The sequence below is a fragment of the Pongo pygmaeus genome, chromosome 16 (genome assembly GCF_028885625.2).
Source record: "Pongo pygmaeus isolate AG05252 chromosome 16, NHGRI_mPonPyg2-v2.0_pri, whole genome shotgun sequence".
NCBI lineage: Eukaryota > Metazoa > Chordata > Mammalia > Primates > Hominidae > Pongo > Pongo pygmaeus.
The window spans coordinates 98,463,908-98,535,996 of NC_072389.2; the positions used below are offsets into that span (position 1 = coordinate 98,463,908).

Below are 72,089 nucleotides of genomic sequence, written 5' to 3' on the forward strand. Positions count from 1 at the left end.
CCAAGTGATTCTCCTATCTCAGCCTCCCCAGTAGCTGGGATTACAGGTATGCACCACCACGCTTGGCTAATTTTTTATATTTTTAGTAGAGATGGGGTTTCTCCATGTTGGTCAGGCTGGTCTCAAACTCCAAACCTCAGGTGATCTGCCTGCCTCAGCCTCCCAAAGTGCTGGGATTACAGGCATGAGCCACCACGCCTGGCCTCAAGTTATCTTATGCAGGTCAGGTACCTGTTACACACGTCCATGTAAAGAGACCACCAAACAGGCTTTGTGTGAGCAATAAAGCCTTTTAATCATCTGGGTGCAGGCCGACTGAGTCCAAAAAAGGAGTCAGCAAAGGGAGATGGGGTGGGGCAGTTTTACAGGATTCGGGTAGGTAGTGGAAAATTACAGTTAAAGGGGGTTTTTCTCTTGTGGGCAGGGGCAGGGGTCACAGGGTGCTCGGTGGGGAGCTCCTGAGACTCAAGTCCAGAAGGAATGTCACAAGGTCAGTTGTTCAGTTAGGGTGGAGCAGGAACAAATCACAAGGGTGGAATGTCATCAGTTAAGGCAGGAACCGGCTATTTCACTTCTTTTGTGGTTCTTCAGTTGCTTCAGGCCATCTGGATGTATACATGCAGGTCACAGGGGTTATGATGGCTTAGCTTGGGCTTAGAGGCCTGACAGTACCCTTGTTAAAATGAGTTAGAACCTACATAATCCCAGTAGCATTGCCTCTTTAAATGTAGAGCATATCTATGATATTCAAAATAAACACAGACATGGGATTGATCTAAATTTTACTTTACAGGTAAAAGAAAATTACAATTCAGCATGAGAACATTTTTCATAAGTTTTACCTATGGCCCCAATGATAATTAGGCCAACTGTATCCTGAGTGTATATGAATGTGTGAATACATACACATACTAATGTATACAAACCAACTGACACCACACGACTCTCCAGAGATGTTTCTTGAAGCACCAGAGAGTAATTTCTTTATTTTTAGTTTTGAAGAGACAGGGTCTCACTAGGTTGCCCAGCCTGGTCTTGAACTCCTGGCCTCAAGTGATCCTTCTGCCTCAGCCTCCCAAAGCGCTGGGTTTACAGGTGTGAGCCACTACACCTAGCCGCCTTTTGCATTTTTTAAAGCTTGAAGCACATATGTGTATTACTTATTAAAAATTTAACAAATAATTTCAAAAAGAGAAAGAAAGGCCTTTTAGAGGATAGGTCATCTTAGGACTCCCTGGTTCCAAGATATAACTCAATTGTCCTGTAATGAGACAGACACTTCCTGAATCTATTGGGGTTTAAGATTAAAAAAAAAAAAAAAAAAAAAAAAAGACATTCTCTTATTCAGACCCTTTTATATAGTTCTCATTGCCTTTCTTCATTATGCTCCTGAGGCTCATTTGAAGCTAACGCTCAAGCACCAGTGACATCTGGTAACACGGGTAACCCTGGGCAACCAGCTTCTCTCATAGTTGTCATAGCAACAATGATGTTCTGACAGTTGAGTTTTCATCATGAAGTAATTATCAAGCTTGGGGAGGGCTCCTCCACATTTGCAGTTGTTTACATCAATGAGGTTTATGAATGAGCCTCAATTAGATGCAATTTTGATTGAAGTGTTAAGAGAGGCTGTGAATTGAGTCAGATTTACATATCCTTCCACCCAGCCTGGCAAATCTGGTGAATTGTAGGCCTGGTGCAATTCAGAGAGGGGGTGCGACTTGCACTTCAGCCATCAAAAGCCACTGGATGTGCGAGGCTTGGTGGCTCATGCTTGTAATCCCAGCACTTTGGGAGGCTGACGTGATCACCTGAGGTCGGGGGTTTGAGACCAGCCTGGCCAACATGGCGAAACCCTGTCTCTACTAAAAACACAAAAAAAGGCCAGGCACAGTGGCTCACACTTGTAATCCCAGCACTTTGGGAGGTCGAGGTGGGCAGATCACCTAAGCTCAGGAGTTCAAGACCAGCCAGACCAACATGGTGAAAACCTGTCTCTACTAAAAATACAAAAATTAGCAGGCATGGTGGCACATGCCTGTAGTCCTAGCTACTGGGGAGGCTGAGGCAGGAGAATCCCATGAACCCAGGAGGCAGAGGTTGCAGTGAGCTGAGGTCACGCTACTGCACTCCAGCCTGGGCAACAGAGTAAGACTCCATTTCAAAAAAAAAAAAAAAAATTAGCTGGCTGTGGTGGACATGCCTGTAATCCCAGCTACTCGGGAAGTTGAGGAATGAGAATCTCTTGAACCTGGGAGGCGGAGGCTGCAGTGAGCCGAGATTACACCACTTCACTCCAGCCTGGGCAACAGAGCAATACTCTGTCTCAAAAATATATAAATAAAAATGTTTTTTTAAAAAGCCACTGGATGGCTGAAGACCTGGCACGTTCCAACCTGAGATGAACAGTTTCTTATCTATCCTCTGTTCCCCCAGCCAACCACAAGTAGCAGGAACAGACCCAGCAGGTTCTTGATTTCAACCCAGCATATAAAACAAAAGTTCTGATTTGTCAAAACTTTGTAAAACCCATATGTCTATATAATTAGCCCCATTTCACACTGGTGAAACCTCAGGTTTAGACTGCTCAGATTCTCTCCCCTGGACAGCAATGAAGTCAGGATTCACAGCCACATCTCAGCTTCTTCCACTTCTACCACCTGCTCAGAGCCAGGAATAAATATTTCTTTGGGTTGTGTGGAAAGTGACACTGAGCTTTTCTTATGTCCACAAGCCTTTGTTAAAAGAACAAGTGCTTCTGCATCTATCAGCCAAAGTCGGTAGAAGTGGCTTGGTTCTGGCAGCCAAGAATCCAGCTTCTTGGTGACAAGCTCCTGGTGACACATATGAACTCTTAACCTCTGACTTGAGTGAGGAATTGTAACCAAGTGCCCCTCATTTTTCTAAGAGATAGTTTATTTGTTTCTCTCCCTTCTTTTCTCATTGCCCTGGTTCCCCACTTCCCACTTAGCCCTTTAGAAATGCAAACATAGCCCAGGTGCGGTGGCTCACGCCTGTCATACCAGCACTTTGGGAAGCCAAGGCAGGCGGATCACCTGAGGTTGGGAGTTTGAGACCAGCCTGACAAAAATGGTGAAACCCTGTCTCTACTAAAAATACAAAAAATTAGCTGGGCATGGTGGCTCATGCCTGTAATCCCAGCTACTCAGGAGGCTGAGGAAGGAGAATCGCTTGAACTGGGGAGGCGGACATTGCGGTGAGCCGAGATTGCACCACTACACTCTAGCCTAGGCATCAAGTGCTAAACTCCCTCTCAAAAAAAATAAAATAAAATAAAAGTCCGGGTGCGGTGGCTCACGCCTGTAATCCCAGCACTTTGGGAGGTCGAGGCGGGCGGATCACGAGGTCAGGAGATTGAGACCATCCTGGCTAACATGGTGAAGCCCATCTCTACTAAAAATACAAAAAATTAGCCGGGCCTGGTGGCGGGCTCCTGTGGTCCCAGCTACTTGGGAGGCTGAGGCAGGAGAATGGAGTGAACCCAGGAGGCGGAGCTTGCAGTGAGCCGCCGAGATCACGCCACTGCACTCCAGCCTGGGTGACAGAGCGAGACTCCTCCGTCTCAAAAGCAAAAAAAAAGAAAGAAAGAAAGAAAAGAAAAGAAAGTAACAGTAGCTTCAAACAATAGCCAAGGAAGTTAGAGTCACAAGGTGTTTGGTTCCCTACGTAACAACTTAACATATGTCCCTGAGTTTTTCAGAACTCCCACCAAATGGATCCGCTGGCACGTAGACCTCAGGCTAAGGGGGAAACTGAGGACTGCACTTTGACTACCATTCTTTGTCCTGAAGTTCTTCCTGAGAGGCCTGGAGGAAGTCACACCCACAAGGCAGTGCTCACATCTTCTGCTGACCCCAGCTTTTTAAAGAAAGCTTCTCCTTCTCAACCAACTACAAATCAGAAAATCTTTGAATCTACCTAGGACCTCTAAGCACCACCCCCTAACCCTGCTTCAAGATATTCCATCTTCTAAGGCCAAACCAATGTATAATCTCCATGTATTCATTTCCAATTTTGCCTGTAACTTCTCCTTTCCTGAAATGTTCCCCTGCCTTCAAAAACCTTTGCTTACAAGACATCAGGAAGTTTGGATCTTAAGAATGAGCTGTCTGATTCTCCTTGCTTGGTGCCCTGCAATAAATGATTCACGTTCATTTGCTGCAATCCCAATATCAGTGTTTCGCTTTGCTGCATACACACACACACACACACAAACCACAAAGAACGAAAGAAGAAACAGTTTTAAAAAAGGTAAAATTTTTTTTAAAGAGAAAATCTAGCATGTATATATTTTATATATATTTTTGTTTAACTATATATACACACATATATTTGTTATATGTGTGTATTACATATACACATATATACGTTATACGTGTGTATTGTGCATATTTTGGGGGCAAGGGGGTCTCGCTCTGTTGCCCAGGCTGAAGTACAGGGGTGCAATCATGGCTCACTGCAGCCTCAACCTCCCTGGCTCAGTTAATCCTACCACCTCAGCCTCCCAAGTATCTGGGACTACAGGCACACACCACTGCACCCAGCTAATTTTTTGTTGTTGTTGTTTTGGTAGAGACGGGGTCTCACTATGTTTCCCAGATTGGTCTCAACTCCTGGCTCAAGCAGTCCTCCTGCCTCTACCTCCCGAAGGCTGGGATTACAGGGGTAATCCACTACACTCGGCTGCCAATATATATATTTTTTTGAGACAGAGTCTCGCTCTGTCTCCCGGGCTGGAGTGCAGTAGCGCGATCTCGGCTCACTGCAGCCTCTGCCTCCTGGGTTCAAGTGATTCTCCTGCCTCAGCCTCCTGAGTAGCTGGGACTACAGGCTTGCACCGCGACACCCGACTAATTTTTGTATTTTTAGTAGGGATGGGGTTTCACCATGTTGGCCAAGATGGTCTCGATCTCTTGATCTCATGATCCGCCCCCGTCGGCGTCCCAAAGTGCTGGGATTACAGGCGTGAGCCATCGCGCCCGGCCAGCTGCCAATATTTTTTAATTAAAGCTTTATTGGTAGCTTAAAGGTTTGTACACCTAGGCCAATGTACTATCGTTAGATTCAGGATAGACAAGAGTTAGGAAAAGGGGGATTATGAAAGAAGTGGGAAAGGAAACTGCAACTTTATTGCAGGAGAGTTCCCAAGGCAGATCAATTTTAGAAAAGAGTGCATATAAATATAGGAGATTTGGGCCAGGCGCTGTGGCTTATGCCTGTAATCCCAGCACTTTGGGAGGCTGAGGCAGGCAATTCACATAAAGCCAGGAGTTCGAGACCAGCCTGGCCAACACGGCAAAACCCCATCTCCACTAAAAATACAAAAAAATTAGCCGGGTGTGGTGGTGGACACCTGTAATCCCAGCTACTCAGGAGGCTGAGGCAAGAGAATCACTTGAACCTGCGAGGTGGAGGTTGCCGTGAGCCAAGATCACACCACCGCACTACACCTAGGTGACAGAGCAATACTGTCTCAAAAAAAAAAAAAAAAAAAGATTTGGAAATGTATTTCCTTAAAACAAATCCACATACACCTTGCAGAATGTATACACATAAATACTCCAATTTGAAGATGCTGATCTAAAACATTCTAAGGTCTTTCTATCTGAAAGAACTTAGAAATTCATTAATCTTAAATTTTATTTAGTATGTACCTCAGAATAACTAAGGTAACCACCAAAAGAATAGATATTCTTATAGAGACATAGAATAGTTATTTTAGGAAGAAAAAACTAGAAAAAGAGGAAAAACAAAACCATTAATCATCCAAGGGGTAGGTGGTGGTGGAAGAGAAGAGCAAATGGAAAAAGCAGAAGAAATAAAATAGACTATAATGAGGTGGTAGAAAATAAATCCAAATAAATCAATAACTGCAGTAAACTTAAAGGGAAAAACTTTCAAATTAAAAGGCAAAGATTTTTCAGACTAGACTTTTTTTTAAGTTAGATACAGCTGCTATTTTAAAGAGAGGCCACACACAGAGAGAGAGAGAGAGAAATAAAAAGAGAGAAAGAGAGAGAAAAAAAGAAAAGCCGGGCACTGTGACTCATGCCTGTAATCCCAGCATTTTGGGAGGCCAAGGCAGGCAGATCATTTGAGGCCAGGAGTTCGGTATCAGCCTGGCCAACGTGGTGAAACCCCATCCCTACTAAAAATACAAAAATTAGCTGGGCGTGGTGGCACGTGCCTGTGATCCCAGCTACTTGGTAGGCTAAGGCAGGAAAATCACTTGAACCCAAGAGGCGGAGATTGCAGAGAGCTGAGATTGCACCACAGCACTCCAGCCTGGGTGACAGAGTGAGACACCATCTCAAAAAAAAAAACAAAAAAAAAGAAAGGATGGGAGGGGAGGGAAAGAAGACACAGACACACAGAAAAGTCAAGGGTGTCAAGATTGAGAATATTATATCAGGCCAATACTAACTAAAAGAAAGTTTATATTGCTACATTATCAAACAAAACAGGCTGTAAGACAAAGAGAATTACTAGCAATGACAAGGAAACAACATAATAAAAGGTTCTACTCATCAGAAAGAAGTGAGTCTAACTTTTAACGTATATAAAGCAAAAATTAACATAGCTGCAAGGAAAACTTGATAAATCAACCATCATAATGGGAGATTCTAACACTCCTCTCCCAGTAATGGATCGATAGATCTGACAAAGAAAGAGTGAGAATATAATAAGAGTCAGGCTGGGCACAGTGAATCACCCCTGTAATCCCAGCACTTTGGGAGGCCAAGGAAGGAGGATCACTTGAGCCCAGGAGTTCAAAACCAGCCTGAGCAACATGACGAAACCCTGTCTTTACAAAAAATAAAAAAAATAGCTAGGTGTGCTGGTGTGCCCCTGCAGTCCCAGCTACTTGGGAGCCTGAGGTGGGAGGATCACCTGAGCCGGGGAGGTCAAGGCTGCAGTGATCCGTAATCCTGCCGCTGCACTCCAGCCTGAATAAAACCCTGCCTCAAAAAAAAAAAGAATATAGTAAGACTCATAAGAATAAAGATAATAAAGATGGTACCATTAGCAAACTTGCCCATTAGACACCTGTGGAACACAATAGCCTACAAGTGGAAAACACACACTGTTTTCAAGAACACAGAGAACCTTTACAAAAAGTAACCCCATGCTAGACCTGTAAGTTCTGCTCAAAGAAAATGTCAAACGATTGACATTATGCAGACTTCATACTCTGACAACAACACAGTTAACAATTACACAAAGATAGCAAGAAAAAAACCCATATGACTGGAAATTTCAAATACATTTCTAGATAACGCATGGATCAAAGAAGAAATCATAATAGAAATTTCAAAATATTTAGAACGGAACCACAACAAAATAACTACATTCGGAGATGACTGGCTTATCACAAAAATATCCCTTAGAGAAAAGTTTGCAGCCTTAAAAAGTTTCCATTAAAAAATTTAAAAGTCGCAAAATGAATGCGTTAAACCCCTAATTTAAGGTGCCTGGAAGGGTCTACTTCTCACCCCTCTTGCCTCCTCACTTCTCCCTGAATCTCCCACCTTATTCATACTCCTTCCTCCTCCGATTTCATGTACTTCCTGAGTTTTTCCCGTCTGCCAGGCACTACCGCCTCCCCCACCATCTTCATCATCAATTCTCTGAAATTGTTCAGATTTCTCTTCTGCATGTGATAGGAACTCCTGGAGTATTCAGTACCCAACATAACCCCCTTTGCATTCATTCATTCAACACTAACAAACACCTGTTGACTATCAGCTCTATACCAAGGTGGGCTGGATGCTAGGAACATGAAGACCAAGAACGAAAGCCCCGTTATTGCCCTAGAGCAGCGTTCTCACAGTGTGGTCCCCAGACCAGCACCATCAGCATCAACTGGGAACTTTTTGAGAAATGAAGTTCTCAGGCTCCACCCCACACCTACTGAATCAGAAGCTCTGGAGTGGAGCCCAGCACTCTGGGCTTTAACAAGTCCCTGGATACTGATGCTCACTAGAGGAGTTTGAGAATCACTGCCCAGAGGAGTTTGCAGTACAACAAATATAAGCAAACAATTATAATGCAGTGGGTAGAAGGAGCCACCAAAATGTCCATCACAAGGAACCATGAAAGCCTTAGAGGGTCACCTGCTCTGACCTACAATGAAAGGCCCCCCTACCCCGACCTAAGCTGGGCTCTGAGAAACAGTTGACCAGGCAATGTGGGACAGGGAAGAACATCCTAGCAGTTGAGGAAAATAAAAGGTAAGGCCAGAAATAAGGAAAATTACAATGTGCTCAGAAAACTTAGTGATTAGGAAGCAGGAGACATTACTATGAAGGTGTGGGCACGTGAAGAAATGAGAACAGAGATGGGACAGGGATCAAATCCTGGAAACCATCATACCCGGTGAGGAGTTTGTGTTGAGGATGTAACTGAGAAGGAGCTGCAGAAATGTTGGCCACTACCAGTGACATCCAGAGTCATCACAGCTCCATTGATGATAGAACAGAATTCCCAAGCAGTGTCTTTTGGGAAACAGGAACATAATGAGTATATTACCTTTTTATTAAGTTGGAATATCTGAAACAGAAAAGTTATTTGTCACAAATGTCCAAAGCACATAGGAGTCACTCACCTGTCTGCCGTGCTGTGGACGTGCCAGCACGAATTTACAGTCAGCTGAGTGACAAGAGAAGGACCATTTTATAATCTCATAGTTTTGAATGGGGTGTGATATGGTTTGGCTCTGTGTCCCCACCAAATCACATGTTGAATTGTAATTCCCAATGTTGGGAGAGGGACCTGGTGGGAGATGATTAGATCATGGGGCGGATTCCCCTTTTGCTGTTCTTGTGATAGTGAGTTTTCATGAGATCTGGTTGGTTGAAAGTGTGTAGCACTTCTCCCTTCAGTCACTCTCCCGCCTACTGCCATGTGAAGACGTGCTTGCTTCCCCTTCATCCTTCCACCATGATTGTAAGTTTCCTAAGGCCTCCCCAGTCACACCTCTTGTACAACCTGTGGAACTGTGAGTCAATTAAACCTCTTTTCTTTTGTTTTTTTTTTGTTGTTGTTGTTGTTTTGAGACGGAGTCTCGCTCTGTCGCCAGGCTAGAGAGCTGTGGCGCAATCTCAGCTCATTGCAACATCCAACTCCCTGGTTTAAGGGATTCTCCTGCCTCAGCCTCCCGAGTACCTGGGATTACAGGCATGTGCCACCACATCCAGCTAATTTTTATATTTTCAGTAGAGATGGGGTTTCACCATGTTGGCCAGGATGGTCTCGATCTCCTGACCTCCTGATCTGCCTGCCTCGACCTCCCAAAGTGCTGGGATTGTGTCTGGAGTTGGTTCCTTCTGGTGGGTTCGTGGTCTCGCTGACTTCAAGAATGGAGCCGCGGACCTCTGCGGTGAGTGTTACAGCTCTTAAAGGCAGCACGGTCCCAAAGAGTAAGCAGCAGCAAGATTTATTGTGAAGAGCGAAAGAACAAAACATCCACAGCTTAGAAGAGGACCCCAGCCAGTTGCCGCTGCTGGTTGGGGTGGCCAGCTTTTATTCCCTTATTTGTCCCTGCCCATGTCCTGCTGGTTGGTCCACTTTACAGAGTGCTGATTGGTCCATTTTACAGAGTGCTGATTGGTCCATTTTACAAACCTCTAGCTAGCCACAGAGTGCCGATTGGTGTGTCTTTACAGAGCACTGATTGGTGCATTTTACAATCCTCTTGTAAGACAGAAAAGTTCTCCAAGTCCAACCCAGAAGTCCAGCTGGCTTCACCTCTCAGGATTGCAGGCATGAGCCACCACACCAGGCCAAACCTCTTTTCTTTATAAATTATCCAGTCTCGGGTAGTTATTTACAGCAATGTGAGAATGAACTAATACAGGGTGAAATCCAGCTCAAAGATGAGCTGATATTCTTACACTGCTCAGACACCAATGAGACTGTGATGAAAATGATAGTGATTAACTCAAATAGATGCTTTAGTAATCAATAAACATCCACTCTGCAGGAAGGCCTATCCATCACCCCCCGAGCTGGAGACTCTGTCCCCTTTGGATCCAGACATAAGCATGTATTAGGACAAAGCTATCAAACTCATCTTCTCTTTTTTTTTGAGACAAAGTCTCGCTCTTGTCCCCAGGCTGGAGTGCAATGGCACAACGTCGGCTCACTGCAACCTCTGCCTCCCAGGCTCAAGCGACTCTCCTTTCTCAGCCTTCCAAGTAGCTGGGACTAGAGGCGCCTTCCACCACGCCCGGCTAATTTTTGTATTTTTAGTAGAGACAGGGTTTCACCGTGTTAACCAGGATGGTCTCGAACTCCTGACCTCGTGATCCACCCACCTCGGCCTCCCAAAGTGCTGGGATTACAGGTGTGAGCCACCGCACCTGGCCTATCAAATTCATCTTAAAGTGCTTTTCCTTGCTGCTATAGACAGTTTAGAAGAAACAGAAACTCAGAAGAGCTTGCACTTGAGCAGCTGCTAAGAGAAACTATATAAAAATGAGATTTTGCCCTTAAATGCATTTGGATGGGGCATTTTCAGGTCAATTTCTGAATACTAAAAAGATCTAATCACTACATTGTGAATAAGATACAGTTATTTAAAAATCCCTGGAGCAGTCAAAGAATCAGAGTGATGGTTAACCTTTCCTGAGAGTCAAGAAAATTAACCAACCAAGTTTAATTTAATTTAGGGTTTTTCTTACTGACTTAATATTTATTTCTAGGCCACAAAGCATCCCTTTCTGTGTAAAATCTGGAAAAAATGAACCACTTCTCCCACCGGACAGGTTATCTGCATTCTTTTCAACATTATTTTAAAATAGGAAATACATAGCGCCTGGCACAAAATGTGAAAGATAGAAAAGAACATACAGAAAATAGCACACCAGACTGGGCACAGTGGCTCATGCTTGTAATCCCAGCACTTTGGGAGGCCAAGACAGGCGGATCACTCGAGGTCAGGAGTTCAAGACCAGCCTGGCCAACATGGCTAAACCCTGTCTCTACTAAAAATACAAAAATTAGTTGGGTGTGGTGGTGTGCATGCCTGTAATCCCAGCTACTCGGGAGGCTGAGGCATGAGAATCACTTGAACCCGGGAGGTGGCGGTTGCAGTGAGCCAAGATCGCACCATTGCACCCCAGCCTGGGCAACAAGAGCAAGACTCCATCTTAAAAAAAAAAAAAAAAAAAAAAAAAAGACGACGAGAGAACTACACCAGCACACACTCAGCCCCTTGCCATGTGATGCCCTGCACCACCCCGGACTCTGCAGAGACTCCCCACCAGCAAGAAGTCTCTCACCAGATATGGCCCCTCAACCTTCGACTTAGCCTCCATAACTGTAAGAAATAAAGTCCTTTTCTTTATCAGTTACCCAGTTTCAGGTATTCTGTTATCAGCAACAGAAAACAGACTGAGACACACCTAGAGTGGTCAAATTCATAGAGACAAAAGGTAGAATGGTGATTGCCAGAAACTGAAAGCAGAGGGGAATTTGGAGTTGTTGTTTAAATGGGTACAGACTTTCTGTTTGAGTGATGAAAAAGTTCTGAAGATGGATGGTGGTGCTGATTGCCACTGAACCGTACACTTAAAAATGGTTAAGATTGGCTGGTAGCCGGGGACGGTGGCTCACGCCTGTAATCCCAACACTTTGGGATGCCGACTCAGGTGGATCACAAGGTCAGGAGATCGAGACCATCCTGGCTAACATGGTGAAACCCCATCTCTACTAAAAATACGAAAAATTAGCCAGGAGTGGTGGCGGGCGCCTGTAGTCCCAGCTACTTGGGAGGCTGAGGCAGGAGAATCACTTGAACCCGGGAGGCAGAGGTTGCAGTGGGCCGAGATCGTACCATTGCACTCCAGCCTGGGCTACACAGCTAGACTCCGTTTCCAAAAAAAAAAAAAAAAAAAAAATTGGCCGAGCATGGTGGCTCACATCTGTAATCCCAGCACTTTGGGAGGCCGAGATGGGCAGATCACCTAAAGTGAGGAGTTCAAGACCAGCCTGGCTAACATGGTGAAATCCCATCTCTTACTAAAAAACAAAATATAAAAATTAGCCAGGTGTGGTGGTGCAGACCTGTAATCCCAGCTACTTGGGAGGCTGAGGCAGGAGAATCACTTGAGCCTCAGAGGCAGAGGCTGCAGTGAGCTGGGACTGTGCCTCTGCACTCCAACTTGGGTAACAGACCGAGACTCCATCTCAAAAAAAAATGGTTAAGATAGCCGGGCGTAGTGGTTCACACCTGTAAGCCTCCCAGCCTTTTGGGGGGTTGAGGCAGGTGGATTACATGAGGTCAGGAGTTCAAGACCAGTCTGGACAACATGGTGAAACCCCATCTCTACTAAAAATACAAAAATTAGCTGGGCGTGGTGGTGCACACCTGTAATCCCAGCTACTCGGGTGGCTGAAGCAGGAGTATCACTTGAACTCAAGAGGCAGAGGCAAGACTCTGAAAAAAAAAAAAAAAAAAAAGGTGCCGGGCGAGGTGGCTCATGCCAGTAATCCCAGCATTTTGAGAGACCAAGGCAGGTGGATCACCTGAGGTCAGGAGTTTCAGACCAGCCTGACCAACATGGAGAAATCCCGTCTCTACTAAAAATACAAAATTAGCCGGGTGTGGTGGCACATGCCTGTAATCCCAGCTACCCAGGAGGCTGAGGCAATAGAATCAATTGCACCAAGGAGGCGCCGGTTGCAGTGAGCCGAGATCATGCCATTGCACTCCTATCTGGGCAACAAGAGCAAAACTCCGTCTCAAAAAAACCAAAAAAAGGTTAAAAAATTGTTAAGATGGCCAATTGTATGTTATATGTATTTTACTACAGTTTTTTAAAAATCAATTTCCTGTATACTTATTTATTCATTCATGCATTTGTTCAATCATTCAATAAAATTATGTGTGCCAGAATCACACAGAGATTTATGTAAAGACTTATCTGTGGACTAAGAAAGACAAAAGGAAATTAAATAGGCAAAGAAATGACATGAGGACATTATAGGCAGTAAGTTCAGGATGTGGAAAACCAAAAAAGCTGAACCAGAGAGAAGACAAAGTGAACAGAGGCCAGATATAAAGACCTCAGGTACCCTACTAAGGAAAAGAGATTTGATTCTCTAAGAGGCAAGAGCAACTAAAGATGTATGTAGCACACAGACCTCCTATCCTGTGTTTTAGGAGGGCTCTGGCTTCCATTTGGAAACTGGATTAGAGGGACCCAGGTACAAGGCCAGACGGAGAGGAGACAGGTGCCACAACACTGACAGGGTGATGACAGTGACAGCCTCCACCACAGGTCGCACACACTGCCCACTTTTTTATCACGCTGGATAAAACATGCAGCAAACTGCCGGGCGCGGTGGCTCATGCCTGTAATCCCAACACCTTGGGAGGCAGAGGCAAGAGGATCTCCTGAGCCCAGGAGTTCAAGACCAGCCTGGACAACATGGGGAGACTCCGTCTCTATTTTTTTTTTTTAACAACAACAAAAAAGACACGAGGCATAGAGACTAAAGCAGAAAAGAAATCCTTCTCTCCTGCTTTCTTTCAACGGGGGAACAAGAAACAAAGAGGCTACATCAATTTTTACCTCTCCAGAAAAAGACAGGAAGCAGGACACAGGCTACTGTAAGTCAGGGCACAATTCATTGCTCTGATGGTTCTCCAAGTGTCATCCCTGAGCCAGCAGCATTCACATCCCCCAGGAGCTTGTTAGAAACTCAAATTCTCGCCAGGCGCGGTGGCTCACACCTGTAATCCCAGCACTTTGGGAGGCCAAGGCAGATGGATTACCTAAGGTCAGGAGTTTGAGACCAGCCTGGCCAATATGGTGAAACCCTGTCTTTACTAAAAATACAAAAATTAGCCAGGTGTGGTGGCACATGCCTGTAATTCCAGTTAATCGGGAGGCTGAGGCAGGAGAATTTATTGAGCCCGGGAGACAAAGGTTGCAGTGAGCTGAGATCGTGCCACGGCACTCCAGCCTGGGCAACAGAGCAAGATTCTGTCTCAAAAAAAAAAAAAAAAAAAAATTATTAGGCCTGCCCCCAGCCCTACTGAATCAGAATCTCTGGGGATGGAGCTTAGGGTTCTGTGCTTTAACAAACACAGATGTAAGTCCAAGTTTAAAACTGCTGGGCCTGGTGGATCACTGCTGTAATCCCATCACTTTGGGAGGCTGAGGCGGGCGGATGACTCGAGGTCAGGAGTTTGAGACCAGCCTGGGCAACATGGTGAAACCCCTTCTCTACAAAATATTAGCCGGGCTTGGTAGCGTGACCTGTAGTGCCAGCTACTCTGGAGGCTGAGGTGGGAGGATTGCTTGAGCCTGGGAGGTGGAGGTTGCAGTAAGCCAAAATCACGCCACTGCACTCCAACCTGGATGACAGAGGGAGCTGTCTCAAACAAGAGGTTTAAAACCACTCCTCTTTATAATAGAGTATAGTGTACCTGCCACTTATGGCATGCTCCCTGATCTTCTACCCGACTTACCTGTTAAAACTAATGCTCAGGCTCCTTTGAATTGACTCTCGGTAAAAAAAAAAATTGCCTGGCTGGGAGCGGTGGGGCATGCCTGTAAACCCAACACTTTGGGAGGCCAAGGCAGGTGGATCACCTGAGGTCAGGAGTTCCAGACCAGCCTGGCCAACATGATGAAACCCTGTCTCTACTAAACATACAAAAAAAAATTAGCTGGGCTTGGTGCCATGCACCTGTAATCCCAGCTACTCAGGAGGCTGAGGCAGGAGAATGGCTTAAACCGGGGAGGCAGAGATTGCAGTGAGCAGAGATCACGCCACTGCACTCTAGCCTGGGTGACAGAGCGAGACTCTGTCTCAAAAAAAAAAATCGCCAAATTTATCTCCTCGCCAAAAATTTAAAAATTTACTTGTGTGAATTTGTCACAAACACATAAAGCAAAGTACACCTGTCTCATGCATTTTATGTATATTCTATCTTATTTCATAAAACCTTTGAGGTGGTTGGTGTACAGGTAATGAATGTTTACCTTAGATTTCAAATGCACTTTATGAAGACTGTTAAAATGTTTAATCTATAGAAGATCCAGAACTTTGTAGGGACTTGGAGACCAAAGCTTTCTAGTCCACAAAGTCAAAAAGCCTAGGAAACATACCCCAAGAGAAACCATCTATAAGAAGCCAGGCAGAGGCCGGGCATGGTGGCTCACACCTGTAATCCCAGCACTTTAGGAGGCAGAGGCGGGCAAACCACTTGAGGTCAGGAGTTCCAGACCAGCCCAGCCAACATTGTGAAACCCCGTCTCTACTAAAAATACAAAAGTTAGCCAGGCGTGGTGGCACGCGCCTGTAGTCCCAGCTATTTGGGAGGCTGGGGCAGGAGAATCGCTTGAACCCGAGAGGCAGAGGTTGCAGTGAGCCGAGATCGCAGCACTGCACTCCAGCCTGGGTGACAGAGCAACTCCGTCCCCCCCAAAAAAAAAAAAGAAAAAAAAGAAGCCATACAGAAATCCTGTGTATCCAGGTGTCCTGGGGTCTTCAAGGTGAGGGCACTCGTCCTCTGTTGTTGTATAAGAAAAAATGTGAACATTTTACTGAAATTTTAAGAGCCACCTATTTTTCTCCCTGTTTACAAAATATGTCAGCTGGGCATGGTGACTCATGCCTGTAATCCCAGCACTCTGGAGCCAGAGACGGGCAGATCACTTGAGGTCAGGAGTTTGAGACCAGCCCAGGCAACATGACAAAACCCCATCTCCACTAAAAATACAAAAATTAGTCATGGCACACACCTGTAATCCCAAATACTGGGGAGGCTGAGGCACGAGAATCACTTGAGCCTGGGAGGCAGAAGTTACAGTGAACCAAGATCCTGCCACTGCACTCCAGCCTGAGGGATAGAGCAAGACTCTGTCTCAAAAAACAAAAACAAAAGAAAATATGTCTGTTGCCATTAAGGAGCGTTTTGTTCTGGCCCTCTCCAACTACTTGAGCCCAGGATTTTGAGACCAGCCTGGACAGTATAGCAAGATCTACAAAAATTAAAAATTAGGCAGGCATGGTGGCGCACACCTGTAGTCCTAGCCACTCGGGAGGCTGAGTGGGGAGAACAGCTAGAGCCTGGGAGTTCGAGGTTACCATGAGCTATGATCAGGCCACTGCACTCAAGCTCTGGGCAACGGTGACAGAGCAAGACTCTTTTTAAAAAAAGAAAAAAACAGGTGGCTGGCTGGGTGCAGTGGCTCACGCCTGTAATCCCAGCATTTTGGGAGGCCGAGGCGGGTAGATCACGAGGTCAGGAGATCGAGAGCATCCTGGCTAACACAGTGAAACCCCGTTGTTACTGAAAATACAAAAAATTAGCCGGGCGTGGTGGCAGGCGCCTGTAGTCCCAGCTACTTGGGAGGCTGAGGCAGGAGAATGGCGTGAACCCGGGAGGCGGAGCTTACAGTGAGCCAAGATCACGCCACTCCAGCCTGAGCAACAGAGCAACACTCCGTCTCAAAAAAAAAACAAAACAGGCGGCCTCTGGCAGGCCTCCAGCCAGTTAGACCATTTGACCAGGACGTGTGCAGCTCAGCCAGCCACAGAACTGGAATTTTTCAGGAGCAGGGGGAGCATGGAGTTTGGACTTTGCTGAGCAACTGAAGTGGAGCGCAGAGCTTACTCGCTTAGGAGAGAGCACCATGGATGGCAAACAAGGGGGCATGGATGGGAGCAAGCCCACGGGGCCAGGAGACTCTCCTGACACCAGGCTTCTTTCAAACCCATTGATGGGTGATTCTGTGTCTGATTGGTCTCTTACGCCTGCAGCTGCAATCCACGGACATCAGCTGTCTCTGAGGAACCTCATCAGCCAGAGGTGGCTTGTGAACATCATCACGGCAGATCGTGTTTCCCCACTCCATGAAGCCTGTCTCAGAGGTCATCCCTCTTGTGTAAAGATTTTATTAAAGCATGGAGCTCAGGTGAATGGTGTGACAACAGATTGGCACACTCCACTATTTAATGTTTGTGTCAGCAGCAGCCGGGATTATGTGAATTTGCTTCTGCAGTGTGGGGCCAGCGTTCAACCTGAGTGTGATCTGGCATCCCCCATCCATGAAGCTGCTGGGAGAGACCACGTGGAGTGTGTCGACTCTTACAGCTCATAGGGGCAACACTGACCATAACATCAGCCACCTGGGCACTTCACTGTATTTGGCTTGTGAAAACCAGCAGTCAGCCTGTGTCAAGAAGCTTCTGGAGTCAGGAGCAGACATGAACCCAGGGAGAGGTCAGGATTCCCCACTTCATGCAGTGGCCAGGACAGCCAGTGAAGAGCTGGATTTTGGAGCAGACACCCAGGCCAAGAATGCTGAAGGCAAATGTCCTGTGGAGCTGGTGCCTCCAGAGAGCCCTTTGATCCAGCTCTTCTTGGAGAGAGAAGGGCCCCCTTCTTTGATGCAGTTATGCCTAGAATTCAGAAGTGCTTTGGAATCCAGCAGCATCATAAGATAACCAAACTCGTCCTCCCAGAGGATCTGAAATGGTTTCTCCTACATCTTCATAGGCATCAATGGAATGGATTCACAAACAACGTGAAAACACTATTGAGTGTTGTAGCCACTAGAATTTTAAAATCAAGTTGGGCTTACAGAGTTTGACTAATTTCTAATTTTTTCGATTAGATTTGTATTTGTTAAACTCTGAAGCCAGAGTTTAAACACACTGCATACGTTTGTATTATTAGTTAGAAGGCATGAAGACTTTTTTCCCTGCTTGGAGACTGTGTAAAATAACAGCTATTGTTTTGCATATCTACTGCATGCCAAGCACTTTCTGCATCATCTAATTCAGCCCTCACAGCAACTGGGTCAATATATCCAATTTCCCAGAGCAAGGATAGAGGAGACAGATTCAAATACAGGTTTTCTGACGTTAACTTGTGTGATGATTTGATCGAAGCAGGATTTTCCAGCATCCCTATCCTTGTTCCATCTCTGCTATACGGGAATGAAAATAAAGAAATATATTTCAAAAAAGAAAAAAAAAAAAAACCAGAGACGGTCTCCTGGAGTTGAATTCAGGTCTCCTCCTTAGATGCTGACCATGGGGAAGCAGCTTACACTCCCTTTGCTGGCGTAACCAGCAGGTACTGCTGTAAACTTCCTGGTACAATACCTGAAACAAGGCAAACACCCAACAGATATCTTGCATATATTGATTCCCTTCTCTGCCAGTACAGTATCATTGAGAATGTATAATAACATCAGTCACCACTAGATGGCAGTAATGGCACTAAGTAATTAATTATTAAGCTGTCCTTTTTAACAAAATGAGGTAGCTAAACAACTACAAAAAAAAAGACTGGTCCTTCTTAGACCTAAGTATTATTTCTGTTACCCAGATTTTACTCATTATTTCATTCAGCAAATATGTATTCAATGCCTACTATGTGTCAGGCACCACAGTAGGCAGTGAGGATACTAGGCTCAGCCAGGGAAGACACAGTACCTGCCCACACAGACCTTAAGGGGTAGGTAGGAAAATGCACAAAGAATCACACCAGTAAGATACCACAGCATAGTAAGTGCTGTGATAGTGCATAAGGGAAGAAGCAGACTGATGGGGGGAAAGGAAGGTGTCCCTGAGAGGCAGATGAGAAAAAGATGAAGGAGCCAAGATCCAAGGAAGATAGACAGGAGGTGAGGGGTGGAAACGGGGTCCCCAGGAAGAACTTGCCAAAGGCTCAGGAGCAGGCTGGGGCCTCTGCTGCTGGGGGGATATGCAGAGGCCAGGGCTTGCATGCCTCAGGAGCCTTATTCAAGTTGGGAAGTTTTGTCTTTTTTTTTTTTTTTTTTTTTTTTTTTTTCTTAAAAAAAAGGCCTGGCACGGTGGCTCACGCCTGTAATCCCAGCACTTTGGAAGGCTGAGTCAGGTGGATCATGAGGTCAGGGATTCAAGACCAGCCTGGCCAAGATGGTGAAACCTTGTCTCTACTAAAAATACAAAAAAATTAGCTGGGCGTGGTGGCAGGCACCTGTAATCCCAGCTACTCCGGAAGCTGAGGCAGAGAATTGCTTGAACCCAGGAGTCGGAGGTTGCAGTGAGCCGAGATTGTGCCACTGCACTCCAGCCTGGGTGACAGAGTGAGACTCCATCTCAAAAAAAAAAAAAAGAGAGAGAGAGGCAGGCCAGGTGCGGTGGCTCACACCTATAATCCCAACACTTTGGGAGGCCGAGGCAGGCAGATCACTGGAGGTCAGGAGCTTGAGACAACATGGTGAAACCCCATCTCTACTAAAAATACAAGCATTAGGTCGAGTGCGGTGGCTCACGCCTGTAATCCCAGCACTTTGGGAGACTGAGGCGGGCGGATCACCTGAGGTCAGGAGTTCGAGACCAGCCCAGCCAACATGGCAAAACCCCGTCTCCACTAAAAATACAAAATTAGCCAGGCTGGTGGAGCGTGCCTGTAATCCCAGCTACTCGGAAGGCTGAGGCAGGAGAATCACTTGAACCCAGGAGGCAGAGGTTGCAATGAGCCGAGATTGTGCCACTGGACTCCAGCCTGGGCAAAAAGACCAAAACTTGGTCTCGAGATAAATAAATAAATTAATTAATTAATAAAAATACAAAAATTAGCTGGGCGTGGTGGTGCATGCCTGTAGTCTAAGCTACTTGGGAGGCTGAGGCACAAGAATCGCTTGAGCCTATGAGGCGGAGGTTGCAGTGAGCCGAGATCGTGCCACTGCACTCCAGCCTGGGAGACAGAGCAAGACCCTGACTCAAAAAAAAAAAAAGAATGTTAAAGAAAAAGTATTATTTATGACATGTGTTAAAAGGTAGTAAGGCAGACTTTATCCAAAAGGAGCCACAGTGATAGGTGCATGGAACACTGCCACAGGGTCTTGCAGTGGGGACGAGAGATTGGACTCAACCCCGACTTCAACAAAGACAAGGGGAGATTTATAACCAAGGAGCATGATCTCAGCTCACCACAACCTCCGCCTGCCAGGTTCAAGCAATTCTCCTGCCTCAGTCTCCCACACATCCAGGTAATTTTGTATTTTTAGTATAGATGAGGTTTCAACATGTTGGTCAGGCTGGTCTCGAACTCCTGACCTCAAGTGATCCACCCACCTCAGTCAGCCTCCCAAAGTGCTGGGATTACAGGCGTAAGAAGCCACGCCTGGCCTCAGATGAGACTCTTGTAATGCTTTTTTTTGTTTTTGTTTTCATTTTTGTTTTTGAGATGGAGTCTTGCTCTGTCGCTGAGGGTGGAGTGCAGTGGCGTGATCTTGGCTCACTGCAACCTCTGCCATCCCAGTTCAAGCGATTCTCCTGCATCAGCCTCCCGAGTAGCTGGGATTATAGGTGTGTCCCACCACGCCCAGCTAATTTTTGTATTTTTAGTAAAGACAGGGTTTCAGCATCTTGGCCAGGCTGGACTTGAACTCCTGACCTCATGATCCACCCGTCCCAGCCTCCCAAAGTGCTGGGATTACAGCTGTAAGCCATTGCACCCAGCCCGAGACTCTTGTAATGTTTTAATAGGCTTCAAATGTTTCTAAATAAGAAATATTGGGGCATATAAAAATAGAAATACCAGGCCAGGGGCCGTGGCTCATGCCTGTAATCCCAGCACTTTGGGGGGCCAAGGCGGGTGGATCATCTGAGGTCGGGAGATCAAGACCAGCCTGACCAACACGGAGAAACCACATCTTTACTAAAAATACAAAATTAGCTGGGCGTGGTGGCAGATGCCTGTAATCCCAGCTACTCAGGAAGCTGAGGCAGCAGAATCACTTGAACCCGGGAGGCAGAGGTTGCAGTGAGCCAAGATCGTGCCATCGCACTCCAGCCTGGGCAACAACAGCAAAACTCCATCTCAAAAAACAAACAAACAAAATAGAAGTATCTAGTAAGGACAGTAGCAGGTGTGAATATAGATTAAGCAAGACTGGTGATTAGTTGAGAATCGTTAAAGTTGAGTGATGGGTACATGCAGGTTCATTACATTATTTTCCACTTCTGTATATTTCAGGGTTTGGGTTTTTTCATCACAAAAAGTTTTGTGTTTGTTTTATGGTTTTGGGTTTTTTTAGATAGCATCTTGCTCTATCACCCAGGCTGGAGTGCAGTGGTGCAACCATGGCTCACTGCAGTCCTGACCTCCTGGACTCAAGTGATCCTCCCTCCTCAGCCTCCCAAGTAGGTGGGGCTATAGGTGTGCACCACCACACCCAGCCAATTTTTTTTTTCATTTTTGCTAGAGAGGGGGTCTTGCTACATTGCCCATGCTAGTCTCAAACCCCTGTGATCAAGTGATCCTCCTGTCTCACCCTCCCAAAGTGCTGAAATTACAGGTGTGAGCCACCACACCCAGCATATCAACAAGTTTTTTTCATTTTTTGGGTTTTGGGGGAAGTTTTTTGTTGTATTTTGTGTTTTTGTTTTTGTTTTTGTTTGTGTTTTGAGACAGGATCTCTGTTGCCCAGGCTTGGGTGCAATGGTGTGATCATGGCTCACTGCAGCCTGGACCTCCCAGGCTCAAGGAATCCAGTTTTTTGTTTGTTTTTTCGTTTTATTTACTTATTTATTTATCTATTTTTGAGACAGAGTCTAGTTCTGTCACCCAGTCTACAGTGCAGTGGCATGATCTTGGCTCACTACAGCCTCTGCCTCCTAGGTTCAAGTGATTCTCCTACCTCAGCCTCCCGAGTAGCCGGGACTATAGGCGCCCACCACCACGCCCAGCTAATTTTTGTATTTTTAGTAGAGACAGGGTTTCATATGTTGGCCAGGATGGTCTCAAACTCCTGACCTCAGGTGATCTGCCTACCTTGGCCTCCCAAAGTGCTGGGATTACAGGCATGAACCACTGCACCCGGCCCCAAACAGTTGTTTTAGTGAAGACGTTGCCTTAGTCTCTTCCCACTTATAATATTTTCATTTGCCCTATTGCCCTCCAAAGTAGAAGATGCACTAAAATCCAGTTCCTCCCTAGGTTTACTGTAATATATAAGCTTCTAAAATTTTTTTCGTCTTATAAAGGTTGAAAATTGCTGATGACTAATTGGAAGCTTTGCACAAATGCTTGGAATTTTTTTTTTTTTTTTTTGAGATGGAGTCTTGCTTTGTCGCCCAGGCTGGAGTGCAGTGGTGCGATCTTGGCTCACTGCAGCCTCTGCCTCTTGGATTCAAGCAATTCTCCTGCCTCAGCCTCCCGAGTAGCTGGGACTACAGGCATGCGCCGCCACACCCAGCTAATTTTTGTATTTTTAGTAGAGACAGGGTTTCACCATGTTGGCCAGGATGGTCTTGATCTCCTGACCTCATGATCCACTCACCTCAGCCTCCCAAAATGCTGGGATTACAGGCGCGAACCACCGCGTCCAGCCAATTCCTTGGATTTAAGAGCCGACAGCTGCGAGAACTTCCCTTCTGGCAGGCAAACCAACTCCACAGCGTGAAAGCCACAGGAACGCTGGGGAGATAAATGCAGGAAGACAGAGGTCCTACTCAATGGCACCATCACCCTGCATTGCTGTGACCAGGCCTCCAAGGTTCCCTGGCTCCTTCTTTCAGGTTGCTGAAGGGGACCCTGGAGCACCTTGGCTGAGAGGAGTCCCTGCCCCAGCTTTGGGGGCACAGGCCCCTACTGTCCTTTTCTGCCTTGTCTCTGGCCCTTCTCCCCTACCTTCCAGCCACACCAAACAACAGGCCACACCCCACTGCACTCAGCTGTCTCCCAGACATGTTTCTGCCCTTTCTCATGCATTAGCTCACTGCCTGGAATGGCCTTCCCAGCATTTCCCCTAGAAATTCCATTTGCTCTTCTGAATGCCTTATAAGGATCTCTTCTCCAGAAAATGTCCTTACTAATCTTATCAGTTGGGGTTACCTGGTCATCTCTCTACTTAGTGATCAGTGTTCAAATCCTGCTTCTCTATATCAGCTCTGTGAGGTTGAATGAGCTGTTCCATCTTTTCCGTCTAGGTTTTCTCATTTCTTTTTTTGTCCTTTTTTTTTTTTTTTTTTCAAGACAGGGTCTGGCTTTGTCACCCAGGCTAGAGTGCAGTTGCGCAATCTCGGCTCACTGCAACCTCCTCCTCCCAGGCTCAAGCAATCCTCCCACCTCAGGCTCCAGAATAGCTGGGACTACAGGCCTGTGCCACCAATCCCAACTAATCTTTTTGTATTTTTAGTAGAGATATGGTTTTGCTATGTTGCCCATGCTGATCTCGAACTCTTGCGCTCAAAGTTATCCACCCACCTTGGCCTCCCAGGGTGCTGGGATTACAGGCATGTGCCACTGTGCCCGGCCGGGGCCATGCTCTTTCTGAAGCCTCCAGAGGAGACCCTCTGTTCCATCCCTTTTTCTTCTGGTGTTGGTGGCAGTCCTTGAAGTTCCTTGCTTCATGGATGATACTTCACTCCAGTCTCTGCAGCAGAAATTCTCTGGTGTGTGTAGACAAGCCTTCCTCTGTCTCCCTCTTAGGAAGATACATGTTTTAACACTTAAGGCCCACCCTGATCATCCAAAATCATCTCCCCATCTCAAGATAATTTTTTTTTTTTTGAGATGGAGTCTCGCTCTGTTTCCCAGGCTGGAGTTCAGTGGTGCAATCTTGGCTCACTGCATCCTCCGCCTCCTGGGCTCAAGTGATTCTCCTGCCTCAGCCTCCTAAGTAGCTGGGACCACAGGCATGTGCCACCATGCCCGGCTAATTTTTGAATTTTTAGTAGAGATGGGGTTTCACCATGTTGGCCAGGCTGGTCTTGAACTCCTGACTTCAAGTGATCCACCTGCCTCGGCCTCCCAAAGTGCTGGGATTACAGGCGTGAGCCATCCTGCCCGGCATCAAGATCCTTAAATTAAGCTGGGCGTAGTGAGCCGAGATCATGTCACTGCACTTCAGCCTGGAGGACAAAGCAAGACTCCATCTCAAAATAAAATAAAATAAAATAAATTTTTTTTGGGGGGGATGGAGTTTCGCTCTTGTTGCCCAGGCTGGAGTGCAATGGCACGATCCCGGCTCACCACAACCTCCACCTCCCAGGATCTAGTGATTCTCCTGCCTCAGCCTTCTGAGTAGCTGGGATCACAGGCATGCACCACCACACCCGGCTAATTTTTTGTATTTTTAGTAGAGACAAGGTTTCTCCATGCTGGTCAGGCTGGTCTTGAACTCCCAGCCTCAGGTGATCCGCCCACCTCGGCCTCTCAAAGTGCTGGGATTACAGGCGTGAGCCACCACACCCTAAAATACAATTGTTTTAAAAGTAAGATCTTTAACTTACACACCTGTACATTTGCAAAGCCCTTGTTGTTGGGTTTTTTTTTTTTTTTCTTTGAGACAGAGTCTCACTGGGATTGCAGGTGTGAGCCACCTTGCCCTGCCTGTGTTTTGGGTTTTGTTGTTTTTGCCAGATAAAGTAACATTCAGTTTCCACATATTGGGATATCATTGGGAGACCATTATTCAGCCCACCACACACATCCCCAAATCTATCAGGTTAAATGGAGGTAGATTTTTAAGCTTTCCAAGTAGCTGGGACTACAGGCATGCACCACTATGTCTGGCTAATTATTTTTATTTTTTATAGAGTTGGGGGTCTCGCTACGTTGCCCAGGCTGGTCTTGGACTTCTAGGCTCAAGCAAACCTCCTGCCTCTGCCTTCCAAAGTGCTGGGATTACCGGTATGAGTCACCACACTGAACAAGGGAGAAGGAATTTTAACAGAGTCCCTATAATAACTCCACAACTCTCTAAAAACCACACTGCTCGCCCCTCCCCACTCCCACAGGTTTTAGAGTTTCTGACTCCTGAAAGAGAATGAGTCACAGACAGTTCCCATCAGAAAAGACTATGGCCCTCCCACCTCCCATTTAGTTCCCGTTTGTTTAGGATTCAAGTGTCTTGGGCGGTTAGATAGCTCTCCAGCCTATCCAGTTTCCCTCTTGCCTCCCCTCTACTACCCCCAGAAATGCTTGTGCAATATTGGACTGACTCACCCAGGAATAACTCATGACTCTCCTTTGTTTACAGTTTAAGAGACTAGGGTGTTGAAATATCTCAGCAAAGGCCACTGAGGGACTCTTCAATCCAGGGACAATGAAACACTGGACAACCTGGGAGGAGTTAGGTACATTCTCTGGCCTTCTCTCAGAGGGGCTTTTGCTGTGTTGTAACGGGCAGTGGTATGTTGATAAATATTTAACAAGGCGTCTCCAAGGGGAAAAGCCTTAATATGTAGTGTTTACCTATTCCTGTGGTGTAAATACCCCTGCTAAGGCCAGTTTCAAGCTACCAACATGACGTCATTGAAACCAAACTTGGAAAGAAAAGTGCATCATCATTCTGAGCAGCTGACTCCAGCACACCACTGTAGCTCCCCTGACCTAAGGGAAAACTATCAGTCTTCACTCCATGAGGATGTACAGGCCCAGGGGCTGGATAATGTAGCTCTTAGAAGATCACGATAGAGTCAGTTTCCTAATTTCAGGGACCAAATATTACTGCTAAGAACAAATGGGAGGCCAGGTGCGGTAGCTCGCACCTGTAATCCAATCACTTTGGGAGGCCGAGGCGGGTAGATCACCTGAGGTCAGAGATGGAGACCAGCCTGATCAACATAGTGAAACCTCGTCTCTACTAAAAATACACAAATTAGCCGGGCATGGTGGCGTGCACCTGTAATCTCAGCTACTCAGGAGGCTGAGGCAGGAGAATCACTTGAACCCAGGAGGCGGAGGTTGCAGTGAGCCAAAATCGCACCACTGCACTCCAGCATGGGCAACAGACCAAGACTCAGTCTCAAAAAAAAAAAAGAACAAATGTGTAAAATAGTCACAGATCTTTACAATCCCGTCCAGCGATGAGATTCTAGGTACAAAACAAACATTAACATCTTTCTCCTCTGGAATCGCTTGAACCAAGGAGGCAAAGGTTGCAGTGAGCCAAGATCGTGCCACTGCACTCCAGCCTGGGAATCACAGTAAGACTCCGCCTCAGGGAAAAAAAAAAAAAATCTTTTTCCTCTGAACTCTCATCAAACTTCTATTTCTACATCTCCTTTGATTTTTTTTATTTATCTAACAATGACTGTGCCAAGCAATGTTCCAAATAAGGTATATACCTTGACACAATTCAACCTCACAACAAGCCCACAGGCAAGTACTTCATGTATTTATTTGTTTACTTATGTATTTATTGACACTGGGTCTCATTCTCTTGCCCAGGCTAGAGTGCAATGGCACCATCTGGGCTCACTGAAGCCTCGACTTCCTGGGCTCAAGTGATCCTCCCACCTCAGCACCCCCAGAGTAGCTGGGATTACAGGCACACGCTACCACACCCCGCTAATTTTTGTAATTTTAGTAGAGACGGCATTTCGCCTCGTTGCCCAGGCTGGTCTCGAACTCCTGGACTCAGGCGATCCACCTGCTTCAGCCTCCCAAAGTGCTGGGATTACAGGCGTGAGCCACTGAGCCCAGCCTGGGGCAAGCACTTTTTAAAAATCTGTTTTACAAAGGAGCAAACTGAAGCGCTGAGAGGTTAAGTTACATGTCCAAAGTCACAAAGCCCTGAATTGCCTTTGCAATGCCCCTTAAAAAATGGCAGAATAAATGACCACTCTCCCAACCCAAGAAGCTCTTCACATATTTCAGATTTAGATTCCCCATAAAAATAAAAGCACTATGTATACATATTTACATATAGTATATTTATGATCTACTTTATATTTTGTGACTGTTGTTAGTAATGAAAAGAAGAACAATTTTATACATCATGGGATATGCAGAGACCACTAGACATGGTCATTGTTCAAAGGTCTAAACAGGAACTACATTTCTAAGAAATTATTTACTTTTTTTTTTTTTTAAGAGATGAGGTCTTGCTATGTCGCCCAGGCTGGTCTCAGAACTCCTGAGCTCAAGTGATCCTCCTGCCTTGGCCTTCCAAAGTGTGGGGATTACAAGCATGAGCCATGGTGCCTGGCCCTAAGAAATAATGTAATATTTCATTATTAATAACAACACCTGAAATTTATAGAGCATTTATTTTCTTTTGAGGCAGACTCACTCTCTGTTGCCCAAGCTGCAGTGCAGTCGCACTATCTCAACTCACTGCAACCTCTGCCTCCTGGGTTTAAGCCATTCTCCTGCCTCAGCCTCCCAAGTAGCTGAGACTACAGACGCGTGCCACCACGCCCAGCTAATTTTTGTAGTTTTAGTAAAGATGGGGTTTCACCATATTGGCCAAGCTGATCTTGAACTACTGACCTCCAGTGATCTACCGGCCTCGGCCTCCCAAACTGCTGGGATTACAGGCGTGACCAACCGCGCCCGGCAGAGCATTTTATGTTTAAAACAGTTTTTCATGTGTAATCAAGAGAGGATATGGAATCTGGAGCCAGTCAGACCTCAATTCAAATTCTGGTTTTAGTTATAATACTGTTCTTAGTGTGTATATGTAGGTAGGTAGCTAGGTAGGTAGGTAGGTAGATAGATAGGTAGACATAATTTGTTTTTTGAGACGTAGTCTCCCTCTGTTGCCCAGGATAGACAGACAGATAGATAGACAGACAGACAAGATTAGATTAGATAGATAGATAGATAAATTTTTTTTTTTTTGAGACGCAGTCTCCCTTTGTTGCCCAGGCTGCAGTGCAGTGGCGCAGTCTCGGCTCACTGCAACCTCTGCCTCCCTTTCAAGTGGTTCTCCTGCCTCAGCCTCCCGAGTAGCTGGGACTACAGGCATGTGCCACCACACCTGGCTAATTTTTTTTTTTTTTTTTGTATTTTTAGTAGAGACGGGGTTTCACCATGTTAGCCAGGCTGGTCTGAAACTCCTGACCTCTGGCAATCCGCCCGCCTCAGCCTTCCAAGGCACTGGGAGCCACGGTGCCCGGCCCTTACAGGCGTGAGCCACCGCACCCGGCCTTTAGTGTATATTTTAAAAATAGAGATAGGGGTCTATGTTGCCCACGCTGGTCTCAAACTCCTGAAATCAAGCGATCCTCCCACCTCGGCCTCTCAAAGTGCTGGAATTACAGGCTTGAGCCACTACGCCTAGCCTCAACATACTTTTCAACTGTTCAATTTTACTTGGAACAAGTAATAGGTTCACATGGTCCAAATTCACAAGTTACTAAATTTTTTTTTTTTTTTTTTTTTTTTTTTTGAGAGGGAGTCTCGTTCTGTTGCCCAGGCTAGAGTGCAGTGACGCCATCTCGGCTGACTGCAACCTCCACCTCCCGGGTTCAAGCCATTCTCCTGCCTCAGCCTCCCAAGCTGCTGCTACTACAGGCGCATGCCACCACGCCCAGCTAATTTTTGTATTTTTACTAGAAATGGGGTTTCACCATGTTGGCCAAGATGGTCTCGATCTTTTTTTCTTTTTTTTTTTTTTTGAGAGGGAGTCTCGCTCTGTTGCCCAGGCTGGAGTACGGTGGCGCCATCTCGGCTGACTGCAACCTCCGCCTTCAGGGTTCAAGCAATCCTCCCGCCTCAACCTCCCGAGTTGCTGGGACTACAGGCACCCGTCACCACACCCGGCTAATTTTTTGCATTTTTAGTAAAGACAGGGTTTCGCCGTGTTAGCCAGGATGGTCTCGATTTCCTGACCTCGTGATCCGCCCGCCTCGGCCTCCCAAAGTGCTGGGATTACAAACGTGAGCCACCGCGCCCAGCCACAAGTTACTAAATCTTACCAAAAAAAAAAATTCCCAACTCAAGTCACCCTAGCAACCTACATCCTCCTCACCCTGGAGATAAAACTATGTTAACACCTGAATATTCTTCCAGAGATATTTTATGCATACACGGTGCAAGCAAATGGCACATACAATCTTATTTTACATAAATATTGGCACTCTAAATTCATGTAAAGTTTGAGCTACAGTTTCCTCTTCTATATGAGTGCTAAGGAGGAGTACATCACAGAATTATGCAAAATGCCATGGAATCAGCACTCAATAAAGGCAAGTCTCCCTTTCCTTACCCTGAAAAGGGCTGTGAGGGAAAGGGGTCTTCAGCGTACCTCGGAATCACCTTGCTGCCTAGTAATCCACAGCTTCTCGGGCCCCACCCACCACCGTCCTCAGAGTTTCCCATTTAGAAGGTCCGAGATAGACTCCTAACAGTGGCATTTCCAACGAGCTCCCCGACATTGGAGATGCTACTGGCTGGAGGACCATCTGAGAACCTCAATGTCTAGTGGAAACTTAGGTGCCCTCGATTCCAACCAGGCTCTACCCCATGAGCAAATTACTCCCGCTGAGCGCCAGTGTGAGTAGAGCTTCTATGTCAAAGGCTGCTAGGAGGATTACCTAAGATAACGCACGCCTTGCTCAAGGCAAAAGTTCAGGAAGTCAAAATTGGTTTGGAGATGAAATGGGAAAAACAAGAGCAGCTCCAAGGAAAGAGGAACGTCCAGAAAACCAAGAAATACGACTGGTAAAGGGTGCTGACCAGGTCCCTGGAGCTGCACCCCGGCCCCATGCGCCTCCCCAGGCCCCTGGCCGCACCGTGTCCTCCCCGCGCTCGTCGTCCCCCTCGCCCCCAGCGCCACCCTGCGCTGCGGATCCGGGACCGCCTGGGAAACGCCCTGGCCTGGCATGGCTTGGGGCTCTGGGCAGAAGCAAGGTCTAAAAACCAAGGTTGGGGCCTCATGTGTAAGTCTGGAAGCACAAAGCACCGCTTACCAAAACACCTCGAGGCAACCGTATGGCTTTTTTTTTTTTAATTAAGTTGTTCCGGGGCGGTGGCTCACGCCTGTAATCCCAGCATGTTGGGAGGCTGAGGCGGGCGGATCCCTTGAGCACGGAAGCTGAGGCTGCAGAAGGCCGTGGTCGCGCCACTGCACTCCGGCCTGGGGGACAGAGTGAGCCCCTGTCTCAAAAATATAAAACAAAATAAAAAATTAATAATTAAATTAAATGTGTGTAAAGATGTAGGTGACCCTCTAGCCCTCGGTGAGCCAGACTAAAAAACGCTTCCGCACTAGGTGTGGTGCCCGGAGCAGCCCCGCCCTCGGAGCACGCTTGTGCGCCAAGGCTGGTGGCGGAACGCGGACGTGCTGCGGGCAGAGAATGAAATGGCGGAGAAAGGCGGGGCAGGGCGCGGCTGAAGCCCCGCAGCCAGCCGCCAGGGGGCAGCCGCGCGTCTGCGTCCCGCGGGCGGCTAGAACCAGTCCTGCCGGAAGTTGGGGCGGTGCCTTCGCTTCCGCAGAGCCGCGCCACGTGGCCGGCCAGGAGGGACCGGGGAAAACAACAAGATGGCGGCAGCCGGGGGCGGGGTCAGCCCGGCGTCCCTGAGGCTGCGAGCCCCTTAAAGGGCCGCGTTCGAGCAGCCAGGCGAGATGAGCTGAGTGGTTTTACCCAGCCTTGGAGGCTGTTCGACTGAACATGGGCCTGGGCGGGGACAACCGCGCCAAGCGGCCGCGCCCCCCGCCTAGTCGGAGTTCATAGACCTAGGCCTTGCGGGGAATCCCGCCGCGCAGTTCCGCAAAGCTGCCAGCGTGCTTCCCAGTCGGGGCCCGTTTCTTTTGTCCCTGCGTTTGCTGCTCCGTGCGAACAAGGAGGACAGAAAACTCTTTCTCGGGGCGTTTATCTTCCTGAGCGAGAGATTAGGTTGCTGCAAATCCAACGAGGCGAGTCCTCTTGGATCGAATTAATGCGTTGGCTCTTCCCTTCGCAACAGCTTTGATGACCCTTTCCCGCCTTTGTGCAAAGCGTTAGAACAAACCCTTCCCACCTTCCTCCAAACGAAGGAGAAAAATCTCAATGATCTGGGTTTTAAAGTAGCTTCCCAGCCCGGTCCAAATGTTGGAATTTTTTTTTTTTGACCGTAGACGGGAGCTGCCCTAGGACCTTGAATGTGTGGTAAAATCTGAAATTCTGTTAATTTATATCAGCCACCTTGGACACCTTTTCAGGAAGTAAAAATTTAGACATCGGTAGCTGTGTATTATAAAATGCAAGAAATAAAACAATCGTCAAATGCTCAAGGCCCACAGCTTCCCCTTCGTGTCCACGGATCCAGTGCTGAAAGACCAAGCCTTTCACTCTGCCGGGGCAGTTGCCCCAGGGTCCATTTTCATTTCTCACCGTTTTTGTTTTACATGAGTTTGAGATGCAAAAGAGCCAGTGTGGGTAAAAATAGTTAACCCCAGCTACTCAGAGTGTGATGGTATATTTAGAATAAAGGAGACATTTGTCTTTGCTTTTATTTATAAATGTGTCATCTTACATTTGGGATTCAGATTCTCTCAAGCTTGCTAAGAAATGTGTGAGGCCACTGGCATGTTTCTGAAATGTGACCTTTTTCTTGCTTATTTAAAACAAAATAATAATACTTGCCTCCCAAAGGTTTGGGAGGTTAATGTAATTTAAAAAAAAAAAAAAGCCTGAATGTAATAAGGCTTCCAATGGAGGGCACACGACAGTGACAGCTGGGGAAAAGACAGTATTTTCTTTATGAAGAGATCCCTTATGGTTTCCTCAGGCTGGTAGGGATTTTTAACACTTGTGCTGTGATCAAAACTGTATTACTATTAATGGTATAATGTGAAGGGGGGCGGCGGAGGGCGTGGTCAAGACTTCTATTATAAGGCTTAAAGGTGGATTTTTGACCCAATCAGAGATTTAAGAGAATTTTTCTTTAGCCACTCTTTTGTGTATCCATGCCCTCTGAGGCTTCACTTCAGACTCGTCCATCGTTTGGCAAAGAAGCGGTGGACAGAGTTCCTAAAGAATCCTTTAACCTAGAAGGGTCAGGAATCCTCCCTCCCCTCAGTCTGAGAAAAGAATGCAGCTTTCCTTCATAGCATTTCCTCCAAAGGACCCTGCCCCGTTTGTGTCATTATTATTTTACAGTGACTATCTCTTTTTTTGTCTCCTTTTGTATGTATGGTTCAGATAAAATCTCGCACAACTTTTTCTGCAAATGCCATTGGCATACCGGAGCACAAGCTTTAGAGTACAGCCTCAGGTCTTAAGTTGTCTCCAGATTTTCATTAACATAGGCTTCCTGTTACAAAAGAGAAAATGTATTTTAAATTTTAAAATACCTTATTCTAAGAACTTCAGTTAAAAAAAAAAGACAAAAAATTTAAAAGAACCCATACTCTAATAATGCAGTCACTTGTTCTTAGGCTAGACTTAAGTTTGTTTTGGGGGATTATACCGTGTATACAATTTGTTACCTTGTTTACTTAACATTTAGAAATTACTGTTATATTTTATATTACTGAAGCAAATTGTGCTCAACAGAAAACATGAAAAATACAAAGAAAATCACCCAAAATGTGACTACCAAGAAATAACCACTATTAAGCTAATCGTCTGTACATCTGTATTTGTCTTAAAAATAATACTAGACATAGTTTTATAACCTACATTTTGTATTTATGTATAATGTACTTTTTTATGTCAATAAGAATCTTCATAACTTTTAGAGTCTGCACAGTATTCCAGCAGATGAGTATGCCGTAGTTAACCATTAACAGTTCTCTTATTGGACACCAGATTTGTTAAATAGGTTTTGGGTTTTGTTTTGTTTAGTTTTGTTTGAGACGAGGTGTTGCCCAGGTGAGATCATAGTGCGCTACAACCTAGAACTCCTGGGCTGAAGCAGTCCTCCAGCCTCAGCTTCCCAAGTAGCTGGGACTACAGGCACGATATGCTGTATGCAGCTCGTTTTTTGCTTCTGTAAATAATGCTGGCATGAACATTTTAATACAAAAAGTTTTGTACAGGTTTCTGTAAAATAAGATTTACAATGAATCTTTTAAGGTTTTTTGATACATATTTTAACTCTCCAAACCAAATTGTTAATTGTATTGCCTCCCCAACCTAGCTCAAATCCTAGCTAAACTTTAATTGCCCTCACTCTTCTAAATTTATATTGGTTTTTTAATGAAAATTGTAAATTGTATATTCTCAATGTATTTTTTATATGCATGTGTGTCCAATAAATACCGGACATGGACATTAACTTCAAGTTAAATATTTAAAAGGACTCCTTCACCTTCAACCTGCTAATACTACGGAAACCTGTTTTTCTTTTTAACTAGTTCATTTCTATGTAGAGATGTGATGCAAAGGAAACTAATTGCTAAAATTTTCTTTCTGATGTGCAGCAAGGATATAAACTTTGCCCTAAAATTATTTAAGTGTAAATGAACTTGGTTTTGTTGTTTGTTGTTGTTGTTTGTTTGGTTGGTTGTTTTTGAGAGGGAGTTTCACTCTCGTTGCCCAGGCTGGAGTACAATGGCGCTGTCTCGGCTCACTGCCACCTCCACCCCCCTGGGTTCAAGCGATTCTCCTGCCTCGGCACCCGGAGTACCTGAATTACAGGCGTGTGCCAACATGTCCGGCTAATTTTTGTATTTTTGGTAGAGACAGGGTTTTTCCACGTTGGCCAGGCTGGTCCCGAACTCCTGACCTCAGGTGATCCACCCGCCTCAGCTTGCCAAAGTGCTATGATTACAGGTGTGAGCCACCGCGCCCAGCCTTTTTTTTTTTTTCTGAGATGGCGTTTCAATCTTATTGTCCAGGCTGGAGTGCAATGGCTCTATCTCAGCTCACTGCAACCTCCGCCTCCAGGGTTCAAGTGATTCTCCTGCCTCAGCCTCCCGAGTAGCTGGAATTACAGGTGCGTGCCACCACGCCCAGCTAATTTTCATAATTTTAGTAGACACGGGGTTTCGCCATGTTGGTCAGGCTGATCTCGAACTCCTGATCTCGTGATCCACCCGCCTCAGCCTCCCAAAGTGCTGGGATTACAGGCGTGAGCCACCGCGCCCAGCCCACGCCAAGCTAATTTTTGTATTTTTTGGTAGCAACGGGGTTTCACCATGTTGGTCAGACTGGTCTCAAACTCCTGACTGATCTCAAGAGATCTGCGCACCTCAGCCTCCCAAAGTGCTGGGATTACAAGCGTGAGCCGTCACGCCTGGCCACCTCCTATATTTTTAACCCTAGTTTCTCTTTAAATGAAATCCTTCTACTTACTATACTTGCAATAAATACATTGCAGTAGAATGAAGAACACTTTGTTAAGAATATTAGAAGGATACGGGACTGTAAGAACTGTCATAGGCCAGGCGTGGTGGCTCACGCCTGTAATCCTAGCACTTTAGGAGGCTGGGCAGGGTAGATCACTGGAGGTCAGGAGTTTGAGACCAGCCTAGCCAACATGGCAAAACCCCGTCTCTACTAAAAATACAAAAATTAGCTGGGCATGGTGGCGGGCACCTGTAAGCCCAGCTACTCGGGAGGCTGAGGCAGGAGAATCGCTTGAACCCTAGAGGCGGAGGTTGCAGTGAGCCGAGATCATGCCATCGTGCACCAGCCTGGGCAACAAGAGCGAAACTCCATCTCAAAAAAAAAAAAAAACTACCATAGATGGCAGTCATTATTCTGTAATAGTCGTCCTTTTAGTGACAATACCCTATGGCAGAGGTTGATCTCTTCGACTACAGTATTTGAGGTCAATTCAAAGTCTCCGAGTAAACCTTTGCAAAGTTACTGAGTAGTCTGATTCTATAGAACCCCAATAAACATGAGAAATTTTTTTTAACCTAACCAGCACTGTGCATCTGAGATTAAAATCTGTTACCAGAGATTCATGGTGATCCTTTCAAAACAGCTCTAGATATTTTTGTTTGTTTTATCATTCGTATTTCATAGCTGATACCCAAAGCAGATAATGATGAATGTTTTACATTTCAATTGTTTTAAGGAACACTTGACTTTGAACGGCTTGTGAAAGCTATAGCTCTTAGAAGCCTGTCTCCTTAAAGCTGAAATTTCATATCTGCTACTGATATGACTGAGGAAGAAGAGAGGGAGGAGAAGAAAAAAAGTTTTTTTTAATCTCAAGGGCCTTTGAAAATATCCTTTAACTGAGGTACAGTTACTGCCTAGCAATGAAAGGAAAACGTCTTGTAAATTTGCCTCTTTACTCAGTCCTTCCAGAAATGAAAGAGGCAATCTATAGGTTGTCTCATATCCTAGACTGTAGACCCCAGAGTCTTTGCTGCTAAATTGGCAAGTTCAATAGTCTTTTTTTTTTTTTTTCTTTTTGAGACGGAATCTTGTTCTGTTGCCCAGGCTAGAGGGCAGTGGCACTATCACGGCTCACTGCAACCTCAGCCTCCCAGATTCAAGCGATTCTCCTGTCTCAGCCTCCCAAGTAGCTGGGATTACAGGTGCCCACCACCATGCCCGGCTAATTTTTGTATTTTTAGTAGAGTTGGGGTTTCACCATCTTGGCCAGGCTGGTCTCGAACTCCTGACCTCGTGATCTACCCGCCTCAGCCTCCCAAAGTGCTGGGATTACAGGCGTGAGCCACCACGCCTGGCCTTCAATAGTCTGTTATTCTAAAATTATACTGTGCTTGCCACAGTCATTCCTTTGCTCTCTCCAAATGATTTAGAGAACACAGAATAGTAAAGAGGAATAAAATAAAGGCATGAATAATGGGAAAATATCAATTAGAAGCGAGTACGTGATCATCTTAAAAACAATCCCAGAGAATGCAACGCTCTTTCCTTGGGCGATCAGTTCTGACCACACCCTTTTTTTTTTTGAGACAGCCTCCCTCTTTCACCCAGGCTGGAGTGTACAATCTCAGGTCACTACAGCCTCCACCTCCCAGGGTTCAAGCGATTCTCCTGCCTCAGCCTCCGTAGTAACTAGGACTACAGGTGCGTGCCACCACGCCTGGCTAATTTTTCTATTTTTTGGTAGAGACAGGGTTTCACCATGTTGGTCAGGCTGGTCTCAAACTCCTGACCTCAAGTGATCTGCCCACCTCGGCCTCCCAAAGTTCTGGGATTACAGGTGTGAGCCACCAACCCTGGCCTCCTCCCCCTATATTTTTAACCCTATTTTCTCATGGGCACATTCCAGCAGGGTTAGGGCTCTAGGCATATATATCACTACTAGTCTCCCCAAGATTTCTCTTCTTCCCCCGTATCAAATAGCCCTAAAGCCTTGCTCCTGGTTCTTCCAAGGCCCCGTGGAACTGTGGTTGAGAACTGGGACTTGGGCCGGGCACGGAGGCTCAAGCCTGTAATCCCAACACTTTCGGAGGTTGAGGCGGACGGATCACGAGGCCAGGAGATCGAGACCATCCTGGCTAACACGGTGAAACCCCATCTGTACTAAAACTATACAAAATTAGCCAGGAGTGGTGGCACATGCCTGTAGTCCCACCTACTCAGGAGACTGAGGCAGGAGAATCGCTTGAATCAGGGAGGTGGAGGTTGCAGTGAGTTGAGATCACGCCTCTGCACTCCAGCCTGGGCGACAGAGTGAGACTCCGTCTCAGAAAAAAAAAAAAGAACTGGGACTTGGGAGTCAGAGGGAGCCAGAGTTGGAGTCCAGTTCTGTCCTTTCCAAACTGTGTAACATTGAGCAGGTTCGTATTTCTGAGCTTCAGTTTCCTACTTGTAAATTGCAAATATTTCTTTATTTGTTCCAATAATTGGATAAATGCTGGACATTATGTAGTACTTAGTAAAATGCCTGGCACAAATAATAAATTCTCAATAGATGGTGATAATTATCAATCCTTCTGCTTCCTTAATCCACCTTCTGCCTGCTGTCAATGCCTCCTTCTCCTTTGGCCAATTGCCTCCTAATTGGTCTCCACCATGCCCGGCTAATTTGTGTATTTTAAGTAGAGACGGGGTTTTGCCATGTTGGCCAGGCTGGTCTTGAACTCCTGACCTCAGGTGATCCGCCCACCTCGACCTCCCAAAGTGCTGGGATTACAGGCGTGAGCCACTGCGCCCAGCCTATATGCACTGATTTCTAAAATACATTGTTAAATGGGAAAAAATAGGCCGAGTGTGGGGGCTCATGCCTGTAATCCCAGCAGTTTGGAAGGCCAAGACGGGAGGATCACCTGAGGTCAGGAGCTCGAAACCACCCTGACCAACATGGAGAAACCTGTCACTAGTAAAAATACAAAATTAGCTGAGTGTGGTGGCACATGCCTGTAATCCCAGCTACTCAGGAGGCTGAGGCAAGAGAATCGCTTCAACCCGGGAGGCAGAGGTTGCAGTGAGCCGACACTGCACCATTGCACTCCAGCCTGGGCAACGAGAGCAAAACTCCATCTAAAAAAAAAAAAAAAAAAAGGAGGTATGAAAAGCTGAATACAAAATGCATCTATTTGTGTAAAAAAAAGAGAAAGGAGTGATATTTATTTTCATTTTTTTTATTTATTTATTTTTGGGACAGAGTTTCGCTCTGTCGCCCAGGCTGGAGTGCAGTGGCACGATCTTCACTCACTGCAAGCTCCACCTCACGGATTCACGCCATTCTCCTGCTCAGCCTCCCGAGTAGCTGGGACTACAGGCGCCCACCACCGTGCCTGGCTAATTTTTTTGTATTTTTAGTAGAGATGGGGTTTCACCGTGTTAGCTAGGATGGTCTCGATCTACTGACCTCGTGATCTGGCTGCCTCGGCCTCCCAAAGTGCTGGGATTACAGGCGTGAGCCACCGTGCCTGGCCAGAGTGATATTTATATTAATGGGAAGGGTGCCTCTGATGGGCAGTCAAGGGTCTGGGTGAGGAAAGATTTTCTTTTCACTGTATACTCTTTTGTATTGTTGGGAAAATGTCTAACGATTTGCATAAATATTAAATTTTTAAATTAAAAAAACAATCTAGCATCTCTTCCTTTGGGAAGCCCTGACTGGCCCTCTCTGTTCCTTCCAGGAGTTTCTCCTTCTTTCATACCCCCAGACTTTTCACGGTGTTTACTTGTTATATTACAGCACTTATCCCATGTGTGGAAGGTTTCCCTGGAAAACCTAGACTATCTAGAAGGTAGGATTGATACTGCATTCATTTTTATGTTCCTAGGATCCATTGCAAAGTGATACATGTGCACATACACTTTTTTTAAGTCAGTTTTAATCTCTTTACACATTTATTTAAGAGTTAATGGATGGCCAGGCGTGTGGCTCATGCCTGTAATCCCAGCACTTTGGGAGGCCAAGGCGGGTGGATCACCTGAGGTCAGGAGTTCGAGACCAGCCTGACCAACATGGAGAAACCCCGTCTCTACTAAAAATACAAAATTAGCTGGGCGTGGTGGCAGGCACCTGTAATCCCAGCTACTAGGGAGGCTGAGGCAGGAGAATCACTTGAACCTGGTAGGCGGAGGTTGCAGTGAGCTGAGATCGCGCCATTGCACTCCAGCCTGGGCAACAACGGCGAAACTCCGTCTCAAAAAAAAAGAGTTAATGGAAAAAGTCTCCGATCACTGATGTCTTTCACCACCACCCTTATCCTAGTCTGCTTGTGCACAGGAGACTTTGAGCTCTATAGACTCACTTTTACAATCTCACCCCAGCCTATATTATCAGACATCTCCAGCAAACCTTCCGGTGGCTCCTGCTACAGCTGACTTTTCACTATGTTTTTGTAACTTGTTGCTTTTGTCTTGTTTTGTTTTTTAAATATCCACAATGTCCTCACCCACTTCTAGCCTTTATTCATGCCGTTCGCTTTACTGAGGTCCTTCCCAACTCTGCCAGCTTAGACTCCTTTGAGACCAGCTCATCGAAGTCACTTCCTCTTTGAAGCTTCTGTGTCCCCCGCCCCTGCCATCAATCTTAGATAAGCTTAACTTGATGTTTCTACTCTCTCTCTAATCAAACTATGTGATCACTTATCATTTATGGCAATTATCATTTTACATGTTAGTCCTCCAGACAAAAATAAGAACCCTTCAGAGACAGGGATTTTTGCTTTGTTTATCTTACTCTTCCCAAAATTTATGCCTGGCACGCAGCAGGCACTCAATAAATAATTGTTGCATGAATGGATGAATGAACAAGTTAATAGTAAGTGCTCATAATATTTGGATGGGCTGCACTTGGAGGCCATCCCTGAAGTTACTTATTAGGGGCAACACACCTGTATGCTGTGTTTGTCACATTTGCATCTTGGCTTGGCACCTCGAACTGGAGGCTTTCTGGTAGTGTTTGCCATTCTAATGAAGGTGTAGAAACCTAATTACATATGCCCTCTGTAAGTGTGCAGACCCTTAAACTAGGATTGCTAGATGTAGCAAATAAAAGTACAAGTTGCCCAGTTAAATTTGAATCACAAACCACAAACTATCTTTTTAAATGTATGTCCCAAATATTACTTACACTAAAAAAATTATTCAGTTTATCAAAAATTCAAATTTGACCAATGTATTTTATCTGGCAGCCTTACCTCAAAGGCCAAATTTCCAAACCCTGCCTTCTTGCACTCAGATCCTGTTAATTCTTAGATAATTTTATGAACTATGCAATTTTATCATCTTTATTAGACAACCAGTCCTCCAACTCTGCTTGCTCTTTTACATACATTTAAACACTTTGCTCTCTTCAAAATTGTTTTATTATATTTTAAACATCAGAGTTTAGCCACTTAACAGAATTGTATTTGAGAGGGCAAATGCCCCTGTGTCTTTCCACCGGCATTCTCTGTATATTTTCTTGAAGTCTCTATTCTGCAGTACGTCTTAGTTAAAGGAAGATTATCTCCAGGTATGGCGATGGGGCTGCTGTAGGCCATTAGAAACCCTGCAGAGCTGTTTGAGCTGTAAAATGCCACTTCCCTGCAGAGGAAAGGTGGGAGTGACACTACCCAACCCTGTCTCTGCACCGACCTAGCTTGGCAGCCATTACATATTATTATACATTAGGCTTTCCACAACTTTTGCAAAAGTTAGAGCCACCAGGTGATCTGAAAGAAGGCATTTTCAGATTTCAGTTTCTTAGTACTGGTAAATGAGCACCAAAACCAAAAATGTTGGCACCAACTGCAGCTGCACATATTTTTGTTTTACAGTCACAGTTCCTATCACATTAAATGGCGTTCCCTTGAAGCTTCAAAGTGGATGACAGTTCTACACTACAACCTTTTCGTTGCACGTAATTAATTTTCCCTGTGATAAGTCGCCATCCCTTCAACATCCAAACTTGAAAATTACCAGCTAACACTGTCCCTAGGTGTCTAAACTCATGCAAAACATTTGTTTAGTACTCAAATATCACAGCTCCGCATTCTGAAAAACATGAAACGTCCGTCAGAAATTACTAAGAAGTGGTGACTGGAATGTTGGAGCATTTATTTACATTAGGGAAAAAAGGGATATGTTAAAAGGGGGTTGGGGTGGAGGTGCAATAAATGTGGCTGAATATGGCTAAGAAGCCTGGAGAAAATGGCTCAATCCGGGAACGAAAAATCAATTTGCCAAGGCCATGATAAGACTGAAACATCTCTCTCCTCTATATTTCATGAGAAGCCATCCTGATGGCCACAGTCATGCCTGCCATTAGAGCAGGGTTCAGGAGGAGTGAACGGGTACGCCTGACAGCAGTTTACAGCAAACAGACATCTACCACAGAGCAAACCATCAGAGAAGGCACTCGGCGAAGGGCTGTATCTTTCATCTTTGGAAATGGACTGAAGAGATATTTAATGTGTCAAGAGCTCTACTTCCGGGAGACCAGTATTTCTTTTTTATTCAGTTATTTCAAGGAGGGCTCCCAGTAAATTTTGCTTGGTAAGGAGATTAATTTCAGAGCCATGGACTCCCGTAGGATGTTTACGTTGCAGAAACCCAGGGCAATGTTATTTATTTCTTCTGTCAGAAAAGCAAGACAGCAATAAACTACCGCTTAACTTGTAAATCACAGAAGTGACTAACCTGAACGAAAGTTATTTGAGGACCAAGGAAGAGGGATTATTTATTCTACTGTAAGAACTGATCTACAAAGAGATGATACGTTTTCTGATCATGCTTAGCTTCTCAAATAAGTTAATTCCTTTTTCTGGTCATTCTTAGTAAGCTATAATTTGTCCATCCATTTGTCAAAAATGAGTTTTCATTGCTTCAGGACCCATTCATTTTTTAAACCTATTACATAGTGTGACTTTGTGAAAGTTGTTTCTTTTGTTCCGTTCCCGTGTTGAGTAGCTCTCTTTTGCCCGAGTCAATATTTTAGGGTTTTAGTTTGGTTTGGTTTTGGGTTTTTTCTTTTTTTTTTCCTTAATTTTAGGAAGCCTATTCTCCGACATTATTTGCCCAGTTAGAGACTACTGCTACCCTGGGAACAGTCTTCGACCTGAATTTTATTTCCTCTAGGAAGACAGGATGGAAACCCCATTTCACGTTTTGGCTTCCCAGGAGCCGCAGCCCAGGCCGACCAGCGCACAGGCTTCGGGCAGGAAATGTCAGGGCGCCTTTAAGAGGAATCTGCGGTAATTTTCCACCGGCCTGCCGACGCGGCGGGATGCTGGGCGCGGCAGAATGCGGCTGCGCCGCAGGGCGCGCGCCTCCGTTGCCAGGATACCGCCTCCTCCACCCCCGGCGCCCAGGGCCCTTTTGTTTCCAAGATGGCCTCCGAATCCTGTTTTAGTGCGCTAGGAACAAAGCCAGTTTGCACACTGTTGCACACTGTTGAGCTTAGCGGAAAGCAAGAGTTATATGGCTGGCTTTCAGACTGTTCAATGTCAATATTTATTTACTGTTATAACCTTACAAAAATCTGTTCAGTTATGTTGTCTGGATGAGAAAAATCAAGGGAGTGCCTCCAGGTGTGTAAGCCATGGTCTCAGCCTTTCTGTGGCAGGGCTTTTGCATTCGTTGTTGCTTTTGATAAGAATTCTGGCTTTTCTTGTTAAACTAGCTCAGGAAGAAGTCTAGGCGATGACAGTTAACTATAAAACCATATAATTACGTGTAGTTCAGTTTGGGTAATGATGCCCCGGGCCATGTCCACTCCCCTTTTAAAAATACTTGTCGATTTTTCTTTCCTTTTTTTTTTTTTGAGACAGAGTCTCGCTCTGTCGCCTAGGCTGGAGTGTAGTGGCCAGATCTGGGCTTACTGCAACCTCCGCCTCCCGGGTTCAAGGGATTCTCCTGACTCAGCCTCCCCAGTAGCTGGGATTGTAGGCGCCCGCCACCACACCTGGCTAATTTTTTTGTATATTTACCAGAGACGGGGTTTCACCATGTCGGCCAGGCTGGTCTTGAACTCTTGACCTCAGGCGATCCGCCTGCCTCGGTCTCCCAAAGTGCTGGGATTACAGGCGTGAGCCACCGCGCCTGGCCCTATTTTTCTTTTTCTTGAAATATTAGTTTACGGCCGGGCCCAGCTACTCGGGAGGCTGAGACAGAAGAATCGCTTGAGCCCGGGAGGCTGAGGTTGCAGTGAGCCGAGATCGCGCCATTGCACTCCAGCCTGGGCAACAAGAGCCAGACTCCGTCTCAAAAAAAAAAAAAAAAAAAAAAAAAAGCTTACACCTGATCTGATCTTATGGTACCACTATAATTATTATTAGATTATAAATTCCTTGGGGATGGGAGCTTTGTTTTTTATCCATCTTTGTATCCCGAAAGTGGCTCTGCCTGTAACAAACCTTCAAATAAAGTTGCTAAATAATACTAATTCACATCAAAAAGATACTAATTAACATCTATTCTGCCGAGCACTGCCATTAAGATAGGTACCTCCATTTTATTCCCCGTTTTACAGATAGAGAAACTAAGGCTCTGGGAGGTTAAGTAATTGCCGGAGGTGCCACAGCTAGTCGTGCTCGGTGGAATCCGCATCCAAACCCAAGCAGTCTGATAAGAGCCTGCCCTAAGGCAGCCATTGTGCTATATACTGCCTCTGTAAATACAATACTACTGGGAGTACATGATGTCTTCTAAGTGCAGCACTTGCAGAGTGTGAAAGCCTCTTTCCCTGAAGTACACCCCTCGTTGTTGTGAACTGACTTCTCACATTTGAATCAGGTATTAGTCACCCAGCCATTTAGATGCTTCCCTCTGAGCTGAAAGCCCCAACCCTAGCCAACCTTGGTGGCAGGGACTGGGGAAGTATAATTCAAAATTTTCTGCCAACCTATAAAGGAAAAACAAAAACAAACCAAAAAACAAAGCAAAACAAAAAAAACCTACTCACAAAAGCAGAAGAAAAACAGTTGTATGATAGAATAAGCGTTAAGCTAAAACGTGATGTGCATCACAGGTTATCAGCTAAAGAGATTGCAAAGGACACAAAGAAATTTCAACCTTTTACATACCTAAGCAGATATACCCCATTACCATACATGTTTTCAAGATTAAATAGTAACCAGTCTCCAAGTAAGAGGACTTGGCAGCACCATTTGTCACACCTAGTTCATGCAAAATGCACACAGTAATTGGTATCTGGTAATCTGTGTTAGCTAATTAGTTTTATTTAGAGGAAAAATAAACTTACATTTTTATAACAGGAATTAGGTTTGCACCTTGAAGTAAGGCACCTACTGGAGTTAAGACTCCTGGTCTCCCACAGAAACTGTAAGTAGGGACGCTACCTTCTGTGGTGACTGCATTTCAAAGAGACAGCTCCCAGGTCATTGAGTAAGACATTTCTGGGCTGTAAAGCTGGCAAGAGGCTTATTTCGCTTTTAAAAAGATTTACATACCTCTCAAAGGGATAGAGAAAGAATTTTCCCTTACAAGTTTTCTCAAATAAATGCTGAAAGGAAGGGAGGAAGGGGAGTCTTTTTCCCTTGCTGTACTAGGGACACATTGATTTATATTTTAGATCTGCATCTGTGTCAAGATTAGACCAGCTATTCCAGTCAAAGAGTCAGCTTGCATTCGGAGTTTCAGCTTGCTGGCCCACCCTTTCCACAGACATCATAATGAATCAGATAGTGGGAAGCCAGGAGAAGGTATTGTCAAATGCTGAGGGTTAAATCCTCTATTTTGATGGAAATTTTTACTTCCTGGTTTCTTTGAAATTAAGCCTAATTTCTGGCAGATGCTGAAGTGAGTTTGCATGCTGCACCAGGCCACGATAATGTGTCTAAGAAATGCAGACCAGGCAACTGGCCTTGATGTTCTTTTGAGTTGTCTTCACTCCTCAGTCTTCTCTCTTCTACTCATGTAGGCACCTTGGAGATGCCTCACAAGAAGGACTTCTCTCGACTGACCTCCTGAGCTTAAGACACCTTTGCTTCTAGCATCCTACCTTAGCTTCTTTTCCAAAAGACTCAGGCTGCTTGTGGCTCCAACATCTTAGCCTGTGCTGATAACCAAGCCTGGACCACGTTCCTTCACCATTTCTGCTTGCTTGGCTCAACCAGCAAGACCGTTCCTACTATCCTTTCCTTCTGGACTCTTTCCCTGACCTGCCTTACTGCTCATGAACCTGCATCTGATTTGGTCTCCCCTGGGCTCCCAGACCACTTGGTAATTTCTCCTGTTACAGCACACAAATAGTTAAGTGTGGGTAGTCATGTTTAATTCTCTAGTCCATAAACTTCTTATTTTATATTCAAAGATTTTTTTAATCTTTTTGTTCCCAGCACTTCACAGCAGGGTGCCTACATGAGTAGATCTGAGATCTTAAAACTGGTGACCTACAGGTTGAGTCAAGCCCACCAAACTATTTTGTTGGGCTCTTTTTAACATTTGTTTTGTAAAATTTGAAGCTACAATTTAAAATCTGAATTTACGTACAAATCAGAGACTTTGCCTTATCTTGTTTTTTTTTTACCCCCACCCCGACTTCGGCTTATCTTAAAGAACAAGATACGGCAGCCGGGCGGGGAGGCTCACGCCTGTAATCCCAGCACTTTGCGAGGCCAAGACGGGTGGATCACCTGAGGTCAGGAGTTCGAGACCAGCCTGGCCAACATGGTGAAACCCTGTCTCTACTAAAAATACAAAAATTAGCTAGGTGTGGTGGCGCACACTTGTAATCCCAGCTACTTGGGAGGCTGAGGCAGGAGAATCGCTTGAACCTAGGAGGCAGAGGTTGCAGTGAGCCGAGATTGCACCACTGTACTCCAGCCTGGGTGATAGAATGAGACTCCATCTCAAAAAAAAAAAAAAAAAAAGAACAAGATATGGCTACCCTATCATACCCTATCAGCAGGTGCCTGGTGCTACTTTAGATGGTATATGAGCTGTCCACTTTGCCGTAGCCTTTGCCATTCCCTATTGCTTCTCCATTGATGTTAAGTATGAAGCGTCATTTATATTGAGTCTGCACTAATATTTTTCTTGGAGTAAAGTATTTCTAAGTACCAAAAGAGAGAAAACAAGACAAAAGCATCTTTCAAGAATAATGAGAGGAAGCCTCCCCTTTTTTTTGGGGGGGGACAGAGTTTCACTCTAATTGCCCAGGCTGGAGTACAATGGTGTGATCTCGGCTCATTGCAACCTCTGCCTCCTGGGTTCAAGCGATTCTCCTGTCTCAGCCTCCCGAGTAGCTGGGATATTACAGACATGCACCACCACGCCCGGCTAATGTATTTTTAGCAGAGATGGGGTTTCTCCGTGTTGGTCGGGCTGGTATCGAACTCCCAACCTCAGGTGATCTGCCCACCTCGACCTCCGAAAGTGTTGGGATTACAGGCGTGAGGCACTGCACCTGACTGAGGAAGCCCATTTCTTAGTGGAAATGAAGAGTTGCCTCTGTTTATTAGACACATAAAATGTGTCTGTTTCTATTTTTCTTAAATCTAGCTGCTTTGCTCATTAGTTAACTTCCTGGCCTCTATAGATATTTGAATTTTTGACTCTTAGGGTCAAAAACTGAGGCATGGTTGGAGTCGTGGGGGAGGAGGAAGGAAGGATAAACAAGTTCAGCAAGTGGTTAAGATTCCAAGCTAGCTGGGTGCGGTGGCTCATGACTATAATCCCAGCACTTTGGGCGGCAGAGGTGGGTGGATCATTTGAGCCTAGGAGTCTGAGATCAGCCAGGACAAAATAGGGAGACCCTGTCTCTATAAAACATTTAAAAAATTAGCCAGGCATGGTGGTATGTGCCTGTAGTCCCAGCTACTCAGGAGGATGAGGCAGGAGAACAATTTGAGCCCAAGAGGTTGAGGCTGCAGTGGACTATGATTGTGACACTGCACTCCAGCCTGGGCGACAGAGAAAGACCCTGTCTCAACAACAACAACAAAACAAACAAAAAACAAATACCAAAGTTAAACAGAATTCCCTAATTACCCACTTAAACAGACTTCCTAAATTACCCTTTAGCCAATCCTTTAATTTCACCTTGGACATCATTTCTAACATTTGCTGCATTTTAGTTGAGTGTGGGAAGTGTAGGGGCAGAAAAATGTGATACCTTTCTTCACCCATAGTAAAGGTCACAGCAACACTCCTATGACAAAAGACAGGTTAACAAGAGAAAAGCACAACAAATTTATCTAATCAAAGTTTTATATGACAGGGGAGCCTTCAGAAATGAAGACCCAAAGGCCCACGGAAAGCTATCCTTTATTTATTTATTTTTTTTTTTGAGACGGAGTCTCACTCTGTCGCCAGGCTGGAGTGCAGTGGCATGATCTCAGCTCACTGCAACCTCTGTCTCCCAGGTTCAAGCGATTCCCCTGCCTCAGCCTCCTGAGTAGCTGGGACTACAGGCGCACGCCACCATGCCTGGCTAATTTTGGTTTTTTTTTGTATTTTAGTAGAGACAGGGTTTCACCATGTTGGCCAGGATGGTCTCGATCTCCTGACCTCGTGATCTGCTCGCCTCGGCCTCCCAAAGTGCTAGGATTACAGGCGTGAGCCACCGTGCCCAGCCGCAAAGCTATCCATTTTTATGCTTAGGGTTCATGAAGAATGGCAGCCATGTGGAAATATCAAAGCAGGTCTGAGCTAGTACTGATAGTCTGAGGTGGGGAAACCCACCAAGACCTGTCTGTTCAGATCCTTCTTGGCCTCTCTGTGCAGCACTCTTTCCTCTTGGGTATAGGGCAGGATCCCTTGCGGAACAAGGGTCTTATGATCTACTATATCAGACAAGATAGGTCAGAGAATTTGTTTATGGCCAGTTCCTAAACAGAAAGGCAGGGGAATCCTAGAGTAGTATTTCTGGCTTCTATGACCCACCTTGGGGAAAAGGAATTCTAGTTTCTATGGCCTGTTTTGGGGAAAAGTGGGAGAGGAAGACAGGAGGGCAAGAGAAGGTCTGAGAGAGACTTTGCTTCTGAGGTCCTTCTATCATCGTTCAGTTCAAAGTACTTGGCATGCCAAAGCACCGAACTTTCAGGTATCATTTTCTAAGCCCCAGCAACACAATACTCAGTTTCCTATAGCTACTGCCTTGGCAAAAGCCTGTGAGTTAAGTTATACATATGCATTTTGTCCTTAATGACTCCAGAAATATAGAATGCATACAAAAAAGTTCAGTTCATATGAGTAATCGGTTTTTCAGAGCATTATCCACAACACCTTATAAATGGTAGACATTATCTGCTGGGTAGAACTAAGAACGGTTTTGCAAAACATAGGAACAAGAGGCCGGGTGCAGTGGCTCATGCCTGTAATCCTAGCACTTTGGGAGGCCGAGGAGGGCGGATCACGAGGTCAGGAGATCGAGATCATCCTTGCTAATATGGTGAAACCCCGTCTCTACTAAAAATAAAATAAATAAATAGATAAATAAATAAATAAAAATTAGCTGGGTGTGGTGGCGGGCACCTGTAGTCCCAGCTGCTGGGGAGGCAGAGGCAGGAGAATGGCGTGAACCCGGGAGGTGGCACTTGCAGTGAGCCGAGATCGCGTTACTGCACTCCAGCCTGGGCAACAGAGCGAGACTCCATCTCAAAAAAAAAAAAAAATATAGGAGCAAGAAAAAAAAATGTTAGTTTTGTTGCTGTCAATGCTTACATAACAAAATGAGTGTCCAAATAAATACTGTCTTTCTAAACACCAGTGATGTAAGTACTGATGCAAGTGCAAAGTAGTAAGATGTTGAGGTTCTGTTTCACATGAAATTTATTTATTTACTTATTTATTATTACTATTTTGAGATGGAGTCTCACTCTGCCCAGGCTAGAGGGCAGTGGTGTGGTCTCGGCTCACTGCAACCTCTGCCTCCCGGATTCAAGCAACTCTCCTGCTTTAGCCTCCTGAGTAGCTGGGATTACAGGCGCCTGCCACCACGCCCAGATAATTTTGTATTTTTAGTAGAGATGGGGTTTTGTCATGTTGGCCAGGCTGGTCTCAAACTTCTGACCTCAGGTGATCCACCTGCCTTGGCCTCCCAAATTGCTGGGATTATAGGCATGAGCCACCGTGCCTGGCCTAATTTTTTGTACTTTCAGTAGAGACAGGGTTTCACCATGTTGGCCAGGCTGGTCTCAAACTCCTCACCTCAGATGATCCACTCACCTTGGCCTCCCAAAGTGCTGGGATTACAGGCATGAGCCACTGTGCCCGGCCTTCACATGAAATTTATCAAGATGACAAAACCATATTTCAGAAACTACAAACATTGGTTTTAATACCAGAGATTTAACAAAGCTTTTGTTTACATGGAAGGATATTTATTTATTTATTTATTTATTTATTTATTTTTGGAAGGGGGAACAGAGTATCACTCTGTCACCCAGGCTGGAGTGCAGTGGCACATTCTCTGCTCACTGCAACCTCCACCTGCCAGGTTCAAGCTCTTCTCCTGCCTCAGTCTCCCAAGTTGCTGGGATTATAGGCGCCTGCCACCACACCCAGCTAATTTTTGTATTTTTAGCAGAGATGGGGTTTCATCATGTTGCCCAGGCTGGTCTCAAACTCCTGACCTCAAGTGATCTGCCCCCCTTGGCCTCCCAGAGTGCTGGAATTACAGGCGTGAGCCACCATGCCTGGCTGAGGAAGGATTTTTAAATTATTGTTTTCTCCTAAATTCTTGTAGATTAGATTTACATTGTTTGAACAAGAATCTTATCTGGTTGCATAGAATAGAGACTCTTTCTGAACACCTTGAGCGTTTGCTATTTTTTTTTCCGACAGAGTCTCTATCTGTCGCCAGGCTGGAGTGTAGTAGTGGCATGATCTCGGCTCACTGCAACCTCCACCTCCTGGGTTCAAGCAATTCTCCTGCTTCAGCTTCCCAAGTAGCTAGGAGTACAGGTGTGCGCCATCACACCCAGCCAATTTTTGTATTTTTAGTAGAGACAGGGTTTCACCATGTTGGCCAGGATGGTCTCATCTCTTGACCTCGTGGTCCGCCTGTCTCGGCCTCCCAAAGTGCTGGGATTACAGGCCTGAGTCACCACACCTGGCCACATTTGCTATCTTGTAATGCCATTATGGACTGTGGACTGACATGAAGCCAAGGCAAAGTGTTCCACTTTGCTCCAAACTTGCTGTGACATCCTGAAATAAAACTCAAGTCATCTGTCCCCTTCTCCTTGCCTGGGATTTTAAAGTCATTAGTCCGGGTGCAGTGGCTCACTGTAATCCCAGCACTTTGGGAGGCCAGTGCAGGAGGGCTGTTTGGGGCCAGGAGTTCAAGACCAGCTTGGGCAACATAGCGATATCTTGTCTCTAAAAAATGAAATAAAATAAAATAATAAAAATTAAAGTAATTAAATTTTGTTTTACTTGTCTATATTAGCCCTTCCCAAATCTGGAGAACTATTAGAGCAGTGGTTGGGGATGGGGTTAAGTTGGGAAAGCCTCAGTTGATTCTGACATACCCTGCCCTTAAGAACCACCGGTTTGTTTTCCTTTAGGTCCACTTAAAAACAACTGAAGAAGGCCAGGCGTGGTGGCTCACACTTGTAATCCCAGAACTTTGGGAGGCCAAGGCAGGCAGATCATCTGAGGTCAGGAGTTGGAGACCAGCCTGGCCAACATGGTGAAACCCCGTCTCTACTAAAAATACAAAAATTAGCCGGGCGTGGTGGTGCACATCTGCACTCCCAGCTACGCAAGAGGTAGAGGTGGGAGAATCACTTGAACCTGGAGATGGCAACACTGCACTCCAGCCTGTGTGACAGAGCGGGACTCCGTCTTTTTTTTTTTTTTTTTTTTTTTGAGACGGAGTCTCGCTCTGTTGCCAGGCTGGAGTGCAGTGGCGTGGTCTCGCCTCATTGCAACCTCCGCCTCCTGGGTTGAAGCGATTCTCCTGCCTCAGCCCCCCAAGTAGCTGGGATTACAGGCACGTGCCACCACGCCCAGCTCATTTTTGTATTTTTTTTTTAGTAGAGATGGGGTTTCACCATGTTAGCCAGGCTGGTCTTGAACTCCTGACCTCGTGATCTGCCCGCCTTGGCCTCCCAAAGTGCTGGGATTACAGGCGTTAGCCACCGCACCTGGCCGGGACTCTGTCTTAAAAAACAAACAAACAAAAAAACTGAAGGGTATACAACAAGGATTCTCTCGAGGGGAAGCCTGCATCAGATAATTTTACATTTATTAAACTGGTGGCAAAAGAGTTCTATGCAGTTGAAAGGAACAATCAGCTATGTAAACTGCCCTTACTTTGGACTTGAGAAAAGCAGAAGAACACATCGCCCACTAGGAAGGACTTAAAGTTAGAGTCTTGAGAGCCTTGTCTTGATGAAAAGACTAAGTAGGGCCAAGGGAAAGCTGGCTGTATTGATGAGAAGTGGAAATAAGGCACCTTTTTTTTTTCTTTTTTTTTTTTTTGAGACAGAGTCTCACTCTGTCGCCCAGGCTGGAGTGCAGTGTGCAGTGGCAGTCCGTGATCTCGGCTCACTGCAACCTCCGCCTCCCATGTTCAAGTGATTCTCCTGCCTCAGCCTCCCTAGTAGCTGGGACTACAGGCGCATGCCGCCACACTCAGCTAATTAAGGCACCTTTCTCAGAGGCTAGAAGCTGCCTAGAAATTTTTTCAATCTGTTGGAAGAACCAAACCATATTGCACATAGTAGGATTGTGTTCATTCTGCATGTCTCAAGTCACAATCCTCCAGATATTCAACCAAAGTGCTTGATTCTGTTGGCACAAGGACCATGAAATCTTCAGTAGCTAAGGAGACTCTTTGACAAATAGATTTATTGCATATGATGTAAAAGGGGCTCATTCAGAGAACTACACATTTACTACACATTTACTTGCTGTTAGATGTGAGAAACTGAAGCTTTGAGAATTGTCATTTTGTAAGCACGCTGTAATAATTGTGTTCTCTACAAAAATGGAGAAATACTTAATCTTTGCAGGTTTTTATTAGCTTCAAAAAAGGGAATACAAATATTTTGATACCTGACTTTATTTTAAAGATACTGGCAAGCAAGGAAAGATACTCAGTTTGTTAAATTATAGTACAGATTTGAAAGACAGGGAAATTTTTTTTTGTTATTTTGATTCTTTCTGATTCAGAACCTGCGTGAGTTTCCATTCCTGGGATAGAGAGCCCTGCCAAAGCCAACTCAGTCTCCTGTTATTTCAGAAATTTAAAGGTTACTTGAGCTGATTGATACCAATTAAAATAAAAGCATCTACTGCCATTTTATTAAATGCCCTATTTAATCTCCACATCCCACGTTCATTCTCTCTCTCTCTTTTAAGGCTATATGTGGGCCTCAACATTCTCTCTTCTTCAGTATCAGCTGTCCTCATCCTTATTCAAAGTCAGAATGACTTGGAATCTATTCAGGGCTGCTGCTTAATTGGATGAAGAAAGTACTCTGTTGCATGCTAACCTCCCAGATTTGAATTAGAACCAAGGTCCTGAATCTACACAAGACCTTTTCCCCTTTCCTTTCTGCATTTATTTCTTTTTTTCCTACATCTTTCTTTTTGAATTTTTTTTTTTTTTTTCTGAGATAGAGTCTTGCTCTGTCACCAGGCTGGAGTGCGGTGGTGCGATCTGGGCTCACTGCAACCTCCGACTCTGGTTCAAGCTATTCTCCTGCCTCAGCCTCCGGGTAGCCGGGTCTACAGGCGCACACCACCACACCCAGCTAATTTTTGTGTTTTTAGTAGAGACGGGGTTTCACCATGTTGGCCAGGATGGTCTCCATCTCTTGACCTCGTGACCTGCCCCCATCGGCCTCCCAAAGTGCTGAGATTACAGGAATGAGCCACCGTGCCCAGCCTCTTTTTGAATTTTTTTTTAAAAAACACCTAAAGTTTAGGAAAGTAGAAGAGGCCAAAGAAACAAGAGTTCAAAGAAACAAGAGCGTTATACACGTACACTTGCAGAAAGGTAGTAAAATATCTGTATAGTTCTGGCTGTCAAGCTTTTGGACTGAGATATGCGTAAGCAAGGTGAAAGATCCCATAGTCCAGGAATATCAACCAGTCCCATTTCCCAAGGAAACTAAAAGTAACTGAAAATGAGAAGGGTGCCATATAGAAAATTTAAGGTGGGGCATAATTATTAATACACCGCTTCGGAAATACTGGTATGGAAGATTCATATATGATTTCAATGCATACATGTCTTATATTTATCTATGGGAAAATTATCAAAATCATCATTTATACAAATCATGGGTAATAGAAATAAAATCAGGTATTGTGTACAGTCAGACCCCAGGTTCACACAAACTAGAGGCTTAAATTAAGTTTCCTTTATTTTATAAAACCATGACACAAGCTGTAAATAAGAAGCTCTGGCTTTAGGCCTCTTTCTGTTTATAGACAGTAAATTTAAATCCTTTGTCCCTGCAGACCAACTCAAAGCAGTAACCTTGGCTACCGTTGCCGCAGAAGACACATACCCTGCAGATTTCCAGTTCTATATTCAGTTTTAGAAAATTGGTCATGTTGAAAGGGAAAAAACAATTTTACTTTGCCTCAGTTATTGACACCAAGAAGCACTCCTCAGCCTGTTCAGAGGGGAAACAATGAGTCATTCATGCTGTCAGCCCAGGTGGTGCATGAATTCCAGACAGAGGCCGCTGAATTAACCCGTGGAGGCGTCTCTCTGAGCAGAGCCCGCAATGCGCCTGCTTGGGGCTCCCTGCAGCCTCTGGGGGAGGCAGGGCGGCCCAGAGCAGGCCTGTGCTGGAAAGGAACGCGCAGCCCTGTAACCAAGCCTGTACCTCTGCAGTGCTAGTCCCAAGGGGCCTCCGAGCTGTTTGTCACCGTGTGATTGGCTCAGGAGAGGGGTGGAGAAATGAAAACACTCTGCCCAGGATATATTTAGTTGAAGTGCAGCTGGGGAAGTGCTTAAACAAGGGAGCTTTTGTCCTTATGTTGTAGTGTTTTTCTTAACTCCTCGAGGGTGAAAAGCTTAAGCCACGTACTGATCCCATTCCCCACCACCACCCCCAGTATATTTTCTCTTCTTTAGGAAATGCTCTTATTCTGAAACTTTAGAATTTTCTAGGGTTTGTTGTATAAGAGGAAACTGAGCAATTTTGATGCAGAACTGACACAAAATTTAAGGCACAAACTTTTAGGGGGAGACACAGTTAAGAAATTCAAATAATTTCTTAACACATTAGAAGTTTGCATTCTTGCCATTAATTTTCTGTAAGTTCAAACTGGAAATTGGCTATTTTCAAACGTCTTTACTTGAACTAATTTATGGAGTTAAAAACATAATTAAGTTTTATAAGCTGACAGAGCCCTGTTTCACTCGAGCTGATTCACATTTTCCAGTAATGAAAGATTTACTTCTGCGCTGATGAGCACAGCTTCTTTGCAACAGATTACTGATGAGCCGTGTAATGGCTCCTGTTCACATCCTCCTCAAAAAATGGCTGAAAACTGCCACCTTGCTGCAAGGCTTTACAGCCAATATGTAAATACTGTATATTAGGGCACATTATCTATTATTAAGAAGTAATGTGGCTGGGCACAGTGGCTCATGCCTGTAATCTCAGCACTTTGGGAGGCCGAAGCAGGCAGATCACCTGTGGTCAGTTCAAGACCAGCCTGGCCAATGTGGTGAAACGCCTCTCTATGAAAGATACAAAAATCAGCCAGGCGTGGTGGCACATACCTGGAGTCCCAGCTACTCAGGAGGCTGAGGCATGAGAATCTCTTGAACCCAGAGGGGAGGTTGCAGTGAGCTGAGGTTGCACCACTGAACTCCAGCCTGGACGACAAAAAAAAAAAAAGTAACACAGGAAATATTTTCCATGAAAATTCCATTTGCAGTTATGAAGCAAGGGCAAAAACTTCTGGACAAGGAGCTCATGGTTTTGTTGATACTAGGAAAGCAGGCTGTAATAGTGTTCTCCAGAGAAACAGAACCAGTAGGATGTGCATATTTATAGACAAAGATTTCTCTCTTTTTTTTTTTTTTTTTTGAGACAGATCCTTGCTCTGTCACTCAGGCTGGAGTGCACTGGTGTAATCATGGCTCCTGCAGCCTCCCCCTCCCCTAGCTCAAGCAATCCTCCTGCCTCAGTCTCACGAGAAGCTGAGACTACAGGTGCATGCCACCATGCCCAGCTAATTTTTTATTTTTTGTAGAGATGGGGTTTTGCCATGTTGCCCAGCCTGGTCTCCAACTCCTGAGCTCAAGCCATCTGCCAGATTCAGCCTCCCAAAGTGCTGGGATTACAGGCATGAGCCTGACTGAGAGAGAGATTTTGTTTAAGGAATTGACCTATGCTTATGGAGGCTAAGTTCAAAATCTGCAGTGTGGGCTGGTAGGCTAGAGACCTAGAAAAGAGCCAGTGTTGTGGTTCAATCCAAAAGAAGTCAGCTGACAGAATTCCCAGAATTTCTTCTTGTCGGGAGCCGGGAGAGCGAGAGGGAGTCTCTTGTTCTATTCAGGCCTTCAACTGATGTGATGAGGCCCACCCACAGTATGGAGGGCCATCTGCTGTATTTAATGTTCACCAATTTCAATGTTAATCTCATCCAAAAACACCCTCACAGACACATCCAGGAGAATCTCTGACCAAATGTTTGGGCACTGTGGCCTAACCAAGTTGACACATAAAATTAACCAACCACAGGTTAACAAACTCATTTTAAAAAATTCATGTGTTAACTTCACTTGTTAAAGTAACAGCATTGCTTACCATGTTGTAGATGTTGTAAAGGTATAAAAATGGGTACCCTTACAACATCTGTATCCCCCTGAAGGCAAGGATATCTCTCTGTCTCTCTCCCTTTCCTTCTATCCTGTTCTCCCTCCTCCCTCTTCTCTCCTGGGAGGCTTGCCCTTTCATCTCAGGTACCGTGTTGTGAGGAAGTTCACGGAGAAGCTATGTGTGGATATTCCAGATGACAGCCCCCAGCCCACACCAACCTCAACTACTAGACGTGAATGAACAAGCCTCAGATGATTTTGTCTCAGCCTTCAGAGTCTTCCAGCTGTGATCCAGACATGGTGCAGCAAAGTCAAGCTACCCTCTGCTGTGCCCTGTCTTGGTTTATGTATTTAAAAACATTTTTTTAATTTTAATTTTTTTTATCTGTAAGCTTTGTTGGTCTTAACTGTCTCAATTCTGACCTGTAGAAACCATGAGATATTAAACAAAGAGAAAGAAGAAAATTATTGCTATTTTAAGCCACTAAATTTGGGAGTGATTTGCTATACAGGAAAAGATAACTACTATAATAAGATTATGGTTAACTTTATAAGAAAGTGCCAAACTGATTTCTTTCCTTTTTTTTCTTTGAAATGGAGTTTCGTTCTTGTTGCACAGGCTAGAGTGCAATAGTGCTATTTTGGCTCACTGCAACCTCCATCTCCCGGGTTCAAGCAAGTCTCCTGCCTCAGTCTCCCGACTAGCTGGGATTACAGGCACTCGTCACCATGCCTGGATAATTTTTTCTATTTTTAGTAGAGACAGGGTTTCACCATGTTGGCCAGGCTGGTCTCAAACTCCTGACCTCAGGTGATCCACCTGCCTCAGCCTCCCAAAGTGCTAGGATTACAGCATGAGCCACCGCACCTGGCCACACATCTACTTTTGATCAGAAATATTATTACCCAATTCAGAAACCAATCTTATTCACCATGATATTTCATTGTCACATTTCATAAGACCAGCTCACCCCTACCCCGATACTAGAATTTATGCTTATACTTCCAATATGTTTTAAAATAATTGTTACCAACTAAGTCTGTATAGTTATTATATATAAAGTATATAAATATAATTCTCCACATCATGATTTATCAAGTTAATTTGCAAGCCCTGAAAGAGAAGAATAAAACTGTCTAGTCACAGATGTGGGATTCTTGATTCTAACTATACTATCACCTATTAATTGTTAATTAGCATTAATATTATTTCCATTAATGGAGAAATGCTGTTTGTTAGGCATTTCACATATATAAGCTTACTTACCATGACAACACTACAAGGTACATATTTTGATCCTCATCTTTTTCCCAGGGAGGAGCACGATTGGAGAGTTTATGAAACTTGGCTATGACCACACAACTAAATTTGAACCCAGTATCCTTTTATTTGATCCAAAATAGGCTTTTCTTCATTTTTTTCTAATTTTATACCACAATGTGGAATGTATTTTTGCCTGAAGTAAACAGTGGAAAATATTCTAGACTGGGATTTGGGAGACCGGGTTTTGTTCCTGGCTGTCTCACTAATCAACAGTCTTTTTTTAAGCATGTCTTTCTCTGGACTATGTTCCCTATCATTTAAAATAAAAATCACTTGAGGTCAGCAGTTCAAGACCAGCCTGGCCAACGTGGTGAAACCTCGTCTCTACTAAAAATACAAAAATTAGCTGGGAGTGGTGGTGTTCACCTGTAGTCCCAACTACTCAGGAGGCTGAGGTGGAAGAATCGTTTGAACCCAGGAAGTGGAGTTTGCAGTGAGCTGAGATCGCGCCACTTGACTCCAGCCAGGGTGACAGAGTGAGACTCTGTCTCAAAAAATATATGTAAATAGGCTGGGCACGTGGCTTATACCTGTAATCCCAGCACTTAGGGAGGCCAGGATGGGTGGATCACCTGAGGTCAGGAGTTTGAGACCAGCGTGACCAAAATAATGAAACCCCGTTTCTACTAAAAATACAAAAAACTAGCTGGGCATGGTGGCAGGCGCCTGTAATCCCAGCTACTCAAGAGACTGAGGCAGGAGAATCACTTGAACCTGGGAGGCAGAGGTTGCAGTGAGCCAAGATTGTGCCATTGCACTCCATCCAGCCTGGGCAACATAGTGAGACTCTGTCTCAAAATAAATATATACACACACACACACACGTTATATAGATGTTATTTATATATAAATGTTATATATATATATATATATATATATATATATATATATGTTTTGTTTAAGGCCTTATTCAGTTGAAAAGTGGTGCCAGGGACTGTTCTAAGCATTTCACATATATTAATTTGTGACTCATAAAAATCTATGATATAGGTACTATTAAAATGCCCATTTTACAAATGAATGAACCAAGGTGCAGAGATTAATTAACTTTCCCAAAGTCACAAATCTAGTAAAGGGGGTTTAGCTGTGATTTAAACCCAGGCTGTCTGGCTCCAGAATCCACTCTGTTATTAAGTTACATTTCTTGAAAGCCACTGTTAAAAACAACCTTATGGTATCATTAGTAACATTATTCTCTTCAATTCCACCATCTTTCCTACTTTTTGGGTGAAGAAACTGAGGCTTAGAAAATATATCTTGGCCAGGCAGGGTGGCAAATACCTGTAATCCCAGGACTTTGGGAGGGCAAGGCGGGAAGATTATTTGAGCCCAAGAATTCGAAATCAGCCTGGGCAACACAGGGAGACACTGTCTCTCTAAAATAAATTTTTAGGCCGGGCAGAGTGGCTCACGCCTGTAATTCCAGCACTTTGGGAGGCCAAGGTGTGTGGATTGCCTGATGTCACAAGTTTGAGACCAGCCTAGCCAACATGGTGAAACCCCATCTCTAATAAAAACACACAAAAAATTAGCCAGGCATGGTGGCACACTCCTGTAATCCCAGGTACTTGGGAGGCTGAGGCAGGAAAATCTCTTGAACCAGGGAGGTGGAGGTTGCAGTGAGTCAAGATGGAGTCACCCTTCCCATTAATATAAATGTCACTCCTTTCTCTTTTTTTAAACAAATAGATGCATTTTCTATTCAGCTTTTTATACCTCCACTTTTTTTTTTTTTTTTTTTTTTTTCTGAAACGGAGTTTCGCTCTTGTTGTCCGGGCTAGAGTGCAGTGGTACATTGTTGACTCACTGTAGCCTCCATCTCCCGGGTTCATGCAATTCTCCTGCCTCAGCCTCCCAAGTAGCTGGCACCACCACACCACGCCTGGCTAATTTTTATATTTTTTAGTAGAGATGGGGGTTTCATTATGTTGGCCAGGCTGGTCTCGAACTCGTGACCTCAAGTGATCTTTCTGCCTCGGCCTCCCAAAGTGCTGGGATTACAGGCATGAGCCACCCCATCTGGCCGAGGTAAATATTTTTTAATCACAGAAGTAGGCACATACTACACACACTGTTCTGATCTTCCTTTTTATTTCTAATTAACAATATGGCTTGGAAATTATCCCTCACAATACCAAAAGCACTTTTTTAAAGGGGTGGCACAGTTTTCTATTTTAGAGATGCATCATCATTTATCTAAACATCCCCTAGGATCCCTGAGGTTGTTTCTGATCTGAAGCTTTTGACAGGCCATGCATAGTGAATCTGCTTGTGTCTTTGCTGCAGCGCCCTGTAGGCCCCTCTGAGATCTCTCACGTCATGTATGTGGGGGCAGGGAGGGGAGTTTATGGCACATCCTTCCCCAGCCAGCAAGGCATATATTACCGTAGAGTTTTCTCTATAGGACTGGAGTCAGAAAATTCATACAGCTAAGGCGAGATATAGCTCAGAAAAAGCATCCAGAAGGCAGCTCAACTGATCAACATCAGTGACAACAGCATGAAAACACCACAAGCTTGGCCTGGCCTGGTGGCTCACGCCTGTAATCCCAGCACTTTGGGAGGCCGAGGTGGGTGGATCACGAGGTCAGGAGATTGAGACCATCCTGGCTAACATGGTGAAACCCCGTCTCTACTAAAAATACAAAAAAATTAGCTGGGCATGGTGGCGAGCGCCTGTAGTCCCAGCTACTCAAGAGACTGAGGCACGAGAATGGCGTGAACCCAGGAGGCAGAGCTTGCAGTGAGCCGAGATCGCGCCACTGCACTCGAGCCTAGGTAACAGAGCTAGACTCTGTCTCAAAAAAATAAAATAAAATAAAATAATAAAAAAAAGAAAACACCACAAGCTTTTCCACCATCCCTAGCCAAATATGCCACGGTCACCTTTTCCAGTGGAACCTTCAGTCCCAGGGACCAGGCCAGTTCTGTTACTCACACAGCTGGAAGCACTGCTTTACAGTTTAGAGCAATGTGGACCAACAGATGAAGAATGACCGGGATGGAGTTGCCTGAATGTTACCCACCTACGGCTGTTTCTCTTGTGAAACAACCTGGGCAACTTAATTCATCTCAGTTCTCATGTTCTCTTCACTGAGATCAAAGTTTCTGATGAGGCTCAGGGTTCCTCCCAGAAAAGCCAGCTGAGTGCCTGCTCCTGCCTGGCTTTGTCTAAAGATGCCTTGCTTGAGTGCCGGCCCTGGGTAAACCCCTCAGTGTTTTCCTGCCAAAGGAGAACACTGAGAAGCCCCTGGCCCCAAATGCTCTGATAGGATGGAGGAGAAATGTTTTTTATTTTGAGGCCACTGTCCCAGCCTTCCAACAACAAAACTAAATTGAAAATGATAGGTATAGAGCCATTGATTCCCACTACCACACATTTAGTTGTGAAAATGTCCCAACATACAGAAAAGTTGAAAAAAATATGCAGTGAATACCCATCCATCTACTACTTCAATTCTACAATGAATATTTTGCTAGACTTGTTTTCTTTATAACATTACCTTCCATCTACCTAAGCCACTGATTTTTTTTTTTTTTTTTTGAGATGGAGTCTTACTCTGTCACCGAGGCCGGAGTGCAGTGGGGCGATCTCGGCTCACTGCAACCTCTACCTCCTGGGTTCAAGCAGTTCTGTCTCAGCCTCCTGAGTAGCTGGGATTACAGGCACGCGCTACCACGCATGGCTAATTTTTGTATTATTAGTAGAGACAGGGTTTCACCATGTTGGTCAGGCTGGTCTCAAACTCCTGACCTCATGATCCACCCGCCTCAGCCTCCCAAAGTGCTGGGATTACAGGCGTGAGCCAGCGCCTTTTTTTTTTTTTTTTTTTTGAGATAAGATCTCACTCTGTCAGGTTGGAGTGCAGTGGCAGGATCTTGCTGAACCACTAATTTTTCAGGCTTTTTGAAAGTTTGCCTTGAATATTCATTGCTTTTAAAACTTCAGAAAAGGAAACTTAACATCATGTTTAATAAACACAGAATGGCTGAGTGTGGTGGCCCACGCCTGTAATCCCAGCAATTTGGGAGGCCGTGGCAGGTGGATCACCTGAAGTTAGGAGTTCGAGACCAGCCTGGCAAACATGGTGAAACCCCGTCTCTACTAAAAATACAAAAATTAGCTGGGCATGGTGGCACGTGCCTGTAATCCCAGCTACTAGGGAAGCTGAGGCAGGAGAATCACTTGAACCTGGGAAGCAGACAGTGCAGTGAGCTGAGATCGTGCCACTGCACTCCAGCCTGGGCAACAGAGCGAGACTCCGTCTCAAAAAAAAAAAATAAATAAATAAACACAGAATGAATAATTTTGTTGTATGCCAAATTAGGCTAGAGAGATGTTAGATGTAAACAGAAAGGGAAAATGTGGCTTTCAGAAGGAAGAGAGAGGGTAAGAGAGGTGAGAAGAGGTAGAGAGGGCCCAAGAAAGGAAGGAAGGGTATGAAGACACAGGAAAGGAGTTTGCAAATGAGTATGGGTGAAGCCACTAGCACAGCTGCTCATCAAGAGCTGGAGTGTCGGTTTTGTACCCAGGCAGCAGCTGTCACAAGGTTATGGACGCTGCTGTGGCCCCAGCCAGCTCCCAGCACTGATTACACCTCCTGCTGAGCTCTCCAGCTGCAGTCAGGAGAGCCCCAGGCAGCTGCACCTGGTCTCCTTGTGGAACACGTTGAAGGGTTCCTAGCCAGGGGTTCCAGCTCTAAAATTGAGGAGATCTGGAATTGAAACCAGATGCCAGCCTTGATCTCTGTTATTTAACCTCTCTAAGCTTCTGTATTCTCACCCATAAAATGTGCATAGTAAGAATATGTACTTCATGGGGTGTTGGACAGGTAAACTGAGGCGAATGCATCTGAGTCCTAATGGGTGATGTGTATTGAATGCAAGCTGCCTGCCAAGCCTTGGGCTAACTGGCTAACATGTTTCACCACATTCCATCCTTACAACAGCCCTAGGAGGTGGACATTACTATTGGCCTCATTTTAAAAAGTGAAATTCAGGATGGCGAAGTCCCTTGTGCAGGTGGCCCAGCTGGTAATGGTGGAGTCAGGCCAAGCCCCTCTGGCTGCAGAGCCCACATGCTGTGCCGCCCTCAGCATCATGCCTGATACTAACCCTACAAAACGGGGCTAATCAGGCCTGCCTCAGAGAGTTCTTGCAAGAATGAAGTAAGACAATTCATGTGAAAGTGCAATTATGCTGGGTGCAGTGGCTCACGCCTGTAATCCCAACACCTTTGGAGGCTGAGGTGGGCAGATGACCTGAGGTCAGGAGTTCGAGACCAGCCTGGCCAACATGGTGAAACCCTGTCTGTACTAAAAATACAAAAATTAGCCAAGCGTGGTGGTACATGCCTGTAATCCCAGCTACTTGGGAGGCTGAGGCAGGAGGATCACTTAAACTTGGGAGGCAGAGGTTTCAGTAAGCCGAGATCACGCCACCGTGCTCCAGCCTGGGTAATAGAGTGAGACTCCGTCTCAAAACAAACAAATAAACACGACTGGGCACGGTGGCTCACGCCTGTAATCCCAGCACTTTGGGAGGCCGAGGCGGGTGGATTACCTGAGCTCAGAGTTCGAGCTCAGCCTGGCCAACATGGTGAAACCGAGTCCCTACTAAAAATACAAAAATTATCTGGATGTGGTGGCACGTGTCTGTAGCCCCAGCTACTCAGGAGGCTGAGGCAGGAGAATCGCTTGAACCCAGGAGGCAGAAGTTGCAGTGAGCTGAGATCGTGCCACTGCATTCCAGCTTGGGCAACAGAGTGAGACTGCGTCTCAAAAAAAAAAAAAAAAAGTGCAGTTATCCACCAGGCCCTAAAAAATGGTTGTGGATGCATGAATGAATGTTGAAGAACTCATCAAGTACTTGTTATATTCTTCAGCCTCTTTTCTCTAATCATTAGTTCAGTAGAGGCTTTCCTCTGATGGGATAATCACGGTGAAAAAAACCTTAATCCTGCTCTATACTAATGTCAGGTTTAACAAACAAATTACAAGTGAGTTGGCCTTTGTGTTCTGACCTCGTTTACATTATAGCAACATTGAACTTACTGTATTTTTTGTGATCAAACAATGGGGACGCAGATTATTAATGCCAGCATCTAGGACAAGCCCTCCTTGCTCCTGCTTCCTCCAGTATGGCATTCAACTTCTCCAGCATGACAAGGACAACACAGGAGCCAAAGACTGCCCTAAAAAACAGAGCTGGGAGCCTCTTCACCCTCCTTGCCTTTGATAAAACCTCTTGAAGGACTGGTTGTCATGGCATGCTTTTCGCAGTTGTTTTCCTCCTTCTGTGATTGACTTTCCTTTAAAAATTTATAAAATAATAACCCTGTGTCTTTATGCTTCATTGCAATGAAGAAGACACATAGAATAAAGTAAGATCATATATCTACAAGCACTTTGAAACATTTTTTTTTTTCTGGAGACCGAGTTTCACTCTTGTCGCCCAGGCTGGAGTGCAGTGGCATCATCCTGGCTCACTGCAACCTCTGCCTCCCAGGTTCAAGTGATTCTCCTGCCTCACCCTCCTGAGTAGCTGGGGTTGCAGGCATGCGCCACCATGCCTGGCTAATTTTGTATTTTCAGTAGAGACGGGGGTTTCTCCATGTTGGTCAGGCTGGTCACGAATTCCCGACCTCAGGTGATCCACCCGCCTTGGCCTCCCAAAGTGCTGTGATTACAGGCGTGAGCCATTGCGCCCGGCCAATTTTCGTATATTATTAGAGATGGGGTCTCCTCATGTTGCCCAGGCTGGTCTCAAACTCCTGGGCTCAAGTAATCTGCCTGTCTCGACTTCCCAAAGCGTTGGGATTACAGGTATGAGCCACTGCGCCCAGCCTCCCTATAGTCTAATTTTTGTATCACGGAGTACTACATCTCCTTTCAGCTTTTCATTTCCAGGATAAACTAATCCCCCCGTTTTTCGTTTTTTGTTTTTTTTAACGCCAAGTCTTTCAATGTGTTGTTATGACCAGTTGTGATTTCCATTCCTGTGTGTTCAGGATCGAAGTAAATAAGTTAAAAGCTTTTTCCTGGCCGGATGCGGTGGCTCACGCCTGTAATCCCAGCACTTTGGGAGGCCAAGGCAGGTGGATCACAAGGTCAGGAGATTGAGACCATCCTGGCTAACATGGTGAAACCCCGTCTCTACTAAAAAATAGACAAAATCAGCCGGACGTGGTGGCAGGTGCCTGTAGTCCCAGCTACTGGGGAGGCTGAGGCAGGAGAATGGTGTGAACCTGGGAGGCGGAGCTTGCAGTGAGCCAAGATCGTGCAACTGCACTCCAGCCTGGGCGACAGAGCGAGACTCTGTCTCAAAACAAACAAACAAAAAAAGCTTTTTCCTACTCTTCATTATCTCTTTCCCAGAGGTGAATTTTAACTTAATATTACAGCAACAATTCTGCAAGTAATGTCCACATGCTGATTTCCCTTCACACATTGATGCCAATTGATGGGACCATAGCAAGCCATTGTCCTCTTTGTGACTGTTGACCTTTTTCATAGGCTGCATGGAAAGCAGGGAGAATTACTGTGCTCAGGTAGACAGGAGTTCTAGTCTGGCTCTTTCTGTCGTACCTGTGTGGTGTTGTGCCTCTTTCCCTGTAAAGTGGAGATAAAAATGCCACTTTGGGGTTTTATTTATTTATTTGAGATGGAGTCTCACTCTGTCACCCAGGCTGGAGTGCAGCGGGGTGATCTCGGCTCACTGCTACCTCCGCCTCCCAGGTTCAAGTGATTCTTTGCCTCAGCCTCCCAAGTAGTTGCGATTACAGGCACACGCAATCACGCCCAGCTAATTTTTGTATTTTTAGTAGAGATGGGGTTTTACCATATTGGTCAGGCTGGTCTTGAACTCCTGACCTGAGGTGATCCATCCGCCTTGGCCTCCCAAAGTGCTGAGATTACAGGTGTGAGCCAGTGGACCCAGCCTACTTTGGGGTTTTAGAGTGGAGGAAATGAGATGATATCTATAGATGTTAGCTCCTGCCTCTACATTTTCTTTCTTTTTTGTAAACTCTATGACAGGGTCCCCAACTCCCAGGCCATGGACAGGTGCTGGTCTGTGGCCTGTTAGGAACCAGGCTGCACAGCAGGAGGTGAGCAGCAGTGAGTGCGCATTACCGCCTAAGGTCTGCCTTCTGTCAGATTAGTGCGGCATTAGATTCTCACAGGAGCACGAACTCTATTGTGAACCGCATGTGAGGGGGATCTAGGTTGCCTGCTTTTTATGAGAAGAATCTAACGCCTGATGATCTGATCCGAAGTGGAACAATTTCATCCTGACGATATTGCCTCTTACCTGGGCAGCAGAGTGAGACTCCAATTCAAAAAAAAGGAAGAAAAAAGAAAAAAATGTACACTATAGGGGGTTGCTGATATTTTTAATCAAATGATATTTCAAAGCAAATGAATCCCCTGTCCCCATGGAAAAATTGTCTTCCATGAAACTGGTCCCTGGTGCCAAAAAGATTGGGGACTGAAATGAGAATTTTATCTTTCTTTTTTTTTCCCTTTCCTTCCTACCTTTTTTTTCCTCCCCCTTCACCTCTTTGTCCTTCTTACCAAGGCCCTTTGAGGCCACAGGAACACAGCACACTCTATGCTTTCCCTCAACGACAAGCCACATCCCGCCCCCACCCCCCATCTCATCAGCTGTCTTTCCCAGTCTCCTGTCTTAGGCGGGCAATTGGCAATGGGTGGTGTGTCAGCTTGTCAGCTGGTACACTGCGATCTATATACATACCTATGCTCCTGTTACCAGCACCTCAGCTTTGATTCTCTAGTTTAATAATATTTTCAATTTCTCATCGGCTAGCCTCACTTCCTTTTGTTTTTTCTTTTTTTAGTGGAGTCTCGCTCTGTCGCCCAGGCTGGAGTGCAGTGGCGCGATCTCAGCTCACTGCAAGCTCCACCTCCCGGGTTCACGTCATTCTCCTGCCTCAGCCTCCAGAGTAGCTGGGACTACAGGCGCCCGCCACCACGCCTGGCTAATTTTTTTGTTTTTTGTTTTTTTTGTAGAGATGGGGTTTCACCGTGTTAGCCAGGATGGTCTTGATCTCCTGACCTCGTGATCCGCCTGCTTCGGCCTCCCAAGTTCTGGGATTACAGGAGTGAGCCACCGCGCCTGGCCTTTTTTTTTTTTTTTTTTTTTTTTTTTCTACAGTGGAGTCTTGCTTTGTCGCCCAGGCTGGAGTGCAGTGGTGCAATCTTCGCTCACTGCTGCAAACTCCGCCTCCCGGGTTCAAGTGATTCTCCTGCCTCAGCCTCCCAAGTAGCTGGAATTACATGCATGCACCACCACACCGGACTAATTTTTGTATTTTTAATGGAGATAGGGTTTCACCATGTTGGCCAGGCTGGTGTCAAACTCCTGAATGAAAGTGATCCACCTGCCTCGGCCTCCCAAAGTGCTGGTATTACATGAGCGAGCCACCGCACCCAGCCTAGCCTCACTTCTTTCCAGCAAGTCTGTGGGATTCCTTTCATTAAGGAATTTCACAGCAAAGTCCCCTTCACCTGACTGGGACATCTTTGATTGCTCACTATGTTTTCACGGAACCTGGTCCTTCTCATTCCTTCATTCATAGACCTTATTTATACTTCTGCCTCCAATTCTTTGTTTTCATAATGCACCAGCCTTTCTCCAGTAGTACCTGGTACTTCACTGAACATCAAACTGATTCCTGTGAATTTCAAAAACAAAAACAGACCCTTTCTTCAAATTTCCTTCATTCTTTCCTCAACCTCTCCCCTCACTCCTGCTTTGTACTTTGTATCTAACAGTGGCTGTACCTTTTGGAACAGTTCTGAACTGTTTTATGCTATGCAGTGCAGAGAATGCACTTTCTTATAGTCTGAAGTTGCTCGCAGAGCAAAAAGAAACAAGAAACAAAAGCTGCATTTCAGGAACTTCATTTAGTGAGATACACTTCCTCTTGGTAGTTTGCCAGCTAGTTTCTTTAGTGGGAAATGATATTTTGAAAGTAAATGACTACCAGTCAGAGGGGAGGGATTGGTAAAGGGAATCAGTATATTAAACCAGATGAATGTTTCAACTGATGTTGTCACTCATTATTAAACCATAGAAAAGAGATACATTCACTGGTTGATGCAACTTATTATTATTACAACTTCGTTGCCTGTTTTTCATATAGAGGAGAATTAAAAAAAAAACTGTGCTTGATGATAAACTAATTGCTGTAGATTACAAAAGCCTCACAAAGTACATTAAAACAAATCTAATCATTTACAAGTGCACAAAATAGATCACATATTAAAACTTTTGTTTTGATGTAAGAATTAAAACCTTGAGGTTATCTGTATGTTTCCTTACTTTATATTAAGGGATCTTTTTTTTTTTTTTTAAAGAGTCTCGCTCTGTCGCCAGGCTGGATGGAGTGCAGTGGCGTGATCTCAGCTCACTGCAACCACCGCCTCCTGGGTTTAAGCGATTCTCCTGCCTTAGCCTCCCGAGTAGCTGGGACTACAGGGGTGCACCACCACACCCAGCTAATTTTTGTATTTTTAGTAGAGACTCGGTTTCACCATGTTGGCCAGGATGGTCTTGATCTCTTGACCTCGTGACCAGCCCGCCTCGGCCTCTCAAAGGGCTGGGATTACAGATGTGAGCCACTGCACCCGGTAAGTTTTTTCCTTTTAATGTATTCCCTATGTTGCCCAGGCTGGAGTACAGTGGCTATTCACAGGTGGGATCATAGCTCATTTCTGCCAAGAACTCCTGACCTCAAGAGATCCTCCTGCCTCAGCCTCCAGAGTAGCTGGGACTACAGGCATGTTCCACTGCATGTGGCTATCAAGCGGTCTTTAAATCAGATTTTTTTGTTTTTTGTTTTTTTCGAGTTGGAGTCTTGCTCTGTCATTCAGGCTGGAGTGCAGTGGCACGATCTTGGCTCACCGCAACCTCTGTCTCCTGGGTTCAAGCCATTGTCCTGCCTCAGCCTCTTGAGTATCTGAGATTACAGGCGCCTGCCACCACATACAGCTAATTTTTGTATTTTTAGTGGAGACGGGGTTTCACCATATTGGCCAGGCTGGTCTCGAACTCCTGACCTCAAGTGATTCACCCACTTCGGCCTCCCAAAATGCTGGGATTACACGCATGAGCCAGAGCGCACAGCCTAAGGTATCTTTAAATCAATTTAACTATTAAGGTTATGGGTGGATATATACGCATTAAGAGGGTATTTTGCATTTCTCTGAACTTTTTTTCAAATGTATGCCAACCATTTATATAACTTGTTTTTGAGAATTGTCTGGTAGAAATCTTTGCAGTTATCTATTGGGGTTTTTCTTACTGAACATTATGATCTCTTTACATGTAAAAACTATTAATTCTGTTTCATATTAGCAATAAATAGTTCCCCTGGTCTATTGCTTATCCTTTGAGTTTTGATTTAATTAGCTTATTTTTGGCCCAGAAGATTTATTTTCTTTTTCTTTTAAAACATAGCTCCAAACAGCCATTGAAAGATTTACATTTTTATCTGTTCAGTTCTATCCATTGAGTCATCCATAATTCATTTCATTGCCTTTGAGGCTAGAATAACCTACTTATTGCATCTTTTCAAGAACTGTGTAGAGATGGAAGCAAAGTCCACCTTATGTTTATAGCCTGTCAATGGGAATTTTCTAATTTGTAGAAGTAGGTTGAGAATTTATTCTATCCTTGGATCTGTCCTATGTGGACTTAAGAAGCATCTTAGACATCCTTCTTAGGATTTTGCCTTATTGATACAACTTCCAAGTGGATGCATATCATTTGGAGTTATCAAGTGCCATTAACTTTTCTCTTTGTCTTTCTCTACTACTCAGAGTAAAAAATTGCTAAAGATTCTGCTTTTCTAGCCCCTCAAGTAGTTCATTGCTAATCCCTTATTCAAACAACTGATCCTGTTCTTTTGACCACCATTAAGAATGAAACTGGCTGGGTCCGGTGGCTCATGCCTGCAATCCTAGCAGTTTGGGAGGCCCAGCTAGGAGGAAGACTTGAGCCCAGAAACTTGAGACCCTTTCTCTATGGTAAAAAAAAGAGCGAATCTGACTGTTAGTCAGGGTTCTTTAGAGAAACAGAACCAATAAAATACACCCCCCACCAACACCCATATATCTGTTTCATATATATTTAAAACATTGCTTATGTCAATCAATCTACCTAGAGAAGGGGGGTTATCTTAAAAAATTGGTTCACATGATTGTGGGAGCTGGCAAGTTCAAAATGCACAGGGTGGGCCTGCAGCTTGGAAACTGAGGCACAATTTCTGTGTTAGTCCTGAAGCAGAATTCTTCCTCTTCCAGGAAACCTCAGTTTTTGCTCTTAAGGCCTTCAACTGATTTGATGAGATATTATTGGCTTGACTTAAAGTGAACTGACTGTGAGTGTTAATTACATCTACAAAATACCTCCACAGTAACATCTAGACTAGTGTTTGATAAACTATTGGGCACCATAGCCTAGCTAAGTTGACACATGAAACTAACCTTCACCTAATCATCTCATTGGCTTTTCTTTCTCATATTACACATCCAAGAAGGCACCTAGTCTTCTTTTCTTTTAAAGGCCCCTCTCAGCCCAGGCTCCCATGACCCTGAAAGCTTCTCTCTGAGTATGCAGTCTACTGGATTTTGTTAAATATATTGTAAGATGTTCACAGCATTCATTTGTGAGCACAGTCACTGCTGGAACATTTCTGTGGCTAGTTCATTGGCTACAGGATTGCACTGCTCCAAAAGTTGGATTTCAGTTAATTTCATTCTAGGAATTAAAAATGCATTTTGTAGAGCTTTGACATTATGTTTATGAGAGCATTTCAGATCTAATAGGATCTAAGATAGGAGGAACTGCTGAATGTGTATTCAAAAGCACCCATTGTATGGAGGTGTTATGGAGGCCTGAGCTAAAACATCATGTTTGCCCCTTTTTAATCTTGTGAGAACAAGGCAGGACCTTGGAAAACAAGGGCTGGAGGCATTCATTGGCCAGGATGCCACTAAATCAGAGGAAGAATATCATCAAGCTAGATATGAGAACCTGCAATGACAACTGCGCAGGTACTGGGAGGGTGGGCAGTGGGAGCCATGTGATCAGAGCGATGGGGATGGAACCACTTGGGTAACCACTGCCATGCTGGTAATGAAGTGCAGCTTACACACAAGCGTGACAATTGAGTGAAACAAAGCACTCTACTCCACTGGCATTGGTGGTAACGGGAGGGGACAGTCCTGCTTCCAGGTACTTTTCTGGACAAAAGTAAAGTTGGGCGTGCTTTCCTCTCAGCCTATTCAATAAGACAGGTCAGTTCTTGGGCTCCTAGACACCCACTGTTGTGGGAATGAGGGTAGTCACAATCACCTTTCCTACGTAATGCGTCATCTGAGGTCCACAGAGTGTAGGTCTTTCATTTGGACGATATATTACAGTTCTCTGGTAAGAAAAATGTATTCACAGATGTTTTGGGTTAAACCGTATCCCTACCACGCTCCCCCTGAAATTCATATCTTGAAATCCTAACTCCCAGTGACCTCAGAATGTGACCTTCTTTGGAAATATTTGGAAATTGCAAATGTAGTTAGTTAAGATGAGGTCATACTGGAGTAGGGTGGACACCTACTCCAACATAACTAGGGTCCTTATCAAAAGGGGAAATTCAGACATAAACACTGCTCACAGATAATGCTTTGTAAAGAGGAAGGCGGAGATAGGGGTGACACTTCTACAAATCAAAGAACACCAAAGATGGCAAACCACCAGAAGCGGCCGTGCACAGTTGCTCACGCCTGTAATCCCAGCACTTTGGGAGGCCAAGGCAGGCGGATCACCTGAGATCGGAAGTTCGAGACCAGCGTGGCCAACATGGTGAAAACCCATCTCTACTAAAAATACAAAAATCAGCTGGGCGTGGTGGTGGGACCCTGTAATCCCAGCTACTCTGGAGGCTGAGGCAAGAGACTGGCTTGAACCCGGGAGGTAGAGGTTGCAGTGAGCCGAGATCGTGCCACTGCACTCCAGTCTGGGTGACAGAGTGAGACCGTCTCAAAAAAAAAAAAAAAAAAAGACTGTCTCAAAAAAAAAAAAACCAAAAAAAACCCACCAGAAGCTAGGGGAAAGGCATGCAAACGACTCTTCCTCACAGCCTCAGAAGGAACCAACCCTGCCCACACCTTAGTCACAGACTTCTGATCTTCAGAACTGCAAGACAATACATTTCCCTTGTTAAACCACTGCCTGTGATACACTGTTACAATTACCCTAGGAAACTAATACGACATGAAAGTGTGTCCGGAATTTGTTCCTTCCAGTGGGTTCTTGCTTACTTCAAGAATGAAGCCGTGGACCCTCCTGGTGTTACAGTACTTAAAGATGGTGTGTCCACGGCTGGGTGTGGTGGCTCATGCCTGTAATCCCAGCACTTTGGGAGGTCGAGGTGGGTGGATCACAAGGTCAGAAGTTTGAGACCAGCCTGGCCAATATGGTGAAACCCCGTCTCTACCAAAAATACAAAAAAATTAGCCGGGCGTGGTGGTACATGCCTGTAATTCCAGCTACTCAGGAGGCTGATGCAGGAGAATTGCTTGAATCCTGGAGGCAGAGGTTGCAGTGAGCCGAGATCACGCCCCTGCACCACAGCCTGGGTGACAGAGTGAGACTCCGTCTCAAAAAAAAAAAAAAAGATGGTGTGTCCGGAATTTGTTCCTTCAGATGTTCAGATGTGTCCAGAATTTCTTCCTTCTGGTGAGTTCGTGGTCTTGCTGACTTTAGGAGTGAAGCCGCAGACCTTCCCAGTAAGTGCTACGGCAATTAGAGGTGGCACGTCTGGAGTTGTTAGTTCCTCCCGGTGGATTCATGGTCTGGCTGACTTCAGGAGTGAAGCTGCAGACCTCTGCAGTGAGTATCACAGCTCATAAAAGTAGTGCAGACCCAAACACCCAGCAGCATTAAGATTTACTGCGAAGAAGAAAGAACCAATTTTCCACACCCTTGACGAGAACCCAAGCAGATGCCACTGTTGGCCCTGGTGGCCAGCTTTTATTCCCTTATTTGGCCCTGCCCACATCCTGCTGATTGGTCCATTTTACAGAGAGCTGATTGGTCCATTTTACAGAGTGCTGATTGGTGCATTTTTACAGAGTGCTGATTGGTGCATTTACAAACCTTTAGCTAGACAGAGTGCTGATTGGTGTGTTTACAATCCTCTAGCTAGACAGAAAAGTTCTCCAAGTCCTTCCTCCACCCAGGAAGTCCAGCTGGCTTCACCTCTCAGAAGCGTATATTAGCTTTTTTTTTTTAAACTAAGGAAAAGGTTTTGGAAATTGATTCAACTTCTGATTTTTAAGTAATAACTTTTTTTTTTGCTTTGCTAATGAATAAACAGAAGTTTTTATGTAGTTATCATGTAAAGAAACAACAGGTTCCTTAATGAGATGGTTTGAAGATGCATTTTTTTTTTTTTTTTTTGAGATGGAGTCTGGCTCTGTCGCCCAGGCTAGAGGGCAGTGGTGTGATCTCGGCTCACCGCAAATTCTGCCTCCCGGGTTCAAGCGATTCTCCCGCCTCAGCCTTCCCAGTAGCTGGGACTACAGGCGTGCGCCACCATGCCCTGCTAATTTTTGTATTTTTAGTAGAGACGAGGTTTCACTATGTTGGCCAGGGTGGTCTCGAATTCCTGACCTCGTGATCCACCCGCCTCAACCTCCCAAAGTGCTGGGATGACAGGCATGAGCCACCGTGCCTGGCCTTGAAGATGTATTTTATCTTCCATTTTTCTGTATACCAAGTGAAGGTGATTAGATTACCCTTAGAAAGTTTGAGAATTGCTGATTTAGAATCACAATCTAGGACTACTCAGAAGTTTCAGAGGCCTTTGTAAAAGAAGCAGTAATCCAACATTCAAATTTCCCCCTAACTCATCCCCAGACAAAACTACGTTTGTTTGGTCTTTATTTTATTTATTTATTTATTT

General features: G+C 45.1%; 1 long non-coding RNA gene and 1 pseudogene across 2 annotated transcripts; one reads left to right on the forward strand and one right to left on the reverse strand.

Moving 5' to 3' along the window:
- Positions 1–271: 271 nt before the first annotated feature.
- Positions 272–30,001, reverse strand: LOC129014317 (uncharacterized). Of its 2 annotated transcripts, none has more exons than XR_010124018.1 (4): positions 29,686–30,001; positions 23,249–23,468; positions 22,323–22,459; positions 272–605 (listed from the first exon to the last, which is right to left on the reverse strand). It is a non-coding gene; the product is annotated as an uncharacterized LOC129014317 (long non-coding RNA). The 2 variants fall into 2 exon arrangements; XR_008494195.1 differs by lacking the exon at positions 272–605 and adding an exon at positions 18,052–18,150.
- LOC129013903 (ankyrin repeat and SOCS box protein 9-like) lies at positions 16,668–17,633 on the forward strand (annotated as a pseudogene).
- Positions 30,002–72,089: the final 42,088 nt, after the last annotated feature.